Here is a 72,089-nt window from a genome sequence, read left to right as displayed (position 1 = left end):
GTGGGGGAACTGGCCAGGAGGGGAGCGGGGCTGGCCAGGAGGAAGGGGGAGCCGGGAAGCAGGGCTGGCCAGGGGAGATCGGGGGAGGGGCGGCCAGTGGGAAGCAGAGCTGGTTGGTGGCAGCGGGGCTGACTGGGGGAATATTGGGGAGGAAGGGGGGCTGCCGGTGGGAGCGGGGCTGTCCAGGGGAAATCGAGAGGAGAAGAACTGGCCGTCAGGAAGCAGGGCTGGTGGGCAGGCAGGGGGAGAGGAAGCGAATCAGCTGACAGGGAGCTGGACCAAGCAACGCTGGGTAACTCCAGCTAGTCATCAAATACAAGATTTGTAATCTCACTTATGTTTGCCTACAAACTAGGTTGAGTTGTCCAGGTTGCCAGAAAGTGTGCAAGGAGTCGGACCTGGATCCTACATTGAACAATATTAAGGTGAATTTTTTACTGACACATGCTGCGTGTTTCTTTTCATCTTCATTCAAGTCTCCAAATATTTTGAGTGTTATTAGTATGGATTGTTTGTACATGTTATCAATACTGATTCTATTGTTGTACACAGTGTTAAGAAATATTAGAAATGGAGCGAAAGACAATTCCTTATGTCCTTTTGTGTCCAACACAATGAGTAATTTAGTTACCAATTACTGTAATGCATGTGTATGTCAGATTTGAGTGAAATAATAAGATCTAATGATTTGTGCACAGCAAAATTGAATCAGAATTATTATCCCTCTGGAATTCAGAAAGAACACTGAAGTGTAAACATAGCATCAGTGTGAAGTATGCTTTCTATCTAGGGGTTTACTTAGACTATTAAATAAAGGTAATCAGCAGTATGACTCCCACCGCTTCGGTTGTAGGTCTACCAGCCTTTTGATAGGATTTGATAGGGCCATTACCAGAAACTAAGGAAGGCTACAAGTACATCCTGACAACCACGGACTATGTAACACAATGGGTGTAAGCAGTCCCAGTTCATGATAAGTCGGCATATACGATGGCTTAAGCAATATACCTATATGCAGGGCTCGACAAATTAGTCAATCTACCTGCCTGGGGCAAGTAGATTTTAAGCTGGCACGGTGCCACAGCGTGCCAAACCGCACGGATGGCGAGCAGGGCTTGCCGCCGCTTGTCAAGCCCTATCAATATGTACTGCTTTTTGGAAATCCAGACTGCATACTGACCAGAATTGAATAATGAGGTAAATATTTGTTGTATGTTAATGCTTAGTTGGTCATCAATCCCACAGTCAAATCACTGGTAGTCCACTTCAAATTCGTTCTAATTCTGAGTTTTTATTCACAGTCATTGTGGATGAAAAGTCACTGATCTTAAACGGACCCTTACAGGGGAAGTAGGTCAGGGTCGGCCTGTTGGAGGCAAGGCGCTACCCCGAGCCCTATCACAGCCTCTTATGCCTTGTTTCTGCCCCACTCAGGAGAAAGATGCACATACAGCACCTCATGGAGGGCATACACTTATTTGCCAGTCATACTGTAGCCACAGTATGACTCTACCAGAATTTCCGGAAGCAGTTGTCAGGTCCATGGGGGCAGTTTTCAAAGGCAGTGCCCTCCCCTGCTCAGATACACCCTGTCCATAGATATTTGACAAGGAAAAATATCATCTGGGTTGCTAAAATATTAGATTCCTTGGTTTATTTTTCTCAACCAAACCTGTGCAAAGGAAAGGGTGTGGTATATCTTTTTGTTCTTTCAGCTGAATCTGGAAATTTGCAAATTAATGAAAGTAGAATGTAGTTTCACCAGCCCATACCACCCGCAAACCAATGGACTTGCCGAAAACACAAACAAATCCCTGAAAAGGTAATTTCTCAAGTTGATAATTCATAACATTGCTAACAAATAAAAGACATCTTGAATTAATCTACAAGAAGTGGTCTATGCCCCTCACTAACTCATGGTAACATCAAAGTTTTTTCTTACTTTTTATGGTGCTGCTGTAATAAAACTTGTTTTTTAATTTTTTAGATGTTAGTTCATTGAAAATCCACTTCTGTTATTTCTAGAGCAAGTAACTGTACCAATGTACTTGGATTTCCTCTTTACGCCTTTCAGATTGCATAATATGGTTTTCAGTGAACACACTTTAGCACTCCCCAAACCAACTCTAATTAATTTTTACAGAGCATTATGGAAGTTGGTAAATGATACTCAGAATAACTGGAATGAGTTTCTTCCTGAAATTACATATTCAATGAGAGCCAAACCAAATATGGCAACCAAGATGTTTTCTCTGTTCATATTTTGAGATTGTACATACTCAATATGTCATGACACAAGATTGCAATATAGCTGAGTACCACTGAGCTGTTGGTGGGTGTACGGGATCTTTAATAACAGGACTGTATTAAAATTAAAATGAAACTAAGATCTCATTTTTCAAAATGGGAGCAGAGCAGCAGGGAATCTAAAATTACACAGTGAAGACTAATTCTATCATCAATCAACTTGCAGTCAGCACTGGGATATTAAGAGAAATGACACTATGATTTGGTCATTGGTGTTCGTGACAAATGAGAATTGAAAAAATCTGAGTGATATGTTTACCAAAATAATTATAAGGTTGTTTAAATTTTCAAATTGAAAATAACATCTGGATGGATGCATGTTCACTTACCGATAGCACTAATGGAAACCCGTGAGTTGGTAATAATCAACCCAATTGGTAATGAAATCCGTTATGAGACACACCTCCTGAGGAACTGGAGGTGATTTTTTTTTTTTTTAAACACTAACTTTGATTGTTGACATCTATAGTGTTACTGTGCAGGTATTTTTAGTAACAAGTCCGAATGAGGAATAGTATGCTATAAAATGGAGAATGAGGGTATGTGTACACTGCTATTGTGGGGCACCAGAAAATCCAGGAATAGCTATCTTGCATCTTCCAGAAATCCCGTTATTTTGGGGTCGCTATTATGACCTTTATGTAATCCTAACGCTACGAGGACTAATAGACATTTCTGATTATTGATTTATCTAGCAACTTGTAGTTGTGTAGACAATGCAAAATGATGAGAGAAGCTATTTCAGAATAGAATTTTAAATAAGACACACAATTTTCATTGCTCAAATTGAATATCTAATTGCAAGTTAAGGTGCAGTGTAGACATAACCCAAGAGTTGGTTTTGACTACTTTCCTGTTTCTGGATCCCAGAAAGATCAGAAATAGCAACACTGTGCTGTAAAGGATAACGCTATTTCCTGAATTAGCAAGTGCACTCTTCAGGCTACCCTTAAGCAAGGGTTAAGGGATGTGCTGGAATATTGCCTTATTTTGAAATGTAACCTGTATATAGAGCAACACATTTAAAAATAAGCTCTTTCAAATTAGACTCTGACTAAGGTACTGCACATCCCTCAAATTGCAGATCTTTCCTCTTCCAACAAAGTGAAAAGACAACAACAATGGGAAATTGGCAAATCAAAATATTAGAACACAACAGACAAACAGATGTGTTCAATTATGGGCCACTAATCCTGAAGGTATTAAGTGTAAAATTTCAACTTTCTTTATGAAGTTCGTAATAATCCTAAGTTACTTTTTTAGAATTGGAAGTATAATTAGTTCTAATTGGAAGTATAATTAGTTTGCAGAAACATATTTGTAGTGGGAAGACATCAGCAGTGTGCAGACAACACAAAAAGTGTTATTTGCAATAAGAAGAAAAATTGCAATTTTGTTAATGAAAGAGTCAGGTAAGAGTAACTTTCTCTCACTCTTTGTGGTCCTTGAGAATATTGTAGTTGCATTGGTTCACAGAAAATAATTCTGCATTAATTATGTCTGGAAGTACTGTTAAAAAGGTTGGATTGAATGGTTGCCATAGACACGGTAGTGAAATGTCTTTGGATAACATTACAGACAACATCATTAAATCAAACGGGCAGAAACGTAGTCTGGGGATGAGAAATGAAATGCGAGCCATAAGCCACACATGCCCAAAATTAAAGTTTAAAAAAAAAAAGTTAAATTTTTAAAAAGAATTGAAGCTACATAATCAAGCATGATTTCTATTTACAGTTTACAAAGTAATCATAGTTTGTACACCCTTTGTTTTCATCACAGAAAGTGTATTGCTTGTATTGCAATTCTGGGATTGTAAAGGAAAAAAAGTTCAGATGGAAGAATGGTAAGAAACAGAGAATGGGATGTGTAATTAAGCCATGCAAATCCACGGATATCAATTTGAATCTGTGGGTAATCACATCTGCGGATGTTAAGATATGTGGTTCATTCTTGTATTAAAATTACTAGACTGATAGAGCAGTAGAACAGGAAGGGAGCTCAAAAGGTCATGAAGTCCAGTCCCCTGACCTCACAGAATGACCAGGCACCATTTAGATTAGAGGGAAACTTCAGAACTTCCTTTCATGCTTAAATTTGACACTTTACCAATGTGCCTTAACAAAGATGCTAATTACCTTAACCATTACAAAGATAGCTTCCCACTTATCACCCCATATTAGCCATTCATTGACTCAAATAGCTATTCCCCTCCCCTTCACCCCACCTTCTGTACTAAATCTGATTTGTCAGTTTAATAATGTGTTCACTTTTTTCATTGTATTCCTTTGGTATATATGGTCATGTCAATTCTCTTCCAGAAGATGATCTGAAGAAATGGGTCTGGCCCATGAAAGCTCATCACCTATTAAACCATCTTGTTAGTCTTTAAAATGCTACATAGTCTGATCTTGCTAAAATAAAAGGAAAAACTAACACGGCTACCTCTATTACTAGTGTACATAACCTGTTGTTAAACATCTGCAGTCATGGTGTGGATAAATCTCTAAAATTTCCATATAACCATGTATTATTCTCATATAACTTTGTATTAAGGGAAACTTTGTAAATCCTTATAGATTATCTATCTATCTATCTAGATAGATAGATAGATACACAGGGCTTGACAAACAGCGGTGAAAGCAGCTTGCCAGCCCCACACTGCGCATGTGTAAGAGCCACATTGCGCATGCACGTGCCGCCGGTAAATGGAGCGCGCGGCTGAAATCTACTCGCCTATGGCGAGTAGATTCTATAGTTTGTCAAGCCCTCTGTGTGTGTGTGTGTGTGTGTGTGTGTGTGTGTGTGTATATATATAAATAAAATAGATCTTGTCCTTTTAGATATAGCTTTGTTAAGCCTTCTTATAGAATCCCTTGTATTAAGAGAAACCTTGTATCCTGTCTTTTCCATAGAAACTTTGTATCAAGCGCTTTATGTTATAGATCTTAGGAATAGTTCCGGTAAAGAAAAATGTCTTTTGCTAGTAGAATAGATCTCTCCCCTTTCATTGATTGTCCCATTGAAATGAATGAGGTGTGAATGGAGAATGAAAGGTGAGCACCTCCAGCAGCAGTTGCAAGGGTAGAGAGGTGCTGGGAGCCAGATCCAAGATAATACCTGTAAAGTGAGCTCATTGAAAAGAAGATTGAACATACAGATGGCCTTGGGAGTCAAAGCAGCAAGTGCCTGCCCTTGAAAGAACTCTCTTTGAAGCAGTGCTAAAAAAGGCGAGGTGTTGACTTACTGGCTGAATGAGACGCATAAATATGAGGCATCTTGCAGAGGGACCCCGGGGTTTTCATCTTGTCAGCATTGGAGCATTGATCCGGATTGGCAGAAGCACGGCTCCACCCTTTCCCCCCATCTAACTCACCTGGCCAGTGTAATTAATTGGGAGCAATTATTGGTGACAAGACGGAGTGTGCTTGTGTGTGAGTATAATGTATCATATGCATATGATAAAGTATTGATTGATCTATGTATGTTCAATAAATGTGGTGTGTTGCCTTATCCCCCTGAAAAAGATCCTGGATGCTTCTTTTAAGCATAACAATGGTGATGACACAATCTCTAAGGAATGTATTTCAATGCTAAAGTACTATGATGATTGTAAAATTCCCAGTAGCAAGTATTTCCAATAATGGTCATAATCATCTTCTGCGGGAATTATCTGCTGAAGGAATATTACTTCAAAATGTTTATCTGTGAAAATTATCTGTGTAAATGTGACTTTCTGATTTAATTTTCTCAAATATTCTCCATGGTGCAGTGTGATGCCTGTGACAGATGGGCACATGTGCCATGCACTCCAGAGGGAATGACAGAAGAACTGAGGGATGACAAACAGTACATATGCAACAAGTGTGCTTAGTGATGCTTTTTAACTGAAATCTAACATTTTACACTGTGTGTGTGAAAAGATTTCTGCTAGGAAGCCTTCAGATGATAGACATGACAGCTGTAGAAGTGTAATCTTGCTAGATAATTCTATACAGGAAAAATAGGGGTAAACTGAGGCAGTCCATGGTATCCTGCTAAGAACCCCTATTAAAATCCTAACTTTGAGGCCTGGGAACACACAGAGCAAGCAGCTAACATGACTCTGGTCACCCTGGCAAGCACATTCCAAGAGGGCCTCACTCCAGTAAGACCCTAGTTGGTACTAAAACAAACTTCACAGAAGTAGATCTCACTGTCTCCTTTAATCCTAGATAATAAACCTGAGCCCCAAGAACTACACCAATGCAAGGCGGCATCATCATCATAATTTCAACAAAGTTGCCATTCAAATGCTTGTTTTGTTTGTTGTCTTATTTAGCTTGTTAGGAATAACTACCTGTATTATTGATGTTTAATTGGCAATGGGTGGAGATTCTGTGTAATCTTAGTTTATTGGCTTATGTGCTCATTATATCTTGCCGCTAAACCCTATCAAGTTGCTTCTACTCCGCCCATCTGTTGCCTATATAATCTATGGTAATGTTTTGATTAACTAGTGTTCACCAGGTTAACCACTGAGGGACACTCCACCAGCTGTGGAGACGGTCCCCAGCAGACCAGAGGCACTGGGAGCAAAGCGACTTTTGCCCGAACGGGAGCAGAATAGTATTTCTGCAAGAAGCACTGATTTCTCACAGTAGGAAGTCAGTGCTTTTGCGGAAATTCAAGCAGCCAGTGTAGACAGCTGGCAAGTTTTTCCAGAAAAGCAGCTGATTTTCTGGAAAAACTGGCCAGTCTAGACACAGCCTAAGACTGCACCAGGTCTAGCAAATTCTTGTAGTTCAGCTCAACAATGACATTTGCTTTTTTGCAGGACTCCTACATTGTTTTTAGATCAGTATTTCCTAAATCGTGTTCCATGGAACCCTGGGGTTCTGCAAAGTGAAAATAAGGGTTCCTTGAGAAATTTACATTTCAGTAAACTTTTATAATTAAATTATGTGGTTTTTGTTTGACTGTGCAATTAAACTAAATGTTGATCTCATGACGTTTAGCATTTGTGTATTATCCTTACTTATTTGTGTTCTACTTTTTCAGCTCCATATTAGCCTTATTAAGGCTTCCACAAAACCAAAATTTTTTTTTGAGTTTAAAAGGGTTTTGTTGTCAAATAAAATGGGGAAATATTGTTTTTTAGATCACTGAGGACAGCCAGAGTTGTCTCTTGACCTACCTCCAGTATTAAAAACTGCCCCTGGCCTTACCTACTGTCCACATGAGTCACACTATGTAACTGTTGCCTTTAAGAAAGTGATCCTTCCCGTAGGAGTTGTAAGTCTGGGAATCAGAAACTGCCTGGAGTAGCACAATGCTACAGGGCGCTGTTCTCAACATAAATGTATAGAACTGCAACATGTAAGATTGTGCTGCTGCTGGCAGTAGTTTCTACAGGAGCACTCCCTTACAATGCTGTAGCACATTCCTATAAGGTAGGAGGCTTCCACATTACACTGGCCATGCACCTTTAATTACTAAGCACCTGGCCAAAGCCAGCAGCAGCCCTTGGACAATGGGGCGGTTCCCGTTCCGCACGCGCCAACCTCTGCTGTGGACGCGGCAGGACCAGGCTTCGCTGTAGCTACCGCGCCTGGAGCACTCAACTTCAGCCACGCGCCGGCTGCTACTCACGTGACGCTCCGCCCGGCCCCCGCCCTTTCGTTTCGCTCTTGCGCTTGACCCTACGAGGCTGCCGTCGGCGCGACCCCACCCGCCTACTCCCCCGCGTGACCGGAAGACCGAACGCACGGTGGGGGGCGCGCGCGCGCGGCGGGATGGAGGAGGAGGAGGTGGCGGAGCCGCCGGGCGCGTGGCTGAGTGGGGACAGCGGCAACGTGTCGCAGAGCCCCAGCAGCGCCTCGGGCATCGGCGAGGAGGGCGAACCCCCGGAGCTGCTGCTCAGCCGCGCGGCCGCCACCTACGCTGCCTACGTGCTCCCGGCCGGGCTGGACTTGTGCGCGCAGGTGAGGGCGGGGCGGGCGCGGTTTGTCCCCTGCGCAGCCCCGTAGCGGCCCGCTCGCGCTGGGCGGGCGGCGGTTGGGCCGGCTCCCAGACAGGGCGCTGGGCCGCGTGTCCAGCCGCGCGCCGGTGCAGACATGGTGGCTCCGTGTCCGCCAGGCTCGGCTCCGGCACCCGGTTTTTACTTCCAGCCGCACAGGAAGCCGTGGGGAGGGGAGCGCAGGTGAGCGAGGGGGCGGGGCAGGCACTGCGGGAAAGGGCAGCTGGGGCCGGGGGGGTCGCTTTATTTCTCGGGGGTGGGGGACACGTGGATTTCGGGCCCTGGGGATGTTAAATTGCGTTTAAGTAAACGGGTAACGGTTGGATATTTTTAGCAGCGGTTAAATGTTGGGGGGGGCTAGTTCCCCCCGCGCACCGGGCGCGTTACCTGGTGGGCCCAGGCTCTGTGCTTAGCCGTGTGCGCAGTTACGCTTTCACATCCCCTGTGGATGTAGACGATTAGCAGGTTACCTGGTAACCCTTACCAGCCTGCTTGCCAGTTAATCTGAGAGCCTGCAGGAACAGGCCACCCCACTCTTACCCCACCCCCTCCCCCAGCCTGTGGTGGGCCTGACTGGCAGGACCCCAGCCACAGCGAGCCTGGCGGAAGCAGCTCCCTGCAGCAGAGCAGGATGCTAACACTGGTTACATGTTGACACATGGGGGAGGGAGGTGGCTCTGTGAGAGCCAGCTCCCTGCATCTACCAAGTCTCCTCCCCCCCCTCCACTCATGCTGCTCCCTCTGATACTAGGGATGTTAAGAAGCATGTAATTTGTTAAGCATGTAGTCAACAAAAATTTGCTGACTACAAATTAATCAGTAAGGGTTAGCATTGCAAGCACTCAGTCCCAGCTCATGCCAGGTCACAGGGGCTGCTCCTCCACTGCATTAAAACTATTTTAGGAGCCGGGCAGAGAGGTACCCACTGTTGTTTGTTGCTCTTGGGACCCATTGCAACCTAGGACTGAGCTGAGGGCTCCTAAAATACTTTGAATGCAGTGCTGCAGCAGGTAGCTCCTGGGACGCAGTCTGGATTGAGCCAGGTATGGGGGGATGCATATAGTTGATAGCATTAACCAATAAACTTTTGCTTATCATTTAACTACACTATTACATCCCTATCTGATAGAGGCAGCAGTGGGGGATGCATGTAACTGCTTTACCCTGTACGCTATCCCGTCCCTAATACTAACATATACTATGTTGACATACTTTACGCATGCATAGATTTAACATACAAGAACTTGTGACTAGTCATTTGTGGTAGATCTTGTTGATTTGAAATGGTAAAATAGTGGCAGTTTCACTAAGGTGTATTTTTAGTTGTGATCTATGTTTTCTTGTCATCATAAAATATAACATATTTTACAGATTGAAAGTTTAGACAAGAGTCTAGATGATTTGCTGACCAGGGTTGATGAATTTGTGGGGATGTTAGACATGGTACGTATTGATCTCTCTAACTTTTGTATGGGTACTGCCTATTTTGGGGGAAGGAGGGAGAAGGGAGTTAGTTCTCAAAAAATTGGGTGGATGATTTTTTTTCCTTCAGGGAAATAACCAGAATATGACTAGTGTAAAGGTCTAGGTGTGCAAACAGTTACCGTAGAATTATCCAGTTTGCATGCAGTGATGAGACGTGTGCATAAATACAGGTGTGTAACTGCTCATGTATATTTGAGCATGTAGTTCAAGTCTCCTTTATGAAAATAGTAGCCAGTACAGTGACAGCAATTCAGAGACATATTTGTTGGTCATATTTGGCCCATAATTTTAATAAAAATATTTTTTCCCATCTTAAAACTAATACAAGTTAGACCTCCCTGGTCTGACACTTTGGGGACATGAGTGGTCCCGAACCAGGGAATTTGCCACACCAGGGAAGGTCAAGGATCCTGCCCCCAGCCACTGGGAGCTGTACTCCTGGCTGCAGGGCCATCCTGCTGCAGCCTGCTCAGCTGGGGCTACACTCTTGACCCTGGCCAGCCAGGGCTCTCTGGTCCAGCAATATCCATGGTCCTACCAGACTACAGAAGTTGCTGGACTAGAGTGTCCCAGATTTTAGAAGTTAAACCTGTAGAAGTATTTCTTTTAAGTTTAGTATATGGACCTTAATAAAAACCTATCTGTGCCATGCAGTGTTTGCAACCTAAATGTTACAGTATTAGGCTAGTACATGAGAACCAAAACATGAATTTCAGTGCTATTTGACCATTGGCAAAAGTGAGTTTTAAAAGCTTGGTTTAATTGAGAGAGAAGCAAATAGGAAATAGCATAAATAAAATACTGAAAAGTACATTCAATTTTATTAATTCTTCCTCTGTTCTAATAAGGTAAGTTTGCCTTGAAAAATGTGAATGAAAATTAACGTGCTGAGGCACAAAAAAGTTAGTAATTCACCTTTAATATAAGGAAAGTATTTTATATGCCTGCCCAGGAAAGAAAAATATTTTGAGGCAAGTGGATTTTGACAGGCTAATGATCTAACATTTGTTTTGGTAATAAATAAAAGGAAAGCTAGTTTATCACTTATTAACCTGATGTGCTTTTAATGATCAGTATTACATTGTTTTGTATTCCTGTTTGACTTCAGTCACTCTTGTTCAATGAGCATAATAAATTATTTAAGAACATAAGGGAGCTGCCCTGTGGGGTCTGACCATTGTCCACCTTGCCCAGTATCCTGTCACTAATAGTGTCCAATCCCAGAACTTTAGGGGGAGAGTACAGAACAGGACAGTTATGGAGCAATTTCTTCCTCTCCTCATAGTTTCTGGCAGTCAGAAATTGAGTGGCACCCTAACCATCTTCACTAATAGCCATTATTGAATTTTTAGGGGTCTCTAACAGATGCAGAATTCAGACCATAAGATTGCATTGCATGTTTACAATACTGAAACAGACTCTCGTAGTTTTTTTGCAACTTGATTGTATGTATGTATGTATTTCAGATTTTTCATGATATTATTTTACTATGTTTAACAATAAAAAGATCACAGAATTGCTAACTGGATATTATCCGGTATCCCAATATAAATAATGAGGATTAGTGATCATGTATAACAAAAACATTTAAGACCTCGTTTTTCAAATTCTGGGACATGCCACTCATCCTTTACCTGCTCCCCTCCGTCCCACATTAGCAGGGGGCACAAGGCCCTGACTGGTTTAGAACTTTTTTTCTTGTTTAAGTTAGCCCATGTATGCTATTATGATTCTTCGGGTACCCAATTCCACCGTGTGTGTTCTGGGGTAATGTGGGTATGAGGATGCTGATCCCAGAGTCTTCTAGTACCCCCGTTACTATTACTCAGCACACCCAGCACTGTGCCACCATCCTGCTGCCAGCCGATTCCCACAGAAACTGCCCAGCCTTGTAAGGAAGTGGGTCTGGCCCACGAAAGCTCATCATCTAATAAACCATCTTGTTAGTCTTTAAAGTGCTACATAGTCCTGTATTTTGTTTCCGCTACACCAGACTAACACGGCTACATTTCTGTCACTGAGCATGTGGACACACATGTTCGTGCAGCATCCTCTCTTACAAGTTGTCACTCCAGGCATCTGGAATTCACACACACAGTATGTGACACACAATCTCAGCCACGCTGAACAACATGCCGTCCAGAGTCTCAAAAACAACCTGGACATTATAATCAAACCAGCTGACAAAGGTGGTGCTGTGGTCATAATGAATAAGGCCGACTATAACCAAGAGGCAACCAGACAACTCTCCAACACCACATTTTACGAACCTCTCTCCTCTGATCCTGCCTCGGAATACCAAAAGAAATTACTCTTTCTCCTTAAAAGCCTCCCTACAGCTACTCGGGAACAAATCCACACAGAAACACCTTCTGACCCCCGACCAGGATTTTTCTATCTGCTTCCCAAGATCCATAAACCTGGACACCCCAGACGCCCCATTATCTCTGGTATTGGCACACTCACTACTGGTCTATCCAGCTATGTAGACTCTCTCCTCAAACCCTACGCAACCAACACCCCCAGCTATCTCCGAGACACTACTGACTTCCCAAGGAAACTACAAAACATCGATAACCTCCCCAATAACACCATCCTTGCCACCATGGATGTAGAAGCACTATACACCAACATCCCACATGAAGACGGATTACAAGCTATTAGAAGCACTATCCCAGAGGACACCACTTCCAATCTGATAGCAGACCTATGTAACTTTGTTCTCACCCACAATTATTTCCAGTTTGAGAACAACTTATACCTCCAGATCAGTGGCACAGCCATGGGTACATGCATGGCCCCACAATATGCTAATATCTTTATGGCTGACCTAGAACGACGTTTCCTCAACTCCCGTCCCCTTTTACCCCTTCTCTACTTATGCTACATCGATGACATCTTTATGATCTGGACGCATGGCCAAGAAACACTGGAGACATTCCACAGAGATTTCAACAACCTACACCCCACCATTAACCTCAGCCTGGACCGTTCCACACGAGAGATCCATTTCCTGGACACCACAGTACAAATCAACAATGGAAAATTAGACACCACCCTCTACAGAAAACCCACTGACTCATACAGTTACCTACATGCTTCCAGCTCCCATCCAGCACACACCATACGATCCATCGTTTATAGCCAAGCCCTTCGATACAACTGCATCTGCTCTAATCCCACTGACAGAGACCAGAAACTTCAGGATCTCTACCAAGAATTTATAAACCTCAACTATCCACCCGGAGAAATAAAAAAGCAAATTGAAAGAGCCAAACAAATACCTAGAAACCATCTACTAGAAGACAGACCCAAGAAAACCAACAATAGAACACCACTTGTCATCACCTACAGCTCCCAAGTTAAACCTGTCCAACACATTATCAATAAATTACAGCCTATACTGGAACAGGACACTAAACTCCAAGAAGCTCTGGGAAACAGACCCATAGTCTCCTATAGACAACCACCTAACCTCAAGATGATTCTTACCAACAACCACAGGACATACCACACTAATACCAACCCTGGTACTTTCCCTTGCAACAAACCCCGCTGCCAGCTTTGTCCACATATTCACTCTGCTAACACCATTATTAGGCCTAACCAAGTGAGTTATAAGATCAAGAATATGTATTCCTGCGCCTCCAGAAATATAATCTATGCTATCATGTGCCGAAAGTGTCCGTCTGCTATGTACATTGGACAAATGTCTCAGACACTTCGCCAAAGAATCGATGCCCACAAAACAGACATTAGACAGGACATTAGACAGGATCACAAAGAAAAAACAGTTGCTTGCCATTTCAACCAGAAAGGACGCTGTCTCAATGACCTACTCACCTGCATCCTACTTCAGAAGACATTCAAATCTGCACTTGAAAGGGAATCCTCTGAACTGGCATTCATGCTAAAATTCGACACTCTCCGCAGGGGGCTGAACAAAGACCCCAGCTATCTTACCCATTACAAAGATAGCTTCCCCAATTATCACCTCTAATACTATTAACTCACAGACATCTAATCTTCCCCACCTCTGATATCATTAACTCACAGGCATTCACCTTCCTTCCCCCTCCCCCCCGCACCCCTCTTCTGTTCTGAAATGTGATTTGTCCTTTTCATATGTGTTCATTTTTTTAATTGTATCCTTTGGTATATAGCTGTGACTATTTTCTTCCACTATTTGATCTGAGGAAGTGGGTCTGGCCCACGAAAGCTCATCATCTGATAAACCATCTTGTTAATCTTTAAAGTGCTGCATAGTCCTGTATTTTGTTTCTCTCACACAGTATGTGAGCCTCCTCCCTGGATATGGGGATTCCAGCTGCAAACTCAACACACGCTTTCCCTGTGTTGAAGGAGGTTCACATGGGACATGAATCTCTCAAGGTGTAAACCTCTGGTATAAGACAACTTCAGAATTACATCCTTTACTTGGAACCAAATGCCTAAAAAAGAGAGCCAGAGACAGTGAGTAAAAGCAGCTTGCTTGTCTTGGACAGAAATAATATTTAAAGATGTCCCCTAACTACCCTTGGTATTGCACCACAGAAGAGACCCATCAGATCCTATAGCACCTTCTTCTGATTAAAAAGTACCTTACAAGTGATGTAGCTTCATATGCCCACTGTGAGGAAGGTGTTTTCTACATTTTGGTATTGTTCTTGTAATATCATTGACAGAGCAAAACTGCACACCTCACATATTTTTTGTGTCTCTATACTTCTCCAAGAAAAGCTAACTTCAATAAGATGTTGCTGCAGGTTGGCATATTCAGTTGTTTGAGAAAACTGTTTGGTTGTTGAGCTTAAGGGAAAGAAAAAGGAGCAAGTCAGAGGAGAGACCGAAAAGATAAAAAGCTTCCTAACAGAAATAGCACCTCATATTAATAAAATAGGTTGTCCTCTATCTGAATGGCAGGAATCATATTACAGTCATGGATACCTTAGGAAAAGCTTGAAATGTGTTCAGTGTAACTACGATAAAAATTGCACTTGAATCTCATGCTCTTGAGATTCAAAATCACAGAGACACTATGGTGGTGTGTGAACTTTTCAGCATCCCCATTTTTTGATCTATCAAATAGATTTAATGTTAACACTTTAAACACTTTCTAAAGTGTTTTGTCATTTTTGAATGAAAAGTGTTGAAAGTGCACAACTTTATTGCACTTTGGCTTCTATTTTTCATCATTGGCAGAGACCTGTGCTATTTGGAAATACTTATGAGACCAACAAATGCTTGCATGTGTTAACACAGACAATACCTGTATTGATTTGTTTACAACCGTCAAGATTCAGTGGCTTTAACTAGATGTCACTAACTTCAGTATTAGAATATATCAAAGTTATTGTGCAGACATAGTCATTATAGTATACACTTAATTTTATGTAATTTGTTTGGATTGTTTTTAGATTCGAAGTGAGACTTCTCAAGTAGTCAATGAAAGTGTACCTCAAGTTCATACAAAAGCTACAGAAATGAGACAGATATATAGAAAGATTGACAAATTAGAGGTATGTATGTTGATGTCATTTATTTATATTCCTTTTCTCAAGGGGATGTTGCAAACTGCATATTTTAAGTCAGAGTTGCAGACTTTTTATATGCTTCAAAAAGTTTCTCATGCTGAATTTAGCAAGCCTGTTATTTTTTTGCCTTTTTGTTTACACCTGTAAACCAGTGTTTTCCACACAAGGTATCAACTAGTAATGTGGGAGCTGAGCATTACATTATTAATTGGCTGAATGTGCCAGTCACTAATGCTTAACTGTTCCTGTTGATTAGATGCTGGAATTCTATAGGAAGCACATACTTAAATTCAAAATTTGTTTGAATTTAAGTGTGTGTGTGTGTGTCAACACGTTCAATAAGCCAGCGTTGATATAAACCGAACAAAAAAAATTCATTTCTTTAAATCAGTGCACTAGTCATCTGTATGTTTTATCACAGTAGTGTTCCAATATGGTACATGTGAGAATTGTACATGCATTTTGTACAGTATTATAACTTACTTAGTTTTTATCTGAGAGAATGAGAAATGTTGTTGACTAACTATTAAAGGTAATTAACATCCACATCTTAATACAGGTTTAATGTGGGGAATTAATAGATTTTTTGGTGTGTGTGATTTCCTGAAACTGCCAGGTTTCTTGAACTGAGTATCTTCATTTATGTTCATGCTCACTATTTGGAGCAAGGCAGATTTTTCAACTCAATAATACCACTTATAATTTTTGATAGTATCTTTCATACTGAGTTTCTCATGGAACAATTCAGAGTTAAACAGTGGAATACAATGAAAATTGAGTTCCAGGCTAACATTTGCAAAAGCACCTACATAACCTAGGTTAAAATCCTATTTTCTAAAGTGATTTATGCACTTAGGTGCCTAAAATTCAGTGACAATCAACGGTATGGAATCACTTAAGGTGCTTTTGAAAATGTTACCCCACTTAGGCGATGAAGAATATTAACTATTAAGATTTGAAATAGAGTGATACAGGAACAGTTTCAGCTACTGGGAGCTGTGGATTAGAAAACTCTTATGCCATCATTGTGGAAGGACAGGAGTTCATTGAGTGATCAGTGCAGAGGAAGAGAGGCTAGGATTGTGAAGACAGCAGAAAGAAGTCATTGGATTTGTGTTAAAACCTGGAAAGACAATTCTAAAATGAATGGGGAGTTAGTGGGTTATATATGCGTTTGTTTCAGAATGTCTTTGACTTGATTCACTTTTAGCATATTGATCTAAAATCCAACATGGGAATAACATGAGGAAACAGAATGCTACAGCCACAGTTTGGTGCACTTGTTGCCCTGAAACCATACACAATTACTAATTTCCTAGTGGGTGTTCAGCAGTGGGACAACAATGAATCTCTCAATCTGTTTGTCCATATGTGTCAAATTGACAGCAAAGATTTTTGCCCTCTCTTCTGCTTTTAAACCTGCAAACTTTGCTTTGTAAAACAAGCCCATGCCCCGTACAAATGAAGAGGGATGTAAAATTCCTTTAAAAAAAAGTTAACCATTTAAATATTACGGTTAACCATGATTCCACAGGTGACTGTTCCAGCCTGGCCCGGCTGTCAGTTAACTGGTTACCTGGTAAGAATCACCTTTAGGAAGTGGTTAACTGGTTAATTAGTTAATTCTTTACATCCTTACAAGTGAATGCCACAGCATGGTGATTGAGAGGCAAAATGGACCAGACTAGTGTTAGCAGAATTAAACTGATAGGATGTGTATGGGAAGTTAACCAGACATGCACTTTTTACAAGGATGGCTAATAATCACTTATTTTTAAAAATTGAATTTTATTTTAATATAATTTTTGTTTGTTAAATTATAATGAGCATAGCTCTTTAAAAATAGACGTGTTTAAAATCTGTCACTAAATATGTGAAAGCCTAAACTTTCTTGTCCACATCTGAGCGCCACAGAAACTTGTTGGCATAGAAGCAATTTCAGAGCAAGTGCTATGCAAAACAATTAAAGTATGATAACAGTTTGTGTATTGCTACTTCCCAAGAGAAAGTTTTGTTTTACGTAAACAAGCGTTTTACCACTTTCAGTTAAATAAAGCTGTACACTTGTCTCACTGCATTAAATCAGCCTGCTGAATGCAAGTACTTTTATAGTCTCTTTTAAAAAAAACTGGTCCGTCTTATTCTACCCAACTTCCAAATTATCAGGTTCCACATGTAGAAGGTTGCACAAGTGGGTCATTTGTGGCACAAATTTAACAATGGAGATGACACAAAAATACTATTTTATGCTCTTTTGGGGTTGTTACCTGCAATTATATTTTAGTTTCCACCTAATCTGAACCTCTTCAGACATCTTGTTGGGAAATGCTCTTACAAAATGATGAATAAAGGTTTGGTTTTGTTTCCAACTAGGCCTTTGTAAAAATGGTTGGAAATAATGTGGCTGTACTGGAGGAGCAGGTCACAAAAGCAGAAACAGACCTTGGAACTTTTCCAAACACCTTTAAAAAATTTTTACATACTATCAGTGTACCACCTTTTCTTAACGTAAGTATGTGTCTGTCAAGGTTTGAATGAGGTTTTGAATGAAGTATGTGTCTGGTAACTTTGAATGAGGCTACAGTGAAGTTCTGGAATGGTCTTCCAAAGAGAATAATGGGAGCAAAAACACCAATTAGTTTCAAGACTGAGCTTGATGAGTTTATGGAGAGTGTGGCATGAGAAGAGTGCCTACAGTGTTACATGGCCCATTCTTGATTGCTATTGATAGAACAGAAAGCAATGGTCTCAGGTTTCAGTGGGGGACGTCTAAGTTGCATATTAGAAAAACTACTTCACTGGGAGGGAGGTGAAGGACTATGCATGGCTAGAAAGCTACACAATAGAAAACTATTGTGTCTCACACATGGCTGAGGGTTGAGGTCAGAAAACCTGTTCCCTTCTATGACACTAACTGTGCAGCCTTGGGCAAGTTATGTATTTAACCTCCCAGTGCCTCATTTGCGTTGTTTATAAAATGGAAGTGATAATGTATTTTGCAGTTTTGAAAAGAAAAAATATTTCAGGACAGGGCTTATTTTTCTAAGCCATTTAGCAATTTTTCTTTTTGTATTGTAGTAGCACCTAGAACCGCCAGGTATGGACAAGGATCCCATTGTTTGCTTGTTACAATAAAAATAGCTTTTATATAATATTACGGTTACAATTTTTTATTCATAGCTATGACAAGGCTGCTCTACTGTGTAAAAAAGGCACTGGAGTGCTAGACTATCTGTGGCTATCAATTTTTCACAGTTTATTGGTTAAAGAGATTATTATATAATTTTATTCGAACAGTAGGATCTGAAAGTCAGGTTGTGTTCTAGATTGAACTTTATGCATTAGCTGAACATTTATTACTCTAGTAATAAACTCTGTAGTTGAAAATTAATTAATTTTTGTTGATGTACAAACTGAACTAGAATCCAAATCTCTCCACTGTAGAAGTGCAGTCCAAATATAGAGATGCGTTTAGACCAAATCTTTTAAGAACGAAGATGCCATTTTTACCAAGCCCTTTTCTGAACATAGTTTCTTTCATGCATGGGTTCTTCAACAGACTATTCACGTGCATAAATTTAAGCAACTACTTACATGTTTGCAGGATTGCAGCAATAAACAATAATTCATAGGCTATAGCAAACATTAATTATCCTAAGACTTGCATCATAGCTTTTTTTCACCTGCTGTCAACTTTCTGAAAATCTTTCATTTTTGACTGAACTTCTTTGGCTGCAATTATTTTCATTTTCCAGGCTTTATTTATTTGTTTGTTTTTTTACCAAATCCCTCATATGAAGGAAGTTTTGGTTGTTAAATGATGTATTCAGTGGCAATATTAGATGTTGTGTAACTGGATGAAATCTTAGAAGTTACATGACTATTCGATAGACCCTGGGGGCAGTTCTGGCAACCAATGTGCTCCCAGACCCCCTCCCCCCCTCAAAGACAGGGGCTGCTGCCAACCCACACTACTGCCTCTGTATACAATTATTGGTTAATTGTGTGTTCATCGACAGGCTGACATCCCTAGTATTCAATCTCGTTTTAAGACTCTCAGAACTTCTGCTCCTGTTGGGACACTGGTCATACCCAGGTTGTGAGAATGTAAGTTTCCCTCACCTCCAAATGTTACTGAGGGGGCAGGCTTTTTTATACTGCTAAAATTTGAATTGCGCACTGAGCAGACTTAAGTGACTATACTTATTCACTTATCAGGACACTCAGTGTAAAAAGCAGTTTGATACTTTGCCTGCTCGTGTGTTCTTTGGACAACTTTTGTCGCCTTAATTGTGTTTTAAAAATATTTTCTCTTCCACTTTGCAGTATGGAAAAACTGATGCAACATAGTAGAAACTGCACACAGTAGAAAAAGACTCCTAGAATTTTTCAGTTATCTTACATGTTTTTACAATGCTAGATAAAAATTTTCAGACAGAAGTGATTTTTTTAAATTGATGGTATCCGTTTGTTTTTTCTAAATTTAGCAAAGACTTTCTTTTAGGGATGCAAGCCATATAGCAAATTGCCATTTGTCACATTTATGTTGTGAATTGCTGATAAGCAAGTTTGTTTACAGTTTTATTAAATTTTCCTATAACCGAAGTGTCAAAGGATTGTCCTCATACTTCCCAAATGAAGTTCACTTTCTTCCTTGCTGCGGTCAGTTTCATTACTACAAAAGTGAGGAGCCTATGAAAGCAAAGGGTAAACTAATTTAAATTTTAGACCCTAATGATTACAAAGGGTATACTAAAGTAAATTATTAAATGGCACTTTGTCAATATTCTTGTCAGATGTTTGCATTGCGATATCAATAGTTTGGATAAGTTTAAGGAAATACTGAGTTGATGGATTTATTTCAGTTACTTAAGACGAAATTATTTAGGTTGCCCAGCCCAGCTTTTTAAAAAGACAAAACAGACTTTTACAAGTTACCAAAACATGCAGAAATAAAATATTTTTCTATATTTTAGGAAAGTTTGAGTATACAGAGAGCATCATCAGTTTTGCCTTTTGACTTTCTTTAGCAAAAACAATTTCCTATGATTCATTTAAAAATGTTTTTTAAAAAGTTAGTATTTAAAAATTCGTATTTATGTACATTACTGGCTTTTTTTATTTTTAACAGTGTCATTATTTAACAGATCCATATCTGTGCATGAGTGTGCAAACTGAAAAGTCATTAGATTTTTTTTTTATATATATTGTATGTTCTTTTAAAAAAAAATCAGCAATTTAATCTAACCTTTGGGAGTTATAAATCATGAAGCCACATGAGTAGGCTTGGAAGGCTTTGATTTATATCAGTAAATGTCAGTAAACATTGGTTTCAGTGTATACACACACTGAAAAAAGATTTAAATCTACGGCCATTAGGGATGTAATAGAATAACTGATAAGCTTGGGTTTATTGGTTATTGTTAACAGTTATACGCAGGCTCTCGCCCCCACTCCTAAGGAGCCATCTGCCACCCTGCACTGTGGCTGCCTCTGCAGTATAAAGTTTATACTGCAGAGCCTGCAGCTAGCTCCTTGGGAATGGGGCCAGCTGGCTCTGGTTCTGGTTCTGGGGAGCCAGATGCACTATGGGCTCTGCAGTATAAGCTTTCTATTGCAGAGCCTGCAGCATAGCATGTAAATTCTGAGATTTTCAGTGATTACACAGTTACCTAAATAACCACTTCTTGACATCCCTAATGACCATCTAAATTTAGGCAAAGTATGAAAAATATTGCATGAGAACTTAGTTTGAATTAAGAATACTTACTTTGTATATTTTGATATGTGGTGTTGACAACTTGAGTTTTAATGGTTAAAAGCTTTAACTCTTTGAATCTCAGTGTTTCCTGTCATTACATCTGTTATCCCCTTTTGCAACTGAAAATTTGTAAAAATGAAAATAAATTCTTAAACTCCATAATTTCACACAAGTGTGAATATAAATAGATATTTTTAACATTCTTCAAAGTAAACATTGGCATTTTCATCATAATTATATACAAAAATAAAAATCATATTCTGTACCTATGTATGAATTAGCTTGATTCTGAGGTGGGTCTCCATCTGTCATATGATTTCTGCCCTAAAGGAAGTAAAAAATGTCAGTTAACAGTAATGTCTCCTCACCATCCTACATACATATAACATTTGTTACATCATTTCATTACAGTTCATATTTTTAAAAAATATTTAATAGACTACTTTTAAGTTGCAGTGTTGCTCTAGTCCAGTGTTTCTGAAAGCATTCAGCGAAATCATTTTCAAACACATTAACTGGCCGCCCCAGTTTGTTTATTTACTCGCGGCTCCCATTGGCTCGGTTTCATCCTTTGTAGCCAAGGTGAGCCAGGCCACCGCTTCTCATGACTCCCTCTGGCTGCAAAGGACAAAATGGAGCTGTGAGGCTCCATGGCTGCGGCACCAGTAAATAAATGAACTGGGGCTGCCAGCTAATGTGTTTCTGAAAGTGATTTTGCTGAACGCTTTCAGAAACACTGTTCTAGTCTATTAATGTCAGGTTATTTCTTCTTTTCTTTAATTATGTACTTTGTCATCTGAAGAAGTGGGTTGTACTCACGAAAGCTCATGATACCAGCTACATGTTTTGTTAGTCTTTAAGGTGCTGCTAGGCTATTTGTTGTTCTTTAAATTTTTCTACTTACAGACTAACTTGGTTATCCCTCTGAAGCTTTTGATAATAAAGTTTCACATAGTTGATCAAGAAGTTAGAGAGAGGCAATATTTTTGGGATATAAAATAACCAAATATCTCATTTCATTTTATTATAGTAACTTCATTAACAACAAACAATCTGTGTGTGTCTGTCTCTCCTCGTCCAGACACAGACTATAGAAACAATGTAAAGAAAAGGCAATTTTTGTAAGAACTGTGCAGCTTGTACAAAGAAATTCTTGTCAGTTACGAAGAGACAAAAGGCTTGAGGTTAATGTTTTGTGCAAATATAGCTCATTACATAACTGAACTAAAAAAGTGGTAAAGCAAAGGCAAAAATCAAATAAAATGTTTCTTAATCACAGAAATCATCTTCCTCAAGGCAACACCAGACCCTGTATGAGCCTCCACCCCTTTTCAAGACTGAAGACTACTTTCCCTGTCTCAGTGAGCCATCTTATTCATGATTTTGCTTTTGGTTGACATGTATCATCCAGAAGAAAGAATGGCAAATGAATGAAAGTAATGCTAGCATCCAAGTTGCTGCCTTTCTATGCATATCAGTGGCAGATTGCCATCCTGACTGTGTGCCACCATTGTCTATAAGCTGTTTCAGTTATTTTTTATGTATTATATATGATTACAAAAGTCTTTCTAAAACAAGGCTTATAAACTCCTTAAACACACTCTAGTAGGAAAATAGATAAATAGGAGAAATGTCTTTTTTTGTACTTTAATTTCTGTGCTGCTGCCAGTGTTAACATACCACAAGTAGCACCTGTGGTGACTGATATGAAAGAAGGACAAAGTTCTATACATTGTCTCCTAGGAATGGCTCAGGTCCTGTTCTTCAACATCTGGGAGAGAAATGTACTAGACTGAAAATATGTTGGAATACTCTGAACTGCTATCTCCACCAGACTCTGAGAACAGCAGTGTGATGACTTCTATAATGTCAAGGATAAAAATATAAACTTGGAAGTTCTATTTGATACATGTATACAACCTTGACTTTTGTAAATAATGCCAAAATTATATATGTACGATTACCAAAGCTCTTGTAATTAAAAGGATGTAATTAAAGTTGAAGTAGTTTATTTGTATGGATGTTTCTAAGTGGTTATGGTTTGTGATCATATGAGCTTAAAATTGCCTATGGGGTGCATGTTTCTATGAATTTTCCAGTATTAAGGCATTGAGCAAAGATCACATTGAATCTCAAAAGTTAAGCTCCAGCGAGGAGAAATCCAAGACCCACATAAGTGGTATGTATGATAGATGCGGTGCCTGTCTTTGAGCTGATAATGCCCCAGTCTCATTGGGGGGCCTCTTTCAGAGATAGTAGAACCACATGGCTGGGGAAAAGGGCGGTTCTGGTGTGGAAGGTGGATTGTATACATTGGATTTGTATTCCATATTCATACTTAATTGCCTTTCAGATCAAATTTTCAAATAGGATTTTTTTTCTAGCTGTTATCCTTGAAACTCTCCCCAACAACTGAAGAGTCAAGCCGTGTTCCTTCTTCCTTGTGCATAATCTCCAGAAAGAATATTTAGATCAAAAGTCACATATAGATGCATTTCTGCAACTCCAGTGAAGCTAATGGAGCCTTTCCATGTAGTCTGCTGTGAAGGGAAAGTGTTAGCTGTACATCTACAGAAGGAAAGGGATAACTGTGCCTAATTCTTTTTGCTAGTCTTACCAAGTCTTTGTGCTTTAGGGAATGCCAGAATCATAGATGCACCACCTGGGTTCTCTATCACCTACTTCACGTGGCAAGAACACAACCTACATATAGGAAGACATAGCTTTGTTTGCTGTGTTGGTGGTTTACATAAATTATATAGTTTAGCATCAATCCTTCAATCTGGTCATGCTGTTGTTCCAACTACCCACTTACAGGTATATTCACTCCCAGAATAACTAATAGATCTGTTGTTAGGGCATTCAGCTAGGAAGTGGACCCAGATATAGATCCCTGCTCTACCTAGTTTGGAGTGAGGACTCAAAACACAGATCTCCCAAGTCCCAGGAGCGTGCCCGAACCATCAGGTTACGGGGTATTCCAGGGTTGGTCTCAAGATCTCCTGTTGAAACTTCCACTTTATATAAACAGTAAACTAATTGCACAAGGGTGCTTGAGCCAGTGGTTAGGACCCTCATGTGGACAACCCAAGTTTGACTTCCTGCACCAGTGCATATTTAATGTTTTTGAGTGACCGCATATGCCCATTACTCTTAAGCATGTGTATGCCTAGTGCAACAGTGCTGGAGAGTTTTCCCTGGCAGTACCTGTAGAGGTGACCATGCCTGCACCCTTTCTGCTCTTGTGCCTCAAATTAAGGAAAGGGCAGAGCCAACCTACACACCTTTCAATTCTTCTTACCATCAGTGGTCAGAGCATACTGTGCTTCATCTTATTGCTCCTATGTGTCTTTATAGCAAGTTATTAGCCTAGTTTGTAATTAGTGGTACTGGTTTTGGTCCCATGGGAGTCCTTTCTTTTAACATTGTCAATAATAGGCTTGGGACTCTGCCCACTACCAGGGGAGCTTTTGCCAAAGTCCACTGGCTTCAAGCCCATTGGATGTTATTGGCCTATATCCATGACTGAGCCTCCCTCTCGTATTGATCAACATACAGGGACAGGCAGTTGGTGCATGGATAGTTTTTAATAGGGGGGAGCTGCTGAAAGCCACTGAACAAACCTACACTGCATGTGATGAAACTTCAAGCCAGGGAGTGCTGTCATGCCCCCAGCATTCCTAATTCCAGCACCTATTGGAGCAGCTGTCTGATTTGTTGGGACTTACACAAAGAGAATAGCATTAGCTACATCCGCATACTTGGCTGCTCTCTGCCCACCGGAGACACTGGTTCAGGTGGCTTGAGGTTGTTTATCTGCTGCTCTTTCCAGGAGATTGCACAGGCTTTACTGGCAGGCACAGGCTGGAGGTGATTCCCCTCAGTCGCAAAGAAGTATAAGCGCTCGGAACATGTTTAGACTCCAAACCCTAAGAAAGGTTTCAGCTTCCTCAAGTCAACAGCATATGAGGGAAGTGTTGCTATGGTGGCCAACTGCAGACCAGCAAGGTGGCCTTCATTTATCACATTTGCTAACCTTTACCCTCTTGTTACCACATGACAATAAGATATTAATGTGAGCAAGCAGTCCTGCATGCCTAGTTTAAATGCAACTCCTAATCCCACATCCATAAAAAATAGCTTGGGCATCACCTAAGGTTAACAGACACATGCAAGCAGGCAAAAACATGACTGTTTAAGGAGGAGTACTGCAGAAAGGAATCTGGGGGAGTCATAGTGGACCACAAACTAAATATGAGTCCACAATGTGACACTTGCAAAAGAAAAAAATTGTAGCAAGGGAGGTTTCGGTTGGACAGCATGAAAAACTTTGTCAGGGTGGTTGAGCATGGAAATAAATTGCCTACGGAGGTTGTGGAATCTCCATCATTGGAGATTTTTAAGAGCTGGTTAGATGAACACCTACCTGGTGCTTGATCCTTCCATGAGTGCAGGGGATGGCCTTAATGACCTCTTGAGGTTCCTTCCAGTTCTATGCTTTTCATAACTGTTTTTCAAGATGTATTGCATATATCCATTACACACCCCACAGACCTGTCCTTACACACCCCAGTCCCAACACAGTGGAATGGGTCAGCTAAGATTCCAGTAGAAAGGAACTAGAGAGAGAGAGTGAGTGTGTGTACTGCTCTTTATACACTGTTTGGTATTCAAGGGTCATAAGGCACTGGTGTTACCCCCTATGGGTGTTAAGGCAAACATTTGGAATTGGGGTATCTAGTAGCATGGACCTACACATTTCAAAGACCAATTACAGAAAGTAATAGTTTATTTATGCAATGTGGACAAGGTCCCACAGGAGTGATTGTAGCAGTTTGGTGGACAGGGTCAAGGAACCATGAAGAAAGGTGACAACCTGGGAACCAGTTCCTACTCCAGAGCTGCAATTTGAAAACGGATCTCCCTCATCCTTGGTGAGTGTTCTTCCCACTAGGCCCTTGGCAGTAATGAGATTGGGTTTTAAAGGGGGGGGGTGATTTTTCTCAGTAGGTGGTCTGTCTTACGCACCTAGAGGGTTCACAGCTGAGAATCCTGAGCCACGATGAATGCTTCCCTCCATACCATCCATGACAATTCCTGGTCACATGGCACCTGATTTGGGGATCTTGGCCTAACACCAGTCCTTTTCACTACTAGCTAGCTTAGACAGCTTACTGAGGGCATGCTGGATTCCGTGGATCCCTGTTAAGCAGCCAGTTTGCCCCTTGCATTGTTGGTGGTGCATAGGCCCCTAGTTCAGGTGTCGACTACTTACCAAGTCACGTAGGGAGCCTGTGTGAAGCTAGTTTCCAGCATCACCAATCTACATGGCTGTGTCTAGACTGGCCAGTTTTTCCAGCAAATCAGCCGCTTTTCCGGAAAAACTTGCCAGCTGTCTACACTGGCCGCTTGAATTTCCACAAAAAGCACTGACTTCCTACTGTAAGAAATCAGTGCTTCTTGCAGAAATAGTATTCTGCTCCCGTTCAGGCAAAAGTCCCTTTTGTGCAAAAGGGCCAGTGTAGACAGCTCAGCTCTGATTTGTTTTCCGCAAAAAAGCCACGATCGCGAAAATGGCAATCGGGGCTTTTTTGCACAAAAGCGCATCTAGATTGGCACAGACGCTTTTCCGCAAAAAGTGCTTTTGCGGAAAAACGTCCGTGCCAATCTAGACGCTCTGTTCCGAAAATGCTTTCAACGGAAAACTTCTCCATTAAAAATATTTCCGGAAAATCATGCCAATCTAGATGCAGCCCATGTCTATATGAGAGAGTACACAGTTCCCATTTACCTACTAGAAATCAGAAGGCAATGGTAAGCTGCACTGATGATGCCTCATAGACCAAACGCTTCTGTGACAACTAGTGCCCCAAATACCTTAAGCAGAGAATGAGACACGGAGGAGGGTCAAGCTTCAAAGAATAAGTAGTTGAAGCAACTGATTACATACCATGCTATTGTACTAAAATAGTATACCAAGTAGGGCTTTATATGCAAGCACAACATGTTCTGAACTGTAGCATCGTGTGCTATCTATACAAACCATGGTTATGCATTTGCAGGTCTATAAAACTGTTCATAACGTGTGCCCTCCCCCCCTCCTCCCTCCGGCCCAGACTGGGGTACTGGGTAAATCATGCAAGCAGGGGCTGCTTCGCCACCCACTTGAGACTGACTATAAGTTCTTACTATTGTACAACAAAACTGTTACAATGAATGGGAAGACATTGAGCCACCCCTGCTAGAATTTTCTTATGCTGCAGAACCATGAGTCACCATAGCTTGAGAGGAGAGAAGTGGGATGGGAGTGGTATGACCTGATGAACAGTCAAAAGCCTGGGTCTTTTCTGGGGCAGGTGGTATGCTTGAAAAATGTTTAGAGGCAATAGTTAACTTGTATTAAGGGTGTATTAATTTGCTAATGTAAACTGTAACGTTGCCTCTGTTTAGTTTCTGTGTAACCTCTTGTTTCCCTGGCTATTTCAGCTTTGAAGTTGATTTTTCTGTCAAGTAATTTTTATTTTTTACACCAAAGTCTGTGCTGCAAACTGTGTGGAGCATGATTGTGTTGACAACTGGGAAGAATAGGTGGGTTCATATCTTTGGAGGTGACAAACCAGAGGACAAAAGTCAGAGTGGAGGGTAGTTAAAAACTCAAGGAGCACATACTTGGAGACACTCAGGAATGGAAGAGTTGCTGCAAGTAACTAGTGTGAAGGGTATGATCCACAGCTGAACAGCATAAAGGCCCCTCAGTTTAGAGGGCTGGTTGTGACAGAACCCATTACAGGTGTGGGGACCATCCAGACCAAACTTTGCAAAGTGTTGATCAGAAGTCATGAAGTTACAAATGTTTGAAAATTGTATGGTCACATAAAAATATTTTACTGGGTGGTTGGGTGTTTTAACTTCCATACCCTGCAGAAGCATTTGTTCAGCATGCACATTTTTAATCCTAATTAAAGGTTGCTGGCTGGTGCTACTTAAATTGGTTCATAAAAACTTTGCTAAGAAAGGAAGCAGGTTTTGCAGTGAACATTTGTCTTTCATTACCACTACTTACCTCCCTTGGAGGGGATTAACACTCTAGAAAATAAACTGTCAACTACATTATGAAAACTTGGCACAGGTTTTTAAAAAGGACAGGAGATACAAAAGTTAAAGTTCCCAGTGCTGCATCATTAACACTAATTTCACACACATACATTTTTATCCTTCATAATAATGTATATATAAATCAAGACATACCATATGACCAAGTTACACTACATGGATAATCTTTCATCTTGCACTTCCTAATTACCAGCTGTATTATGCTTAGTGATTTCATAACACATCTTTTCACTTTAAAAATAGATACCACCAGTGCTTTTTTTATGATAGTACTTCCTGGTACGCAATACCGACACCTTCAGTCAGAGTTTACCTGGAAAGAACGAAGTGTACCGGCACCTCTGTACGCAAATGTCCCACCCGAGGTGTTTTTTTTTTTTTTTGGCTCAACAACTTTTCCCCTGGAGTATCAGCACCGTTTTTTTTTTTAAAACCACTGGATACCACACCAAAATATTAATCAAAGCATACTGTAAAAAATCATTATACCTCTTCAAAGTAAATAAAGTACCTTCACGCTTTGAGCAGGTCACTATTTTGTTATCCCTGAGCCTTATGATCATAAAAATTGCTTCCCTGAGCTGATAGGTAGGAGATGGCAATTTAGCTCACAGTGACTCAAAGATTTGACAGCCACGTTCTTTTCCTAAAAGGAGATGCTAAAGGTGTTAACTTGCTTAATGGTAAAACAAAAAAGCACTTTAAAGACTAACAAGATGGTTTATTAGGTGATGAGCTTCCGTGGGGCAGATCCACTTCTTCAGATCGTAAGTGGATCTGCCCCACAAAAGCTCATCACCTAATAAACCATCTTTTGTTAGTCTTTAAAGTGCTACATGACTGCTTTTTTTGTTTTACCAAGATCAGACTAACACGGCTACCTCTCTGTTACTTATTTAATGGAGAGTCTGCAGAAGCCAGCTAAAATCACTACATTTGGCAGTTAACTTCAAATATAGACTAGCACTTTCCTAAGCAGCTGGTCTCCCACTGTTGAGACAACAACAGCAAAAAATTAAACTGAAATTGGCATTTTACTCATTTGCATTGCTGTTTTAATATACCCTCATTTGGCTTTTCTGAACCAAGCTCCCCCCAACTACCCCAAAAGCCTGACCCTATTATACTGTTACTCACTTCCTTTTAAAAAAATGTTGGTTAGTTGTCACAGCAGTCATTTTAAAGTATCTTAGGCTGCTTAGTAGTTTAATAACAGTAGGAGCAGGATCTAAACACTCAGGATTAACACTTTGAATCCACATCCTTTATTTTAAATATGCTTCAAATAAAATTTCCTATATGAGGTAGAACTTACTTTTGACAAACTGTCTTGCAGTGGTGTCACTCTCTTCTTCCCCTTTGAAGATCTAGATCAGGCACCTAAAACTCACAGCTCACGGGCCACCTATGGGCTGGAGCATATTCACAATCCAGCCCTGCAGACCTAGTGGTCCATCCCTGTCCCCCAAGCTGCATCCCTTTTTACCACCACTCCATCCTCTCCCCTCATTTCACCTCCAAGGAATGCATGGGAGGAGAAGGGGCTTGGTGTAGGGTAGCATCAGCGGTCTCCCTCCTCCCCCAGACTCCTCATAGTAGTGGGAGCCCCAGGGAAACCAGGCCCCTCCAAGAATCCCTGAGCCGCATCCCTCAGAGGATGGGGTGAAATAAGGGAAGAGGGTGGGTGGAGTCAGGCAGAGGTATGGCCCCCCTCTGCGTTACATTGAGAATATGCGCTGGCCTGTAGCTAGCGCGCAGGCCATGGGTTTGAACACACTGGATTAAGTCTATTTCTGCTTTGCTTAGACATAACTCTTTTGAATCCAAATTATTTTTTCATGTCACGCTCTCATGCTACATGTTAAATGAAACATTACAAACTTTAGTTTTTAAAATAACCATCCATATGCACACACCTTAAAAAAAAAAAAGTTAAAAAGTTGATTTATTTGAAACTGTGAAATTAAAGGCCAAATAAAGAAAAATGTTTAACATTGTCACTGGCCAGCGTACAATAACTCTAGTAAAGCTAGATTGTGTCCTCCATCACCATGACAAGAATCAATGCTAATATCACTACTTAGAAACATTAGAAACATATAAACAGGAACGTAAACCACTCAGCTTAAAATGTCGCGTAGATCTATAGTGCCAAATTCCTAGTGTAACTCCCTTGACACAGTTTTGCACTGGGGATAAATCTTGCCTATAGAACTTATTGATGTTTTTTTCCCCTCAAGAACAATTAACTATTTTTAAAGTCCTCCTGTGCTATCCAGACTAGTTCACAAACTAAACTCGGACAAATCTCATGTCAGGCTAGCTATTATAGCAGGGTGGGCAATAAAATGGCAATACTTCGCTAGGGTTAGTGCCTGGCAGGCTGCTGCCAGTATATTTACCTGCAGCTTTGCAGGTACAGGTGATTTCAACTCTTGTTGGCTGGCTGGGAATGGAAATCCATAATGGGAGCTGCAGGAAGCAGTATCAACCAGGATACGCTTCCTGCGACTCCATTGGCCAGCAGTGACGATCCACGGAGAATGGGAGCTGCAACGGCCCATACCTGTGGATGTGAGGGTACATATGGGGGGGGGGAGCCCACCTAAGGCTAACCCTGACTAACCGGATCTGGCCCATAGGCTGGTATTATTTGCCCACCCCTGTATTACAGGCTTGTTTTAGGACACAGTGTCACAATAAGAAAAATGTAGGCCCTGCTGATTTATCCTGCATAGCCACCATCCTCAAAAGTAGAACACTTACTTTTTTTGTTCAGTGTTTTCATTATGCGACTAGGTTCAATCTTATTGTAAATTTTCTTTTGGTGTTTCACAATTTAAAAAAAAATCCACTGAAATGATAAGTATGAGAGAACACTTTTCACAAATAGCAAAAAATACCGTGTTTTTAATCTAAAGTACAGATGTTTTAAAATTTGTAGGAACTCAAATGGGAAATCAGCTTTTTTTTTTAATAGATATTGAAGTCAGTCATGCCGCTGCTTGAAATGTTCAGTGTAAAGTTACATTTACATGCACATTTTAAAAACATCCCATGGGATGAAAATGCGTTGACTAGGAAAAGACTGACTTTTTTATTACTTAAATTAATCGCATTAGTCTTCTTTCCTTTGTTTAAACTCATCAGCACAAAATTCAGTGGTAGGACAGACCACATGTAATATTTGTTCTGGAAGGCCTCTGACTAGTTTTGTTTAGTATGAAGCACTTTTGGGGAGTTTTGGAAGGTACCAAACTGACAATCTGATTGAAACCAAAATCCTCCATTTACCCAGATAGTAGGAATAGCAGCAAACTGGTAATGCAAATGACCATAAATCATATCCTTAATTTACTTTAATGGTAGTTTAATCACCAAGCCCACTTACACATTTTGACTCTCACTTACCACAGGTGATAGTCCTGGAGGTACTTTTGTGATGTAGTCTCTTCTTCATTAGAAACTAGTTCAAGATCAATATTTATTCATATAAACCATCAACCAGCTAGCAACACTGTGTACACATTATGTATGGAATTCCCTTTTGATGCAACAGCATATATATGAAAAATTCCATCCAGTCCTAGGTTTAGCTGCTTTCTGATTGTTATAAAAGTGGTTTAAGCTAAATTTCTCATTCATTATTAATAGGGGCATGGGTTCATTCAATACCCTAACCAACAGTCAAAGTCCGCAGCAATAGATTCCCATGGACTGCAGTGATGCTTGGACTCCAATATGTCAAGATGCATCCAAGTAATGTAATAATTCTTTAAAACTACTTCACCTTTTGCAGTAAGCTGTCAACAAGCTTTGCAACTGTACAAATTTAGCAACTAGAAAGTGTCCCATATTTACAAAGTGATAGTAAACAATCACCCTTTAAATTAAGAGTTAATTTTTAAAGGAATAAAGTCATAGTCAGTGTTAAGTCACTTACTTTCAGTAGTTTTAGAAGACCTTCCTCCCAAAAAGATACAGATGTTTATCTACTGTGCATCACAAGCACCTGTACTTTTTATTTTTGAATTGCTGCATACATTTTATTATTGCTACTAGAAATCTAGCTTTTTTTGGGTGGAAGAAGAAGTTAAATACCACAATCTTTTTTTAGTGGATAAAAGAACAAAATAAAATTGGTTTAAATTTCTTTAAACTCCTAATACTTTTAGTTAGTTCTGTTTTCTCATTTAGTTTGTTTTCATATTTTAACAAACATTATGCACTTTTTCTTTTGAGGAAAAGATTGACATTGCTGAGAAAAAATAAATTTTAATCAGGAAAAACAATACATCATGGTAGAAAAGTCTAATGGAGGGGAGGGGGAAACCTACTCCACAAATGGGGGAAGAAAGGCAGGGAATAAAAAAAGCTTAAACAGAGCTGAAAATGTGAAAGATCTACCTTCCTCAGATCTACGATCACTGCTGCTTTTTTCAACAACACAGTCAATTCTGAATGAGACTTTGTACTACCATAACTCTGCAAAGGTCAGTTTGTAAGTTAAAAGAAATTAACCAATGTAATAAACTGCTAAACTGAGAAGTATGCAAATATGATTGCTTTTAAAACAAAGTATTTTTACACATCCTGCGATTTATATTTTAAATTCACACTGTGCTTTACATTTTTAAGTTCTGACATACTGAAACCCAGAAGCACAGATGGCTGGCGATTTTTTATCGCCTTTAGGCACACATGTCGCTTTTTCCCAAAAAATGATGCAACATCCAATTTCCACATACATAGCACTGATGATAGTAATTCCATCTCCTTTTTTGTAGGATACGGCCTCTTGTGAAAGTAATCTGCCAGAAACTGCTTTCGAGTTTCATATGAACTGTGTTCATACTGTTTAGGATCTAATGCTAGTATACGGAGGTCCTCAGCTGAAGGAGGTCCTTTCATCTCAGTCCTGCTTTCAACCTTTTGTCTCTTAACAGGCACTACCCCTAAATTCACATCTTTATTTGGAGCTAGAGCTGTGCCTGTACCCAAGGACTGAAGCTGCTGTTCTTTATTCCTTTGGTCCTCTACAATGGAACATATATCAGATTGTTTTCTTTTAGCAGACTGACACACAGAATCATGCTTTTCACCATTAACAAGTGATAGCTCTTTCTTCTCATTGCGCTCAAGTGGTATTTTTATACTTGAATTGCTGTCTTTGGGAGCACTTCTGCAGCGGAGTAAATGCACAGCAATAGCTGTCAGAGTCATATTTCCAGTGTACACCCCACAGCAGTGGATGCACTTGAAAGCAGGGGATTTTAAAATTGTGTGTACAGTTGGCATGATATGGTGTCTCTCTTTCAAATGCACTTCATAGGTTTCTTTATTAATGAAAGTACCAAAACAAAAGGGGCATGTAAATACTTTTTTGTTGTTGCAAATACTGTTCACTTCAGCTGTTTGAGGCTTCACTTTGATGTAGACAGGTACCAGGGTCCTTGAGTTTACCCCTGCAAGTACTGCCAAGTGTACTTCCTTTTCACTAAGTTCTTCTTTTGGTAACATTGTACTGAACTCAAAATGTGGAAATGTAAGGTCACCATCAGCATCATTATCTAGCTGAAATCCTCTGTTGCTGTAGTCTTCATGTAACTTCTTCTTTCCATTATGAACAGTCTTATTGTGTTCCACAAGGCTTTTCAGATCATGGAAAATATATGTACAGAACAAACAAGCTAACCCATGCATCAACAGGTGTTTTATAAGTTCTTCCTCAGATAGGAAACATTTACAAGAGAGACACCGGACAGTCTTCTCTCTCATCCACCTCAAAAAGGGTGCACATACTGCAAGCTTGTCAGGTTCAAGGGTTTCCTCTGTTTTTACTGCATTGTGCTTATGGGCCACTTCCATATGGACCTGATAGACATTTGATGGGAAGAGCTCATTGCAAACAGGGCATGTCTTCCATTGCTTAGCCTGTTTGAGGGCTTGGCTTGTTTCAGGAGCAGGCGGAGAAGCCTGTGCAGACATACTGTGAGAAGAAGTCACAACTATAGGAGGAGACGGTGCACTAGCTGGAGAGTGAGATACCTGAGTTACTGAGCCAGATGGCATTAGCTGAATGGGCATTTGCGGTGGTGTAACAGTTGCTACTCCACCACCAGGTGATACGGGCAACGTTACTGAAACTGGTGCAAGGGTATATGTAGGTATTCCATTAACCTGCTTACCAGTTGGAATTAATTGTCTAAGTATAGGTCCGGTAGTCAGGAAAGCGGTATTTTGAGAAACTCCAGGTCTGACTGGCTGATTTACAGGGAGAACCCCAGAAGTAACAGGCTGATTAAACTGTAGAACCCCTGAGGTAACAGCCTGAGGCACAGGAAGAACCCCAGGACCAATGGATTGATTTATATTCCCCATAGGATGATTTAGAGGGACGACACCAGGTGCAAGAGGTCTAGTTGCTGGATGAACACCAGGTCCAACATGTCTATTTACAGAACCAACAGGCTGAGCTACTGGGAGAGCTCCTGGGGCAACCAGACTATTTATGGTCCCAATAGGCTGATTAACAGGAAGAAGACCAGGCCTGACAGGTTGATTAAGTGGAAGAACTCCAGGAGCAACAGGTCTACTTATGGTCCCAACAGGCTGAGCAAGGGGGAGAACCCCAGGCCTGACTGGCTGATTAAGAGGGACCCTATGAGAAACAAAGACAGGTTGTGGAACTGGTGGCTGAAGACTGACATTCTGAGCTACTGGAAGTGGACTGGATACAAGAGTAACATGTGGTGGAGTAACAACCGGAGCAGCAGATGTATGTGTAAGGCTACTAGAGGCATTTGAAACAGCCAGTGGTCTTACTGTGTTTTGAACTGCTTTTCCCTGTACCATGGTTTGGTTTTGATTATTCTGAGGAAATGCAAGTTGAATGCAAGTTGGAGTAGTAACTGTGCTTGATGGAGCAGTGGTGGGAATTAACGATGGAGCAGCTGTACTTGTGGGAGGCTTGGGAGCAATATGCATTTGCTTCACAAGTCCTGGTTTCTTAAGATGTTCTGAAATCAAAGATCTAAGTTTATTCTCCAGATCTCTGTGTGCATCAGATGTTAGGACATGATACATTAAAGTGTCTTGGCTGTTCGCTATAGCATTGCATTTTTTACAGTAGTGCTCAATAAAATGCTCTTCAATGTCATCTGGTCTCTGGCCAAAATACATACTTATTAAATTCTGAAAATGGTTCATCAGCACATGTTTCTTCATATTGTAGTACAGTGTGTCTGTAAAGTGGCATTTTAGACATGTGAAGTTTATAATGTCACTCCTGAATTGTTTCATGCCACCTAAAATGCTCACTGTGCAGTTCTGTAGTTTCCTATTGGAGTGAAACATTCGGATATGTTTTCCCACTACTTTTGAATCAGAAGCAAATACACATTTTGGGCAAGGAACCACCATCTCTTGGTCCATTTCATCTTCATGGTAACGATGCAAGTGATTCTTGAATGAAGTAAGAAATTTTGAGGAAAACTTGCATAGGCTACAGCAGTATGGCTTTGTTCTGTATCTCTGAAAATAAAACAAAAGAAGTTAATAGAGCAGCTTGTCAAAAAACTCATCAGACTCTATACACTGCTCATCTCTATCATGTGCCAAAGAAAATGCCTCCAACAGATGTGAATCTCCAAGAAATGGGTTCAACCATCTTTACAAAGACATACAGGCAGTCCCCGGGTTACATGGGTCCGACTTACATCGGATCCCTACTTACAAACGGGGTGAGGCAACCCCGCACTAGCTGCTTCCCCCCAGCAGACTAAGGAGACGCGAAGCTAGCGCCCCACCCGAGCAGACCAGGGAGACGCACAGCGGCTTTTCTCAGCAGACACCTCAGCTTGAGAATAAAGAACTGAGGGAAGTGAGGTGTGGGAGAATAAAACTGAGCTCTGAAGAAATGTTTGGCTAGAGTTTCCCCTACAATATGTACCAGTTCCGACTTACATACAAATTCAACTTAAGAACAAACCTACAGTCCCTATCTTGTACGTAACCCGGGGACTGCCTGTATATAAAGACGACACGTATAGGAAAACAAAGTCTTTGGATTTGTACCACATTTTGCATCTTTATAATACATAAAGAAGGCTTCAATGGATCTTCTTCCTCACTTTGGTTTAAAAAGAAAACTTCAGTTCTTTAAGGACTCAGAGCACCAAAAAACTGGAAAAATTAAGACAACATGCTTCACAGATAATGTAATCTGGGAAATCAAGAGGGAAGTGATTCATACAAGTAACTCTTTAAACAAAGTCAACTAATGCACTGTACGCACTGTAGGGGAAAAAAACAGTTGAAGATTCCAACAGCTTTCCTTCAACAAATGGCTAGAATAGCCCTCAAATCACTGTCAGAACCCCATATCCTACCCAGGTGTTTCCTAGATTTACTGAACCCACATACTTTAATATCTCTAAAGATAAAAAGCCAAAAAAAAGTTAAAAGGTTTTGCTATATTTATTTTTTCTCCTCAAGACTTTCTCTAAATACATAAAGAAGAATAAAAATACACAAACCCATTTGTTTTCCTTTGCAGTTGAGTTTTAGAATACCACTCATATTACAATCTATAGCCTGAAGCCAACATTTTATTTACATAAAGCACATTAACTTTAAATATTTTAAAATACTTTTTATGCTCATTTAAACTGACTAAATTATTCTTCTCAAATGTAACAACTAAAATAAAATTCAAAATGTATTCCATCTAAGAATCACTGCATTTGTTTTTTCCATAAATGGAAGAAGTGTTCAACTGAAAAGTGTTCACTCTAAATTCTTACTGTTAGCTAAGTTACTCTTTAATTATCATATGGAGTAAATCCTGTTAAGCGTCTCTAGAAGATTCCAAGAGCCACTTCAGTCACATATTTTCATTTTTTCTAGGTTTTCATACTGGGTCTCATGTGAATGATCCTGTATTTCCTTAACAAAAACAAAAACAAAAAAAGCACAGAGCTTCCAGGCAGAGTGAATGTCAAAATTATGCATTCATACAGCATGAAAGGGTTACTCGCCCTCTGCAATAATTGAGGTTCTTAGAGATGTGTCCCTGTGGGTGCTCCACCTTAGGTGTTTGGGTATCACAGCAAGCCCGGCTGGAAGATTTTAATAGCAGTGCTAGTGACAGGTAGTTGGCGCACGCACAACACACTCCATGCGCTGGGCAGCTAATGCGCATGCCCGGACTATGATCCCTTCAGTTCCTTCTCTGCCCCGGTACGGATGCATGATGATGCACAGAAGCAAAGGGGGAAGAAGGCTGGATGGAGAGCACCCACAGGTTACCTCAGTTACTTCAGAGAGCGAGTAACCCTCTCTTCTTCTACGAGGAGTGTCCCTGTAAGTGCTCCACCTTAGGTGATTATGAAGCAGTGTGTCCGCTGGAGGTGGGAGCTTTGGTCAGCGTAGTGTCCTTATGGACACCCGTGAGGATGAAGTGACTGAACACGGTTCCCCTAGAGGGGTATGTGTCAGGGGTGTAATGGGTTGCGAAAGTATGGGCGGACAACCAGGGAGCTGATTTACAGATATCTGATAGGGGAATGCCCTGGATATATGCAGTTGATGCAGCCATGTTTCTGGTTGAGTGTGCAAAAAGTTGTGCAGGCAGTTTTTTGCCGAAGGCTGCGTATGCCACTCTTATGCATTCCACTATCCATTTGGAGAGTGTCTGAGAGGAAATGGGGAGTCCCAGAGATGGTTCAGCAGTTGAAATGAATAATCTGTTGGTTCTGAGGATGTGTGGTTCTATCTATGCAGAACGCAATGCCCTGCAGAGGTTGAGGGTATGGAGTCTTGCTTGCGCCTCATTGTCGTGAGGTTTAGGAAAGATGACAGGTAAGTTGATGGGCTCATTGCAATGGAATGAGATGGGGACCTTCAGCATTAACTTGGGGTGAGGCCAAAGTACCACCTTGTCTTTATGGAAGACAGTAAATGGGGTGGGGGGGATGTTAGAGCCACAAGGAAGGCCACCTTCACGGAGAGGTGGAGCAATGAGCAGGTTGCCATCGGCTCAAAGGGTTTTCTCATTAGGGTCCTCAGAACGAGATTAAGGTCCCAAGTGGGGACTGGTAGTTTGATGGGCGGCGAGGTGTTTTGCAGGCCTTTGAGAAACCTTTTACTTTTCGGGTGTGTGAACACCGATGTATCATCTATTGGTTAGCATAGAGCTGTGATTGCAGGGAGATGGACTTTAAGGGAGCTCAAGGAAAGACCTGAGTTCTTAAGCTCCACGGTGTATCGCAGGACAGCAGATTAGTGGAACTGAGGCCGCATGGAGGTTGTTTCTTTGGGACCAAGCAGAGAAACATCGCCATTTGTACAGGTAAGATTTCCGAGTGGCTGTTCTGCAGCTCTTGGGAGAATTTCTTGGGCTTGATTTGTGCTTTGTGATTCTAGTGGAGTGACACACTGAGAAACCATGCCTGGAGCTGGAGAGTGCGTAGGCGTGGGGTGATGGAGGTGACTGCAGTGCTGGGTGAGGAGATGCGGGAGCCGAGGGAGACGCCATGGCCGCTTGGATGACATTTGGAGTGGGTAAGTGTACCATGTTTGTCTCGGCCAGTCCAGGGCTTGTGGGACCTGACCATTCAGATTTTGTTGACCACTCAATGGAGAAGTAGTATCAGCGGAAAAGCATAGAGGAGTGCTATGCCCCAGTGGATCGTGAATGCATCTCCTAGGGAGTGTGAGCCTATTCCTGCCCGTGAGATGTACTGTGGGCACTTTTTGTTGGTATAGGTCGCAAATAGGTCTATCTGGGGAAAACTCCAGCATTGGAAGATTTGGTGTAAGATGGTTGGATCTATTTCCCACTCGCTTTGTGTGCTTCGGATGTCAGGTCTCTATAATATACACACTGAATCATGTAGTGGTGCTTCCCCAGGCAGCAGAGATAAATGAACGCCCCTCTGGGTGCGAAATATACAAGCAGCAAATAGATGGCACTTGAACCTAGGTGGCTTTTGGGGGAGGGAAGGAGTTCTGAGAAGGTTTCTGAGGAAAAATTTCTCAGACTGAGTAAATCAAATAAAAATCAATAAATGCAGAGGGGAGAGCCCCCATGGAGCGAGCCCCACAAGGGGAAAGCAGGTGGGAGGGAGCCTCCACTTATCAGCTCCACAGCTGATTGCAGAAAGGGGAAAAAAAAAAACCCACACATTTTCTTCTTAGCGTGAAAGGAAGGCAATTTTAAGGCAAAAGCTGACTAAAAACTGTGGGAAAAAGGCTAGCTATCTGTCCAAGGAGCTCAATGCAGAGTGCACTGAGGGTTCCAACTGACCCTGCCAGCAGCAGAGAAGGAACTGAAGGGAGCGTAGCCTGCGCATGCGCATTAGTTGCCCGGCGCATGGAGAGTGTTGTGCACACGCCCACTACCTGTCACTAGCACTGCTTTGAAATCTTCCAGCTGGGCGTGCTACGACACCCAAACACCTAAGATCTGGCTTTTGGAGAAACACAGCAGCTCTGATCTGGGATTGACGAAGGAAAACAAAATACTTCCTGCTGCAGCATGGCTCAAGGTAGTATAGATTGCTTTTCCCCCCCTCCATGCTTACCTGAAGAATTTTAGATACTTTATGCTACGTGACTAATTGTTTCCTTGTTTTTGAAAAGACTTACTAGTGTGATTACAAATACTTACTTGAAGTGCACTGATCCCTGAAAAGGATAAAATAACCTGTTCAGGAGTGTATCACAGCCCAACTTGTTTGACAAAGCTCTCAATGAGAAGCAGTGCTGGAGCTGAGACAGACTGGGAGACACTAAGGGTGTGTCTAGACTACAGAGTTTTGTCGACAAAAGTGGACTTTTGTCGACAAAACTATACCTGCGTCTACACTACCACTGAGTTCTGTCAACATAATGTTGACAGAACTCAGCAGTTTTGTCGACGCTGGTAAACCTCATTTTACGAGGCATAACACCTTCTGTCGACAGAGTTCTGTCGACAGAAGGTGTTATTGCATGTAGGGTTGTGTCTAGACTACAGGGTTTTGTCGACAAAGCAGCTTGCTGTGTCGACAGAACTGAATGTAGTCTAGACGCTCTTTGTCGACAGAAGCTTTGTCGACAGTATCTGTCGACAAAACTTCTGTCGACAAAACCCTGTAGTCTAGACGTACCCTAAGGCTGCATTACAGGTTGTACCTCCCTTAACCAGGACTCTATGGTTTGGCAATATCCATGATTCAGCACTAGGGATGTAAGCGACAAGTTGAGTACCCAATAAACCTAGGCAGAGGCAGCAACGGTAGAGGTAGGAGAGCAGGAGCCGGTGCTGGGGGGAGCCAGCTTAAAAGCCGGTTCCCCCTAGCACCAGCTCCACAGTGTGCAGAGGAGAGGGGGAGACAGGTGGTCAGGGGAGTCAGACGCACAGTGGTCCAGGACCTGAGTCCCGGCTAGCACTGGGTCCTGGACCTACCCCCCCTGCAGCTCTGAATTAGGGAGAAGGAAGCATGGTGGCCAGGGAGCAGCTGCAGAGCTCCAGCCCCAGCTGTGGAGCCAAGAGGCTGCAAAGTTACAGCCCAGCTGTGGAGCTCCAGTTGTGCCACTCCAGCCCTGGCAGCAGCAGGCTGGCAGCAGCTAGAAAGCTCCAGGAGGAGCTGGAGCCCTAGTCTGGTGGCAGCAGGTTAGCATGGGCCATGAGGAGAGGCATTTCCCCTGGTCCAGCAAATCCCCTTGTTTGGAGCTGGTCAGGGAGATTCAACTTGTACTTACTTTTCCTTAAAAGTAACCCTCTGAGAATTTGGCAGGCCTACCAATGGGAGGAAAGGGGAGCAAAGGATCAATTGCCCCAGGGCCCAGCGATTCAAAAAGGACCCTGGCTTCCAGGCCTTTAAATAGCTGCTGGAGCACCTCTAAAGTGCACTCCAGCCAGCTGTGAGGACTAACAGGAGCCGGTGGGGGCACTCCCCCCTTTCCCCTTCAGGGAGTGCAGAGCTGCCGCCTCCCCAGTCTTGCCCAGGGGCCTGGCTATTCTTCATAAACTGGGGGGAGGGGGGGAGCAAATTGATTTTTCAGTGGTGGGCCCTACCACTCCTTAGAAATTCTTCCAAATTCTCTGATGGAGCTGAACCCAGAAGTGATTTCTGTTCTACATCACGGTACTCACCTGAAGCTTTTAGTTTAATCTTGTGAAATATCTCCACAGCAGTCAATGCTAATTAACTGTATCGTTATTCTCAATAGTTCCCTTGTCATGTTTTTAAAGCTGTGATAATGAAGGTTCTTTTTTGCTTCCTTTATAGCAATGGTAAATTCCTGAAAGATATTCCCAACTGCGAACGTAAGATGGTAAGACTTGGCAGAAATATTCTTTATGCTACCTTTAAGCATTTGTTTGTTTTGGAGACTTATGGTAAAGTTCTCAAAAGCGAATAACAATGATTCAGAAGTCTAATTCTCAGTACAGTAAACTTCTGATAATCCAGCACCTTTAGGACCCAGGGGGTGCCGGATTATCAAATATGCCGGACTATCAGAAGGGGGGGCTATGAGGGGTCTGGGGTGGAGTAGGGGGGCTGCACCTCTCAGCACTACGGGAGCAACCCAACAGCACCCCAGCTGCTCTGCCCCAGGCGTCCCCAAATCAGACGCTGCTGAAACTGACCAACTTGCAGCCTCCCAGGAGTAGCCTCCCAGGAGTAGCACTGGGGCAAGAGTGGTGGGGCAGAGTTTCTTCCCTGCTCAGCCCTTTGCCTGCAGACAGCAGCTCTGGGGCTGCTCAGGACTGGCTCCAGCCCACCCAGGCACAGCAGGGGTGCTGGGGAAGGGGCTCCACCCATAGGGAACAGCACGGCGTAGCTCGGTCCCTGGCACGCCATATATGCCAGCTGCCCAGCCCTGGCTTTGCAGAGCAATCCAGCCCTGCCCCCTCCCAGAGCAGGAGACAAGAACTGGGGATGCATGTGTGTGCACCTCTTCCCTCCCCTCCCGCCAGTGAGTTATCAGAGGGGCAGCCGCCCAGTGCAGTACAGCCTCAGTGCGTTGAACCCACAGCCAGCTAGCCAAGCGGCTACTCTCTTTGCCCCAGCCCACAGAGGTTGCACCATGCTCCAGCTGGGCTGGATCAAAGAGAGGCAGCCGCCCGGCCAGCTGTCTGGCAATCAACTCCTAGGGCCACCGTGATTGACCAGTTGGTGACCACTGGAGTAGAATATTTCTGATAATTATGTACAGGGTACATGAGATGCCACAACAGAGATATTTGGAGAATGCCAATCTGACAAGAATAGGTCCTAGGGAAAAAAAATAACTTTTTAAACTTTGTACTTTAACCTTTCCCCTAATCGGAGACATATGGGAAATATAAGTCCACAGGAAAAAGTTAGTAACGAGGGCAAGTAGAACAAAAAGACAGTTTCGCCTTCCCTACAATTAACAATAATCATCCTCGCTTGTTAAAAACATTGCTTTTCCATCTATAATTTGAATTTGTCTTGCTCAGATTAATCACAGGAAAAAGATCTCTTGCAGTCTTCAAATCAAGATTAGATGCCTTTTTACAAGATTTATTTTAGTCAAACCAGTTATTCATTTCAATACAGGAGTGAAATTCTATGGCCTATGTTACACAGAAGTTCAGAATATTCTAATAGTCCCTTGCAGCCTTTAACAAAAATAAATCTATGAATCTGCTTTGGGACTAGTGCTTGAATCAATTATCTACCAACCACCGTTCTGGAAAGGAATGAAGATCCAACCTATTGTGCTTTAAAAAACTTTTACCACGGGACAGCTTTGCAAATATATTCTGTATCAGCAACATTCTTTTTCCCAAAGTAGGCTGGGGATATGGCAAGTGAGTCCGGTATAAAACAAGATTTGCACATCTGTGAGCCACTGTATCTGCTTCAAATGATCTTGGATGAGGAAGGGACTTGTTTTTGCAATTTGTCTGTATGTGAACAAATCCCTCTGGGATAGCCTCTTGATCAGGCCAGGGCAAAATACAGCCCGTGGCCACTGGATCTGGACTGTGGATGCTGCAGGGAGTCCCAGGCAGGCTTCCTACTTGCCTCATCCCACCCACATGCCACTCAGAAACACAGCTGCAGGTTAGTTTCACTTAAGAACTGAGCTGGGGGGGGAGAGAAGGGAGAAGCTTTAGAAGTTGCTCCCACCCCCAGAACAATCCCATTGGCCAGCTTCTGGCCAATGGGAGCTGCCTGTTTCAGTAACAGGCTGCCATGAAGCACAGGAGGCTGGAAGTTATTTACAGAGCACATGGCTGCAGCCAGGGATGAGGCAGAGAGGCTGATTTAAGAATAGGCTGCTGGCTGGTAAGTCTCCTAGCCAGACCCTGCCTCTGGCACCCTAGCCCCTCCATTTCCCAATCCTCTACCACCAATTCCTGCCTCTCTACTCCACATACCCAAATCCTCTGCCCTCTCCTGCACCCATACCCCCTCCCAGATCCAGCACCCCAATCCCCTGCCCCAGATCACAGTCCCCTCCTACCCTAGCTCACAACTCAAACCCTGCACTCCCTCCTGTAATCCAATTTCCTGCCCTAGGTCACAATTCAACCCCCTGTACCTCAATCCAGTGCCCCAAGTTAAAACTGCCTCCACCCAAACGCCCTCCCTTACTCCAAGCTCCCTTCTTCACCTAAAACTCCATCCCAGACCCCACACCTTCTCCATTAATATAACTGACTCAGAGTCCACTCAGACTTTTCTATCCACAAAGGAGTTAGCCAATCTGCTTTTTTATTCCAGGAGTCTTTTACAAGAATACATTACATTTACAAACACCAGAATTATGAACTGACAGGTCAACTACATACCTCATTTGGAACTGAAGTATACAATCAAGAAACAGAAGAGAAAAGAAATTCAGTACAATACTACTAGTAGTGTGTTAAACTACTAAAAATAAGAGAATGCAAGCTGATGCACTTATTTGTAAAAGAGTGATGCTTTGAAGCCAACCTCAATCACATAATCCAAATGGGCTACTAAACCTGACAGGCTAATGTTTTCAATCAGGCCTTAAAGTAGAGACTGAGCGGGAAAACGTATTGTATGGGATTCTTACTTCCAGAGAAAGAATAAGTTAAGTTGGGAGAGATTTTCCTGAAGGAAAAATTTCATCTGCATATTCATCCAAGAGATGATCTCTATCCTGGTAACTAGAAACATTAGACTCAGCAATTGTCAGGAAAGATTAATGGAATATATATGGTAATACAAGGAGAGTGGAGATTAATTGCTGCAGGTCATAAGGACGATCACTCTCCTTGTGCTCCAATTTCTCAGACCAGTGGTTTTCAGCCTTTTTTTCATTTGCAGACCCCTAAAAAACTTAAAATGGAGGTGCAGACCCCTTTGTATATCTCAGACAGTCTGCTGACCCTCAGCGTCCACAGATCATAGGCTGAAAAATCATTGTCCTGGTAGATTCATCAAATTATAGATGGGAAAAAAAAATTAACAAGCAAGTGTTACCGAGAAAAAGAGTTTCTAGATTCCCTTAGACTATCTATTATCACTAACAATTCCTTCACTGACCACCTCAAGCAGAGGAGAGACCAAATATTAAATGGTTTGTATTAACAGTAATGTATTTATATGTATAGCTCGAGAATGCCGGGGGGTTATCAGGAAGGCGAAAGCGCAAATGGAATTGCGACTGGCTAAGGATGTGACGGATAACAAGAAAGGTTTCTACAGGCATGTTAACAAGAAGAAGGTGATCAGAGAGGGTGTGCAGCCCCTACTGGATGAAGGAGATAACCTAGTGACAGATGATGTGGCAAAAGCTGATGTACTCAATGCTTTCTTTGCGTCTGTATTCAAATGACAAGGTGGGCTCCCGGACTAATGCGCTAAGTGACGCAAGATGGGATGAAGATGGACAGCCCTTGGTGGGTAAAGAACAGGTTAGGAACTATTTAGAAAAGCTAAACGTACACAAATCCATGGGTCCGGACTTAATGCATCCGAGGATACTGAGGGAGTTGGCAAATATCATTGAGGAGCCTTTGGCCATTATCTTTGAAAAGTCGTGGAGATCTGAAGAAATCCTGGATGATTGGAAAAAGGCAAATGTAGTGCCCATCTTCAAAAAAGGGAAGAAGGACGACAATCTAGGGAACTATAGGCCAGTCAGTCTTACCTCGGTTCCTGGAAAAATCATGGAAGGAATCCTTAAGGGATCCATTTTGAAGCACTTGGAAGAGAGGAAAGTGATTAGGAATAGTCAGCATGGATTCACAAAGGGAAAGTCGTGCCTGACCAATCTGATTAGCTTCTATGATGAGGTAACTGGCTCTGTGGACGTGGGAAAGTCAGTGGATGTGATATACCTTGACTTTAGCAAGGCATTTGATACTGTCTCCCACAATATTCTTGCCTGCAAGTTAAGGGAATGTGGATTGGATAAATGGACAGTAAGATGGATAGAAAGACAGCTAGAAGGCCGGGCCCAGCGGGTAGCGATCTACGACTCGATGTCAGGATGGCGGTCAGTTTCTAGCGGAGTGCCCCAAAGTTTGGTTCTAGGACCCGTTTTGTTCAATATCTTTATTAATGACCTGGATGAGGGGGATAGATTGCACCCTCAGCAAGTTTGCGGATGACACTAAGCTAGAAGGAGAGGTAGATACGCTTGAGGGGAGAGATAGGGTCCAGAATGACTTAGACAAATTGGAGGATTGGGCCACAAGAAATCTGATGAGGTTCAACAGGGACAAGTGCGGAGTCCTGCACTTGGGACGGAAGAATCCCAAGCACTGTTACAGGCTGGGGACCAACCAGCTAAGTAGTAGTTCTGCAGAAAAGGACCTGGGGGTTACAGCGGATAAGAAGCTGGATATGAGTCAACAGTGTGCCCTTGTAGCCAAGAAAGCGAATAGCATATTAGGTTGCATTAAGAGGAGCATTGCCAGCAGATCCAGAGATGTCATTATTCCCCTTTATTCAGCTCTGGTGAGGCCATATCTGGAGTATTGTGTCCAGTTCTGGCCCACCCACTACAAAAAGGATGTGGACATGGAGAGGGTCCAGAAGAGGGCAACCAAAATGATTAGGGGGCTGGAGCATATGACTTATGAGGAAAGGGTGAGGGAGTTGGGTCTGTTTAGTCTGCAGAAGCGAAGAGTGAGGGGGGATTTGACAGCAGCCTTCAACTTCCTGAAGGGAAGTTCCAAAGAGGATGGAGGGAGGCTGTTCTCAGTACTGACAGATGGCAGAACAAGGAGCAATGGTCTCAAGTTGTGGTGGGAGAGGTCCAGGTTGGATATTAGGAAAAACTATTTCACTAGGAGGGTAGTGAAGCAGTGGAATGGGTTACCTAGGGAAGTAGTGGAGTCTCCATCCCTAGAGGTGTTTAAGTCTCGGCTTGACAAAGCCCTGTCTGGCTTGATTTAGCTGGGATTGGTCTCTTCCAGCTCTATGATTCTATTAATTCCATAGGCAAATTTGAGAATTATCAAGGACAAGGCCTTATGGAAATAAGTTCCTGGCTCCACCAATGTCAGTAGGTCTCCTAATGGGACTGAAGTGATGGTAGAAGCTGAAGTCTCCATTCTTGATATAATTTTTTTTAATCAAAGTGTTCAGCTTCTTGCAGTCTGTGATGGCCTAAACTTAAACACCTATGATAATTAGCAGTGCTCGACAAACCGCTGTTTCTACTTGTCCGTGTCGAGTAGATTTCAGCCGGTCACTCCGTTCACCAGCACTACGCGCAGATTACTGCTTTTAACTGGGAGAGGTGTGAGATATAAGGATAACTGAATGCTTCTCGATGTCTCTCATGGTTTAAGAGAGTTTAATAGAAGGGATGTGGAAGAACTTGGTGTCGATGGAGCACTCCATAGAACTCCACTGCCAGTCTGAAGAATGGAAATCTACCCAGCTGAAGCTGATTGGCTCTAGTCACGTAAGTAGAATATCCTCATCAGCCATATTTCTGGAAAGATGTAGGTACAAATGCAGATGTGCTGTTTATTTCGTCAAAGGACATTTCCACACTTTTCCTTCCTTGACACCTTCATTGAGGGTAAAAATTGAAGAAACTCTTCCCATTGCAGTAGGTTTCTAGTTTTTGGATTTCATTTGAATGGGCAACTGTATTTCCCCTAATGTCTCAGGAGGATGCAGAGGAGTGGTTATACTCACCTTAGCTATGGATAGGAGATCGCTCCCTTAGATTTTGTTTGTTCATCCTTTCCCCTAATTGGATCTTGTTGATGGTCATCACTTCTTCCCTGTTATTTCAACACATATCAGATGAGGAAGAACTTTTTCTATTTTTCTGGCTCAGGGTCATGCTCCAACATAGTTATTCATCTTCGAAGAGAAATGAAACATGCTGAGTACAAAGACCAGGTAATATACATTGGCTTCTTACCCTGCGTCTTTACATTTTCTGGCCAATTAAAATGGCTTTTTTTTTGGTCCTTTTACAGTTGATATTCTCAATCTCCATTAGGAGACCTATTTCTTTTCCTAGTTCAGAAAAATTACCTGTAGTTGGATCCTTGGTCTCTCCTCATCCGCAGAAATACAAATGAGAGTGTAATGCATGGAGATAATTTTCAAAGTATCCACATCCCGAGAAGACGGGAAGTCAAGTAGCAAGCCAGATTCTGTACCATGTGACTCACTCACCCATATCTGCACCTGGAACACCACCCTTGAGTTTATTTCTTCTTTTTAAAGAGTGAATTGATCTAAAATAGATTTGGGAAAAAAACCAGGTGCAGTAGTAATGATTTTTTAATTAGCCCTTGAAAATACCTGTTCAACAAGAAATGTCCCATTTGCCAACTTACCACTACTGAAGAGGACTACCTCACTTTTGAGATGGTGTCGCCAGAAGTTCTGGCTGATGAGCAAGATATAGGAAGATACAGAGAGACTATCAAAAGATGTGGCAGTGCTTCTTTTTTACAGCCCTGAAGGTGGTCTCCTTATAGATTCACAGCACTGTTTAGACTTTGGCTTTGTTCACTGTCATGAAATTGTGAGGGAGAAGATCCCACTCAAGGAACAAAACCCAGAAAATATGGTTCACTGAGGAAGATTTTGCTTGCTGCTGATGCACAAAGCAAAAACGTTAAAAGTGAGAATGGTAATAAGGTAAGAGCACTGAACTTCAGTTGTTTGCATTGCAGGATGCAAAGAATCTATCATATAGGCAGAAATACTGGAATCAAGCCTTAGAGGTCTCAGACAAATCTGAACTATCTCTGGTATTTACACAAAAAGAAGCACAACCTATCTCCAACAGTGGGATGAAGGAAGGAAGGAAGGAAGGAAGGAAGGAAGGAAGGAAGGAAGGAAGGGAGGGAAAAAGTTCAGGAACCAAAAAGGAGGAAATAAAAAGGACATGGTCCTATAATATCTCTCTTGTTGACTTAAGGAACGGTCAGACAACTAGGAGCCTGATTCTAGCCAAGATTCCTTAAAAATTCTAGCTCTGTCAGATGCAGACAAGAACCTGCTGCCATATTAATAATTTCTAAGCAATTCTATTTCTCTGCATCATCCAAGTTTTGTGTAGGAGTTTTTGAAAGTCAGCTCTCTGTTCCTCCATCACATACTGAACAGATTTTAAAATAAAAAAGTTTGGAATATATGGACTAATAGTGCAATTTAAAACAAAAAAGTTTTAATAAGTTAATACATTTTTGTTCATTCAACTGGTAATCTGCAGAAGTTATTAGGCCATTATAGTTATTTAATATACATTTACTTTTAAAAAAAATGTTGCTTAGTCTATGTTGCTTTAAAAGTAGTATTTATTTAGTGGTCTACAGACAGACTTGGAAATTCACAAGAACTGTAAGACAATATAATTTTATCTTCTATTAAATCATAAAGCAGTACAGATAATCAGCAATATAGCCATACACTCCCATATGTTGAGCATTCCAAAGAGAGGTGGCTAGTGTTCTCCCACACATGCAATTACTACAATACCTTTTAAGCATGATTAAAGCATGCCACAAAACAATTACTATAGGAACACATGAAGCTTTCTTAAGAGTCTGTTTTGGGGTAAATGATTGGGGGGGGGGAGAAGAGACGCAAATTTTGCCTTTGCCCCGGGCACATAACACCCTCGCTTTGCCACTGCTCTGCGGGAGGGAGAGCACATTGGGTTAGAGCAGGGAGGCTGGGGGTGCCTGGCTTTGGGGGAGGGGTGCATGGTTCTTTGCACTACTATCCACAGCTATTTTGGCTCTTAAGTGTCTAACTGGTTGGCCACCCCTGGTGTAGAGAAACATGGAAATGGATCCTTACAAGATTAAGGCTCCCTTTAAAGAGGCTTTTCTGCAAAAATTTTGTAGGTGTTCATTATTATGGAAAAAAGTAATCCTTGAAGCCAGGATGACACCTCCTTTCATCTTATGTAGAAGTATTACATTCTCATTAGGAATTTATCTGATTCCCTTCTCATTCTATTCTCACATGATCCTTCCCCTGTTACACACCTCCAGAGAAACAAAGGCTAGGGACACCATTCCTACCCATCCTGGCTAACAGCCACTGATGGGCCTAACCTCCGTGAATCTAATTCTTTTTTGAACCCTGTTAAAGTCCTAGCCTTCACCACATCCTCTGGCAAGGAGTTCCACAGATTGACTGTGGGCTGAGTGAAGAAAAACTTCCTTTTATTTGTTTTAAACTGGCTATAAATTTCATTTGGTGACCCCTAGCTCTTATATTGTGGGAATAAATAAATAACTTCTCCTTATTCACTTTTCCCACACCAGTCATGATTTTATAGACCTCTATCATATTCCCCCTTTAGTCACATCTTTTTTAGCTGAAAAGTCCAAGTATTTTAATCTCTTCATATGGGACCTGTTCCAAACCCCTAATCATTTCTGTTGCCCTTTTCTGAACCTTTTCAAATATCAATATATCTTTTTTGAGATGAGGCAACCACATCTGTACGCAGTATTCAAGATGTGGGTGTGGCATGGTTTTATAGAGGCAATAAGATATTCTCTGTCTTATTCTCTATCCCTTTTTTAATTATTCTATTTGCCTTTTTGACTGTCACTGCACATTGAGTGAATGTTTTCAGAGAATATCCATGACTCCAAGATCTCTCTTGAGTAGTTGTAGCTAAATTAATCCCCATCATATTGTATGTATAGTGGGGATTATTTTTCCAATGTGCATTACTTCACATTTATCAACATGAAATTTAATTTGCCATTTTGTTGCCCAAACTAAATCATTTAGTTTGGTGAGATCTTTTTGAAGCTATTCACAGTTTGCTTTGGTCTTAACTATCTTGAGCAGTTTAATATGATCTGCAAATTTTACAGCTATTCACTGTTTACCCCTTTCTCCAGATCATATTTATAAATAAGTTGAATAGGATGAGTCTCAGACTCTTGGGGGAACCACACTAGTTACCTCTCCCCACTCGGAAAACTTACCATTTATTTCTACCCTTTGTTTCCTGTCTTTTAACCGGTTATCAATCCATGAAAGGACCTTTCCTCTTATTCCATGGCACCTTACTGTACTTGAGTCTTTGGTGACAGATCTTGTCAAAAGCTTTCTGGAAATCTAAGTATACTATATCCACTGCATCCCCCTTGTCCACATTTTTGTTGGCCCACTTAAAGAATTCTAGTAGATTAGTAAGGCATGATTTCCCTTTACAGAAACCATGTTGACTTTTCCCCAACAAATTATGTTCATCCATGTGTCTGACAATTTTATTCTTTACTATAGTTTCAACTAATTTGCCCAATACTGATGTTAGACTTACCAGTCTGTAACTGCCAGGATCACCTTTAGAGCCTTTTTTAAATACTGGTGTCACGTTAGCTATCTTCTAGTCATTAGGTACAGAAGCGGATTTAAAGAATAGGTTACAAACCACGGTTAATAGTTCTGCAATTTCCCATTTGAGTTCAGAATTCTTGGGTGAATGCCATCTGGTCCCATTGACTTGTTACCATTAAGTTTATCAATTTGTTCCAAAACCTCCTCTGACAACACCTCAATCTAGGACAATTTCTCAGATTTGTCACCTAAAAAGAATGGCTCAGATTTGGGAATCTCCCCAATATCCTCAGCCATGAAGACTGAAGCAAAGAATTCATTTAGCTTCTCTGCAATGACTATCATCTTTGAGTGCTCCTTTAGCATCTCGATCATCCAAGGGCCCCACTGGTTGGTTAGCCAGCTTCCTGCATCTGATGTACTTAAACATTTTGCTATTACTTTGCAACAACATTCAATTTGATTGCCCAGAACACCTGATGGAAGCACACATACCTTCCTTTTGCCCACAGACTCCCAAGGAGAGACATCACTCCATGAAGTGTTGCAAAAATATTTTTCTCCTGGATCATAACCTTTAAGACTCTAAAAGAGAAGAAAAAAAATATGTACACACATATATAGACATACACACAAAACAGGTTTTGTATATACAAAATATGTATTTAAAACACGGAAACATTCAAATGATAATCAACTGATTGAAAAAAAAGTCTAGGTTGCCAAAAGTCAATATTGTGAATCAGAAAGAAAGCAACTTCAAATTCAGAAAAATTAGGATCCAATAGTTCAAAATGATCTTACTTGCTCCTTATTAGGCTATTTAATATAAACAAAATATTTAAATAAGAGAATCCTAAGTGTTCAGAATGATTTGGGGCCTATTCTTTACTCCAATTGCTTCTGTGTAACTTCAGAAATCTCATCTCCACTCCTCTCCTTTTCTCTGTGACCTCATTTCCATCTCTTCAGCTCCAGAAGTCTTTTTGCAAAGGGACCTCAGTCTTTACACTCTTCAGTTCAGCATCTTTATCACTTTGTCTGCAAAGACTCTGCAGTCTGGAACTCTCTCCTTCAAGTAGTGAGAATATGTATTACTGTGTCTACAAACAACATAACTCACTAGCAGGATGAAAGAGTATTGTAGCTGAGATGAAGAACAACAACCTACATCATTTAAATGGATGTTTGGCATTGTTTCCCTGGGAATCCTCCACCCCAAAACTAATTCATCCCAGCCTCAAAGTTTACATTTGTCTTTTATTCATTACATCTATAGATGCAACTCTGTTCCTCTCCCCCTGCTACCATCCTCCATCTTATACCCTAACCTCTGCACACCAATCCTTTTACAGCTTCTGCCACATGGCCACTTTACTTTATATACCATAGACTTTGGCAGAGAGGAAGTTATGCACCAATCCTACATGCCAGTTTGACATTCAAAGAGCATAAGAAACTACTATTAGAATAAGTTAATATGGGCTTAAGCCCATGGCACTGTGTTTACCTTATGAAACACATTAAAGATAATTACTATGTCTTTAAAAAAAGGTCACATTCTGTTGTCAGTAAGGATGTTAAATTGCTGTTGATTTACTAATCAAGTAATCAATGGAATTTCCGTCGACTACTTGACTAGTAGGTAGGCACTTCTGCATTTCTCCTTTGAAATGTTCAAGAGCTCCCGCTGGAGCTCTTATGTTTCAAAGAAGGAATGCGGAACACAGCATGCAGCCCGGGGCCAGCGGGAAGTCCTACCGATTACGGGCTGCACACTGGCATGCCAGCTTTGAAATGTACAAGAGTCCCCAGTGGGGGCTCTTGTGCATTTCAAAGCAGAAGCGTACTCATGGAGCTCAGGCGATGGCCTTTGAAGTATCCCTTCTTCCTGCCTCTGTCTGATAGAGGGCAGCAAGGGGGCAGGGAAAATCGACTAGTTGAATGACTATCCGAAAAGCATTTGCTTATTGGATAGTCTACTAGACAACTAGTCTAACATCCTTAGTTGGCAGAGCATCCACTTCAGACTAGTGTTATTTTCTGCTTTGACATGGATGGCCACAGACATTTTTTTTTACATACTTCTCCCCTTCTGTGATAAAGAAGGGCCCATCTCCAAGTTTTTCATCTGCCTTTGTTTCAAGCAGTTGCTACTGAACTGGTTCTTCTAGGGCAGGGAATAGCAACCTATGGCACGCGTGCCACTTATGAGGCTGAGGGCTCCTCATCGGTGCCTTGGCTGGGACTGGAGGCGCTTCTGCCACGGCCACGCAATCCAGGGATGGCCCAGAATCACATGGCAGTGGCAGTGAGGTCCCAGGGGCTGGCCCCAGGCCATGTGGCAGCGGTGCCCATGGGGCCAGCCCCAAACCACCTGACCACAGCAGTGGGGCCTCCAGATCTGGCCCTGGACCACGTGGGCCCTGGCAGCAGCAGCAGCAGCAGGGACTCCCTTAGGGGTGGCCTGGGACAGCGGGGCCAGAGCTGTTGCTACAAGGGGGCACAAAGCTAGGTACGGTCTCCCCTCATGCCCAGACTCCCCCACACTCCAATCTCCTCACTTCCCTCAAGACTCTACACCCCCAGCTTGCTCTGACAACCTCCCTTGTTCCTGCATCCTCCCTCCTGGTCAGACACTCCACCCTACTCCTTCACCTTCCCCACTGGCCTGGCTAGGCACCCCCCCAACCCTGCTCCCTTTCCTAGCCACACACTGCACCCACCCTTGCTCCTGCTCCCTCCACCTGGCCAGACACCCTACTCCCAGCATGCTTCTACACCCTCCCTCTCTCCCAGATCCTGCACCCCATCCCTATCCTACTTGCTGGCAGGCCTGTCTCACACACTGACACATTTTATCCCTGCCTCACAGTCTCAGAGGGTCCATAAAATCCACTAGCTCCAGAACCCCAGAAAAATAAGTCTGGTCTATGGGAAGCCCTGAACCTCAGTCCCTGCCCTTCCCTTCCCCCTCACCCGATGAAGCTGGGGCACCAGAGGAGTGAGGTGTCTCAGTTGGGGGGTGGGGGGCCCACATCAGTGAGGGCTGGGAGGGTTTGGAGGAGTATTTTTGCTTCTCTCCTGTGGTCCCCAACTGATTTTTTTGTGGATCAGTGACTTTCCCCCGACCCAAAAATGGTTCCCCACCCCTGCCATAAAGAAAACATGAAAAACCTTTTATGTTGGACATAGTATTTTACTTTATTTAAAATGAAGTTTAATAAACTCACATGAGAAAGTTAAAACGTTTAAACTTTTTCATAATTTAAACTAAACCGTTCTCCTTAATTGCAATTGGTTCAGAAAATAGGGTGACCATACCCAGCCTGCCCTTGCCTCCCCTCCCCGCCCACTCACACACAGATCTGTGAATAAATTACATCTTGGTATGCCATTTCTGAAACGTTGCCAACCCTGTAATAAAAGGTAAGATCTGCATCTTTCTTTATTAATGAAGATGCTGTAAGTAGGACTATCATTGACTTTAAAGAGTATCACTGGCACCCGGGCCCGTACACAGAGGTGAATAAGTCAAATCTCAGCACTCCACCTCTGAAAAGTTGCTGACCCCTGTTCTAGAGTGAAGATTTTTTAACTGAAGATTTCAACATTGTCAGACACACAGAAAGCTAACGGTGTGTGTGTGGGGGGGAGGGGAGGGCAGTGGTCTGTTTTGCAGGCCGCAAGCCACTCCAATTGCCCTATAATTTAAAAGGAAAGGCAAAAGTCAGCTTTAGAATAATATCCTCAAACTTGCCACAGTAGAAGTTGCTTTTGCAAAGGACTGTCTTGTTAGCCAGGTCTCAGAAAGGGAAAACTGCAACAGATCATAAACATAAGAAATCCATATAGTGGAGATAATTCACAAGAACTGAAAAAAAAGCAATTCAGACTCAAACTCAGAGATGTCTCCTACAATCTAGATGAGAAAGCTAAGATTTTCCCCCCTCATGTGAGCGGAGCTGCAAAATTTCTCAGGGAAATAATAGATAAAGATTCTAAACCAGCTCTTGCCCCTCCCTGTAGAAATGCTAAAGCTGATACTCAAACTAGGGATGTAAGCAACTAGTTGACTCTAATAAGCAAAAGCTTAAGAGTCAGTTCCCCCCAGCACAGTCTCCACAGGAGTCAGGGGAGTAGCAGGGACCAGGCGCAAGCCAGGAATCAGTTGATTCCCAACTCACGCCCAGTCCCAGACACTGACTCCTCTTTTTTAATTTGTTAAGAGCCTGTCAGCTCTTAATACATTTAAAAAAAAAAAAAATCAGAAGCTCAGCAGGGGGGACCCAGCACAAGCCAGCAGTCAGCTGTCCCGGCTCCCTACCAGCTTTTAATACATTTAAAAGGCAGAGCCGCAGCAGGGTTAGCTGCCGGACCGGGAGCTAACTCCGCTGCGGCACTCCTGCTGAATCGACTAGTCAATGAATTAATTAAACTATACTTAACATCCCTAATTCAAACGTCAACTGTTTCACATCAGAACCCAAAATCCCTGCAAACAGTATCTTAACATAAGACTTAGTAGTGAAGAGCATGAGAAATCCAATAGTCCCCCAGTTCTTTTCCTCCCAAAACTAAAATGGGTAAGAAAGTGGAAAAGCTTGTCAGACATTTATTGACCTAACATTTTGCCAGTTCAGTACATGTATTTGTGGAGTCTACAGTTATAAAAAGGGTCCAAGGAATGTCAGGTTGTCCTTGAATTTGTGCAACACTTTATGGTATTTACTTTCTACACTGATGCACCTCGTGCAAAAGCTCCCTTACTTACAAAAAGCAATTACCAAAAGGGCCTTAGACTCAAAAATCTTGAATGCTGACTTCTGCTTTAAGTTTTAGCATTTGTTGCAGATTCTAACATGTTGGAGAAGAGTTATAATAAGTTGCCAATACATCTAGGATGTCAAATTCTAGGAGCACTTAGAATACTATTGTTCAGAGTAGAATGATTTAAATTCAAGTGATCACATCATTAAAATAGATGATTTAAAAAATCAGAAAGCAGGAAATTTAAATGGTGAATTTTAATCTTGTTCTGCATTGGTACTTAAGATATTTTCCTAAAGCCAATCTGATTCTCACTGATTGATAACCATTATAACAGTAAATTGAAAATAAATATAGCCTTGACACCAAATTTGGCACTACTTCTTACTAGCCAGGAAGACAGAGTATCTTTAAATGCATTTATTTAAACAATTATGTACCTTAATTTTTCTCCTGTATCTTTACTAAGGTAGTTTTAATTGGAAATATTTTTTAAATGAATTCCAGTGTTCACCCAAACAGAATCTGTGGCAAGTTAAGGGTTTTTTTTTAATCTAGGTGTATGAAAAATGCATCATTCAAAATGTATTGAACATAATAAATGAATGTGCAAAAATTTATCAAAATAGGTTTTGATCCTAGAACTAACAAATGTATTAATCAAAGAAAGTATTATCTGTAGTTAGTGAACTGCATGGATTATTTCTGGTCACCATGTCCCTCAAGATTTTAGAACTAGTAGATCTCATCCTCACACACTTTAATTTTTTCATAGATTTGAAGAGGCAAGCTTTCCTGCTTTTTCTATTCTCCATTGGTCCCTTAACTTTAGATGAATTAGCCATTGAAGTGAACAGTTGAATAAAGTGAAAGGAAGAAAATATTCTCTCTGTATCCTATAGAAGAGGCTACTATTCTCAAAAACCTCTAGTTCCATGTGTTCAGCCAGTGACTTCACTTTGCTCAGCAGTTTCATTTTCTTTAAAACTTTGGTATAAATATTGTTTACTCTAATAAAAATCGTTAAATTAAAAACATACATATTAAGATTAGTCCTTAGCAAATGTTGTAAATTTCAAATTGGATTTTAAATAGATACAGAAAAATATTCAATTTACATTTAAAAAGGATTTTTTAAAATCATCCTTTTTAACCCACTCTGATACAGTTGCCCAGCAGATCCAACCATAAATCTGGAACAAAAGGCCTATATCTTTTTCCCAAAGGAGGGAGAGATAAACTAGTCCTTTTGGTCCTTTGATTGCAAAGGGAGGCTATCTTTCAGAAGTTCTCTGCCTTCAGAGAAAAATGCCAATTATTAACCATGTTAGAAATAGTTTAGGCAGCAATGATCACTTCCTTTTTAAGAGGCCTGTTTCAGTTACCTCAGCATGGCAGGTTAGTTCTATAACATCATCACTGTAAGGATTATGGTTACTGGAATTTCCTCCTTCCCCAAAAGGAGAGGTGTACAAAAATTCACCTAGATATGGAGAAACTAAGCTGACTTCTCATCTATCAAATATCAACATTGGTTAGCAATTGCTAAAAAGTCTGTGCTACAATTGAAGAATACTGAACCCAAGTCTAAAAATCATCATCCCAGTTGATAAAGTTATTCCATAATCAACAAACAGCAGTACAGGTTGAACCTGTGTTAACTGGGATTCCAGTAGGACCACGGATGTTACAGGACCAGAGAGTCCAGTAGAGAGCAGGCGGCTGGACACCCTGCAGCTGGGCTGCCCAGCAAGCTTCAGCTGGACTGCGAGGTACAACCCATTGGGGCTGCTCAGTGTGGCCACAAGCCCAGAGAGTAGAGAGCTGGGCTGCCTGGAAGAGCAGGGAAGGGGGTGGAAGGACCAGCAGGGCAGAAAGGCCAGGAGGCTGGCGGCTGGTCCAGCGTTTGGGGGGAGAGGCAGTAACAGGGGCCCAAATATGACCTCCCCTAGTCTCGCAAAATCCCTCATCTGGAACCGGTCAGGTCCTGAGTGTGCCAGACCAACTTCTAGTATATCTAGAAAGCCAAACTTCAGTAACTGAACTTGACAAGGGACTTTCAACTCCAGAAAAACACTGTGTCTGATAACTACATTTGCTGTCCCCTTTTTCTACCTCAACTCACTATCTTCCCCCATGATTACCATCCTTGCCAAAAGTGTAATTTATGCTTTAAAGAGGGTCTTAGTGCAATCAAAAGTTTACCTTGCAATACTGCAATAAATTTCCATATAAAGAAATTTATAATCAAACTAAGATTTGTACTTAAGGATCAAGACGTAAGCATTTAGAAATGAGAAAAGTTCTGGAAAATACATTATAAGCAATCAGAAGAGTGGGAATATGCAAAGTACTGGACAAATTCATAAGTGTTCTCTTTTGTCAAGTTTATTCAAATGCTGAAGCCCACAGACAAGAGTTAACTAGTATAATCACATCAAAACTTATGCACAATGATCCACGGCACATTTATTTTGGACATTAAAAACTTGCACACAAATTCAAGTAGCAGTCACTGTAAAAACACAAGATTCCCCAGAAAATGATGTAAGTTCTTTCTTCTATGAATCTCACATCTATAGATATAATGCAAGTCCTCAGCTGGTGACAAAGTCATATAGATATACTGAATAAGCAATGAAGATCATATTTAGCAACTGGTCAAGTCAAGGCTACTACTTGGTAGTTTATTTAATTCTTGAAAAATAATAACATTTGCAGCTTTTTCATATTAAATTCTCTAATCTCTTGGTGCAGATTCTCCTTTCTTGTTGTACTCAAGTGTTTTCTACAGAAAATGACAGTCTCTGCTCAACATAATGACGTCACATTCATCTTCATAGCCTCAGTGCATTTGATGGACTATTTGAATTTGTGGAAATATAATACTGAATTGCCACAGAACAGTTTGATTTTTTTTCTCCCAAAGCCATCTTGAGTTAGGTTTCTAAATCCCTAGAAAGATTACTGTCTCTTTGCTTGGTTTATAAATGTTGACAGTTTGTACATCCTTTAAAGATTTCTTCTTGATATGTCAAAGCAGAGCAGTTAGTCCCTTTACATTTGCTCACATCTTCGTTTGTTCACGGTTTGTGGTTTGATTTGGAGGAGAGGGGTGGCTAGGGTTTGTTTGTTTGTTTTAAAGAATCCTATCCAGGAAAGTACTTATGTAATAAACATGCAACATTTCCTTAAGCAACAGTGCTTTCCTTTGATGCAACACTACCAACACAGAGTACACAGCACACTCCATTTCATGCTTTTCTAAAAATCAAAATGTTTTAGTAACTTATGTTGCAGGAAACTCCCAAATGCAGGCCTGTAACAGACTGACTATCTGAGTTTTGGCAAACATCCAAGTAAGAATATACTTCTTTCTTGGCCTCCCCCATTATAAATTTTAATACAGATGAGTAGTATATATACACTAAACTGTGAAAGACTTCAAAAGTTTAAAATTCAAGTTTCAGCAGTTTGTGTTACATCAATTCTTTACCTGCAATAACTCCCTGCAGCTGTCAAGCCCAATATCCACAAGAATGCCCTTCACCTTTTTTCGAGCCTTCCTGATATTATCAAGATTTTGAACAGGAATTTGAAACATTTTGCACTTTTCCTGAAAGAGAAAGACAAAAATAATGTGATGGAACATTTGTACATGCACACTTACGCTTTGTAGTGTTGTAACAATAATTTATATCATGGGAATGCTTCCCTCAAAAATGTACTTTCCAGCATGAAAAGCAAAAGACTGAACAAGGAACTGTTCTCCATTAGTGTATGATCTTTTGAGATCACTTCCTTATTCTAAAACAACCATGCCTGTTATTATGTTAACCCAAGATTTAAACAAAAAATTGAAATTCCTCCCACTCTGCCTGAAAAGTAGCCAAATTCTTTTCATTCCTGTTTGGTATTGTATTGTGTGCTTCAGCACAGGAACCTGAATACTTAAGCTGTGCTAACTTCTGACTAGATTTAAAAAATAGCCACCCCTTCACCTAGTGGAGATATACATGAAAGTGAAAATGTGATGCTACTTCTGCTTCCTTTTGGGAAATGAAGGGGGTATTTTGAGGGATACTTTTTTCCAGTGTATTTGCTCAGATATATTTTAAGTACAGCTACTGATAAAATTGGGCTTTCCTGCAACTGCTGCTGCCAACCAACACCTTTAAGGGGCATGGAACCAGACAATCTTTGCAGAGAATGCAATACAAGACTAATGCAGTTTTCTAACCTGCAAGACTCTACCACTTCAAAACCATGGTGGACAGCTGAAGCCACAAATGTAAGATGAATTTTTAAAATATCTTTGTAAATAATGGCATGGCTATGGTAGTGCTTCTCAGCAGATGTACGTTCACATTTCTTGCTCAGTAATATCTATGTAACTTTCTAACATTGTTTAGACTGCTGGGATGACTCTCTCTCTCACACAATCACCCAGTTACCCAAGCCAAGCAAAGGTAAGTCTATGGTTGAGGAAAAGCTGGCTGAAGTTAAACCTCAGCAAGATAGATTGTGGGCAGAGGGAATTACTTCTTGGAGAACAACATCACCATTTCAAGCCCCTCTTTTTGAGGACACGTGCCCAATGATCATCAAGACAAGTTCGCACTTCAGGATTTCTTCTCTGCTTTCTATGAACGCTGGCCTCTTGAATAGTTGCATCCAGGAGAAACGCTTTTTACCACCTCCAGCTTGCCAGAATATTGCGTCCCAACTCTGATGACCTAGCCTTGATAATACACACCTTCATCAACTACTATTTGAATTATAACAATTCAATTTATCTGGGCTTCAAAGCATCAGCCCTATGAAACTGGTGTAGAATACAGCAGCATACCTACTCAGCAACATATTAATGACTGCATATCACACCGTTTTCTGTTCTTACACACACAGTTCTGTGATGATCCAGTGAAGCTTAAAGATCTCAGTCCTCATTTCCAAAACCTAAGTAGTCTGGGAGCAATTCATCCAAAAAACCCTGCTTCACCTTTCAGGATTTCAGGTGCCCTCAACAGTTTCATTTCTCAAAACAAGAAAGCTGTCCCTTACCAGAATAAAGCTTGCCGATGCAGAAGACATGATTTTTCTTGGGGGCTGCTCCTCTGAATGTGGAATTCTTTCCCACAGAAACTATGAGCTTCCACAAACCCTATCCACTTCCTAGTCCATAGGGAATGCACACTATTTTTTTAAAAAACAATGTTTAATTATTTCCAGACAAATAAGCCTCTTAACTTACGTATACAAACCCACCTGCTATTTTCCTTTCCTCATGCCCATAGGAATATGATGGATGCTGGTCTCCTTGTCTACTCTAGAAGGCATTCTGCTACCATGAACATAAATAAAGCTTTATTCCAAATTATGTTCAAATTTCCTCTTGAGCTTTTTCAAGTTCTAGTTTATAACTAGTGTTGCAGCACGACACCCTATGGTCAACTATATAAGAACACAGTTGAAAAGATGCCATGCCACCAAGGAGGTATGGGTTCCATATAGAATAATCCACTGGAATTATTTCTTCCACTATTTAGATGATCTTCTTTCTCATTTAGAAGCATCAATGTATCATTTAGATGAAGAGAGAAGTCCTTCTTCTACTAAAACAGAACCATCAGTTTACTGAGAAAGCTCTAATAATCCATGTCCACACTTTTCAGTTCTCTTAAATCAAATGCCTTCTAAAACTCAAGGCCAGGATTATTAATCCAGATAAAACAATATTCTTGAACACAGCTGGATTTATATATTCCAGTTTTCAATATGCAGTTATTTAATCCAAGAGATGCACATTCCACAAGTACTAAATATGCCACTGGGCTAAACACAATGCTTGGAAGCCAGATTTCAAATTATCAATCTACTACACTTCAATAATCCATTTAATATATACAACTCATTTTCATCTATAAAATCAGGAATTCCAACTTTCTGAGCTTATTTTTCCAAGGACTCCATTTCATGTTCTCATTTAACAATATTCAGTATATCACAGCTAGAATAGAGCTAGAATAGTGTATTATCCATACATTTTTATTTCTACATCATTAGTTGTTTTGGTTTTTTGCCTTCAATCTTTAACCAAAACTTGACCTTTATTGCATATTAAACTACTACTTATCTTTTGCTAGTGCCACCCATTTCTTACCAAGCAAAGCCAACACTGGGTCAACACAGCAAATTCAGTAAGACATGCAACATGAAAACGACAGATCGTCTTACCATCTTGACTACCGGATTTTGAGAGCAGTGTGACACAAAATGTCACCCAGCAAAGTTTATTTTAATTATTCCTGGATATAATGAGCTCTCAAACATTCATGATTCACATAAACTTCCAAAAAAATTCATTAAGTGGAAAATCCAAACACCTCAAACATCCTTGGATCATTCACCTAGCTCTTAGTGATATTTTGTCCATTAACTTTTTTCTTTAAATATGTGTCTGACTAGGTAATACTCCCGTAACATTACTGTATTGGACCTGGGTACATCATGACGTTTCCTCCACTACTTTACAGCACATGAATCATGCAAACATGATCTGCTCTTCAACCAAAACTGCAGACTCTTCCTTCCAGTCAGTATAATGGTTACTATTGAAACACCGTTCAATTCAAATATCACATTATGAATCAAAGGAACACAATCAAAATTAGCATATTTGAAGTGTGTATCCAAAAATTATATAAAAATTAACAATTTCACTCCCTGAAAGAGAAAGGTGACCTAAGAATGAAAAACAAATTTCACTTTTTATCTGTCATATACAGAGAAAGGCTGAAAGGATTAAGAATTCCAAACGCACAACCTCCCCTTCCCCTGCTTAATATTTACACTAGAAAATCAGGTTGACTAGCCCAGAAAATATACAGGGAAGGCTGAAGAACTGAGGAAGGAATTTTCAAGTCAGACAGTTAAAGAAGGTATGGAAGCTTTAAGAAAAAAGTCTCTTCACCCATTTAAAATTTTCAGCATCTGATACATGGAGAGGAAATGAAATTAAAAATTTCCTGAGGAACTGCTATTTAAAGTTATAGATTTTTTATTATGGAGTGCATATTCCCTTAAGGTTACTCTCTGTATGATAACCTAAAAAGAACACCACCAGTTTCACTACATTAACTTTGGTTTCCTGCTATACACTAAACACGGAAGTCTCTCCCCAACTCAAAATGCAGCAATCCAGATAAGAGAGGAGGATGAGATTGTTTTAAAAACAAACTTCTAGGGCTCTCTACACAGGGAAATTGACAAGCTTTGCTATAATTTTAATGGATAAGTTATTCAATTATGCCAGAATAAGCTTGCTATATCGACACTCCATTCCATAATAAGAATCTCTCTTATTGCAGAATAGTATAGTGGAAGTTATTTTAGTATAGATATGCCTATCAGTTTCCCATATGCAGAGAAGACCTAAAGCAATTCTTACCTTACACATTAGCTAACGCTCATTTTCACATTACAAGACTGTATCACTAGAAGGTATCTGAAATCATCAAGAAGGGCTCTGCCTATTAATCCCTTCCACCATTCTAGAAATGTCATAAACAGAAGTACAGGTTAGGGAAGTACATCAACTTAGCCCAGACTCCATCAGTATACTGGTTACAAAGGAGATTTGGGTTTGGAATGAGCATGGTATCCCTCCCATCCGTGTTACCTGAAGTCTGACGGCCAGAGGACTTCACAGTCATTATGGAGTGCGCACAAGAGGCGGTACACTCTGAACAAGGCAGCCAACTAACTCAATCCTTTCAGCTTCCCTTTAACCTCTCTTCCTTCTCTGGATGATGGGGGTTTTAACTACTGTGAGTTTAAAAGAAAAACAAAAACAGATCAGGCAACAAGCATATGTTTGATGCTCAATCTTGCCACAGACCACAAGAGTGTTTTCCTGTAGCGCACACTCCACAGATGTAGAGGTACTGTGTATCCCTTTTATTATCTTGTTAGTTGCACACCCCATGCACTCTTCTATATTATTTCATGGCAGGAAAAGAGAGGGCAAGGGAAACAGGCAGGACAGAAGCAACAAGGAAGAAGAGAGCTTTGCCACTGCTATCGCCCCCACTTCAGGCAGGGTACCTAGGAAGCACCCTCGGCCTTACTTTCCAGCATTTTCTAGACTAACAGACCTACTGCACATGCTCACAACGTGCTCAGGACCAACATTCCAAACATTCTAAAACACAAGTCAACATTCCAGGCGTGGTCACTGCCCTGACTTACCTCAGAGGTAAATTTACCTACTGACCTTTCCCCTACTTTAGCTAGTTGCCTCAGCTGACCTTTTCCCTCCTTTTTCACTGCCCTGCCTCAGAAATAGCCTGTGACCTGCCTCTTCCAACCACGAGGTGACTCTTGCTTATTCAAAACAGAAGGCAAGAACTCATAAAAGAATCTAGGGAATTTCTCTAGAACCAGCCCCATTCTGGTACCCAGTGGGTGCCAGATACTCTTCAAGTCCCGAGGCTAATCCTATCCTATCCTATCCCCACGTGCACTCGGGCCATTGCACAGAACCCCCACAAACACACACTATCCCACCTCTAGAGCGAAGAGGGGTGGGCTCGTGCAGGACGGGGGCGCCTCACTAGACTACGTATGGGGGAGGAATACATGGAGCAGATACAACATGCGCTGGGGCAGGATGCTCTGGGCTAGGCGGGGTGCGTGTATCTACATGGCGAGCCACAGGGCTGCCTGGGCTGAGCCGCCTCCTGGGCACGCGCCGCTCCTAGCAGGGAGCGCATGGCCAGCCCGTGCCGCAGCGCCCCGAGCACAGCACACCCAGGCTGCCCGGGGATGCTGTCGCGGTGGCGCGCGGTCCGTCACGGGCTCTGGAGACAGCCCTGCCGCTCTGGGGGCGGGCGCTCCCTGTACCTACCCGGCCGGGCTGTAGGGGGAGCTCGCTCGCTCCTCGCCTCCTCCCCTGTGCGTGGGTCCGCGCGGCAGCCTCCGCCTCCCGCTCCTCACAAAGCCAGCCCCGCAGCCGCGCTGCGCCTCCCGCCCCGCCGGCTCCTCCTCCCGGCCGCGCGGCCGCCCGCTGCGCGCCGCTCTCAGTCACGGGGCGGCCGCAGCAGCAGCTGCATCGCCGGCGTCCTGGCCTGGCTCAGCCCCTGCGCGGAGCCCCCCGGGCCCTGCTCCCATCAATCCGCCTCCGCTGGCTCCTCATCCAGCCCAGACCCAGACAGAGAAAATGGCGCTCGATTTATCCCAGGAAGTGACGATTCTGCTAATTTGCATACCAGGCAACAGACCAATAGGGAGTGGGTTAGTCCAAGGCTCCTATTGGCTCCCTCCATCAGATCCCTAGGGAGAGCCTGGGTTCTAAAGATGTAAGATGTTGGAGGTTGAACCCCCCAGGTGTCCCCTGACTCACCTGTTACCCCCCTTTACCTGCCCCTCCTGTTCTGGTCCTTCTGAGTGGGCACAAGGGGTGCCTAGAACCAGTTTTTGAGCTGATCATGTGACGTCATCCTGAAGAGGGCGGGGTCTGATTTCACTCCCATCAATAACACTACGTGGTCACTGAGCAGCCTGACTTCATTTGCATGGGATGTTGGGTGAAGCCTTATTTGCATCTGCAGGATTCTGAAGTGCCCACCCACATCCAGCAGCCAATAGGATTATGCCATGTCAAGTGACAGTGTTTCCCATTGGAGGAGAAAACTAGTGGTCCAAGCTCTTGAAGCAGCAAGTGTGTTGCCATACATGGCTTACATTCTGCCTGTACTTGTAATCAGGAACCCAAATATATGGTTCCTTAGGACAAGTCATTGGGCAAGTAATTCATAGTATGAAATCTTCTCCCCACACCTCCAAAAAACCCCCCACATGGATAAAATTGATTGGCTGAGCCCACTTCAATATAAAAAATCTGCAGCAAATTAAAGATTATTCTAAACTAATGGAAGACATTAAGAAATATGAGTAGAATTCAATGTAATGGAGATATCAAACTATGTAGTAATATAGTGATTAGAGGTCTATGACAACACAGACAGTGGATCTCTTATTGAGTAGTTCAACAGGACAGCAATCTGATTTTCAGCATCCTTACTTTTTGATAGTTGTATACTTAATCTTACCCATATAGGTGATTTATCCTGCTTATATCCATGTATGCTCTTGAATCAGCTGTGATCTTCCCACAAGTCTAAGATCAAGCTTGCTGGATTTTTTAAAGAATATGTGACCTATAAGAAAAACATACCTTCTTCATAGATACTCAATATCTACCCTCCTCCCCCCACAAGAGCTATCCATTTATAAGATATAGACATAAATCTTATATAAGAATGGTCGTACTGGGTCAGACCAAAGGTCCACCTAGCCCAGCAGCCTGTCTACCGACAGAGGCCAGCACCAGGTGCCCCAGAGGGGGTGGACCGAAGACAATGATCAAGCGATTTGTCTTCTGCCATCCATCTCTAGCCTCTGGGACACCAAACAGAGGCCAGGGACACCATTTCTATCCCCTGGCTAATAGCCTTTTATGGACCTAACCTCCATGAAATTATCTAGCTTCTCTTAAAACTCTGTTATAGTCTTAGCCTTCACAGCCTCCTCTGGCAAGGAGTTCCACAGATTGACTATGCGCTGTGTAAAGAAGAACTTTCTTTTATTAGTTTTAAACCTGCTACCCATTAATTTCATTTGGTGTCCTCTAGTTCTTCTATTATGGGAACTAATAATATAACTTTTGTTTATTCACCCTCTCCACACCATTCATGATTTTATATACCTTTATCATATCCCCCCCTCAGTCTCCTCTTTTCTAAACTGAAAAGTTCCAGTCACTTTAGCCTCTCTTCATATGGGACCCGTTCCAAACCCTTAATCATTTTAGTTGCCCTTTTCTGAACCCTTTCCAAGGCCAAAATATCTTTTTTGAGGTGAGGCGACCACATCTGTACACAGTATTCAAGATGTGGGCATACCATAGTTTTATGAGCAGTAAGATATTCTGTGTCTTACTTTCTATCCCTTTCTTAATAATTCCTAACATCCTATTTGCCTTTTTGACCACCGCTGCACACTGTGTGGAAGTTTTCAGAGAACTATCCACAATAACTCCAAGATCTCTTTCCTAATTTGTTGTAGCCAAATTAGCCCCCATCATATTGTATGTATAGTTGGGGTTATTTTTTCCAATGTGCATTACTTTACACATATCCACATTAAATTTCATTTGCCGTTTTGTTGACCAATCACTCAGTTTGGTGAGATCTTTTTGAAGTTCTTCACAGTCTGCTTCTGTCTTGACTATCTTAAACAGTTTAGTATCATCCGTAAACTTTACCACCTCACTGCTTACCCCTTTCTCCAGATCATTTATGAATAAGTTGAACAGAATTGGTCCCAGGACTGACCCTTGGGGGACACCACTAGTTACCCCTCTCCATTCTGAAAATTTATCATTTATCGCTTCCCTTTGTTTCTTGTCTTTTAACCAGTTCTCAATCCATGAAATGACCTTCCCACTTATCCCATGAAGACAATTATCTTTGAAGACAATATTATAATTTCCTGCTGTCACAAGAGATTTTTTTAAATACAGTTGAAACATAGAATTTAAACTGTCATCACCTATATTGCTAACATTGGAAATGACTTCCAGAGGTTTGAAAGGAATCTTACCACATACTTGGATACTCTGACTACTGATTTCTAGCAATGAAGACTAAAGTCTTGTCTACAATACCTCTTAAGTCAATGTAAATTACATCATGAAAAACCCACACCTTCAGCAACCTAATTTACATTGACTTACAGTGGTTATCTACACCACACTACGTTGGTGGGACATGCTCTCCTGCTAACATAGTTCAACCTCTCCTTGAGGTGCATTAATTACATCAACAGGGAAAGCATGCCTCTGTCGATGTAATGCATCTTCATCACATGAGCTAAATGGATGCCACTACATTTATTTCTATATCACTGATATAGCACAGTAGTGAAGATGAGCCCTAAATCTCAGTGAAACCAAGAGAATGCCAACTACTTTCCACCAAAACAATTATTTTGCCAATCAACCTATTTTGCTATTTTATCCAGTTATCACATATTTGGGAGTAAAACTCAACCTAGCCTGATATACCAGCTCCATCTGTAACATCCAACCTGTACTGCCTTGATATGAAAACATCAGGAACCTCCAGGGGAAGAGACTCTTCATTCATACATCTATCTTGGCCCTCATATTTGCTCCAGATGAATACTGCTCAGAGGCTAGAGGTGCAGCCATCACACTCAGCTTGTCCATAGCTAAACTCAGCCATTTTTATTATTAGGGGCTAACTGAAGTATACACTAACCTCCAGTCTGGATGTGCTAGCACACACAGCTCTGCCAGACCTTCAATGAGATGTTTTTACTGTTAAAGTTGCTTGGAGGGCTGAGACAGATGGCACTAGCTGATTACATCTCTGGTTGACATATGCCATATTCTCTGGTAGGAAACAATGCACAGTACCAACACTTTAAGTTCTGCTTATATTTGGGTGAGGAGTTCCACTCTTGTGGACCAGGTGTGACAGCATGGCTGATCTTTTGACACTCCTTTGCCATGGTAGCTCACGTACTTTTGGCCCACTGTTATTGGTGACCAGCTCTCCCAGCAGCTGAAAACCATGTCTTTATAGAGAGGAAGCTTCAGTGGAAAAGACTGTGTAAAACACTAAGTAAACTGAAGAGTCTATCATTGTACTTGTCTTCTTTTTCATTTGATTGTAGATCTTGACAGCTTCATCTAGTCTTTGGCTTGGCTTGGTTTCCTCCTCATGGAACATAGTTGCAAACAATAACTGGTGGAGGAAGAGTACACAACCCACAGTAGTGGGGCAGTATACGATGACTAACATCTCTTGATATAGAGGACATCCTCTGTTTATGGAACCTGGACATTGAGCTCTGATACATGAGGAGACAACAGATAATGGCAAACAAAGGCAAGAAATATACAAACAAGAAGTTATAATTATGATATTCTATTAGAAATAAAAAACTTTCTGAACTGTATCACTTTCATCTTCAACCGGTTTACCAATGAATTAAAATGATAAGGGTTTTTCTTAACTATACCTAAATGGGAGAAATTATGGCCCCATTTAAGTCAATTGGAGTTCTACCATTGACTTCAGTGGGGCTGGACTTTCATTCAATGCAGCTATAAACAAACCATATACATATTTATCCAGTTGAACAAATCTTTTAAAAGTTGTCAAAATCGAACATAAGTAGACAATATATTCATGTTAAAAAGTAAATACCAATAAAATATTCAGTTATTCATCAAAATTGTTATCAGACACTTTTATAAAAAATATGAAAAGGACATTTATGATTTTCATATTCAATGTTCCAATAAGTACACTATCACTTTATTTTTTGACTAATAATTTCTACCACATAGCAATTTTGGGTGATCATCTATTATGTATGTGTTCCATAATAGTGTTGAAATAAAAAGAGGTTTTATTTCAACATATAAAAGGGTACATATACACTTGAGGTATCGCGGAAAAACTCCGCCACATCCAAGGAACCTTTTTTCTTTCAGAAGAGCAAACTCACTCTTTCAGGGAGCCCTGTTTTCCTCGTTCTACGAGGGATAAGGGCTCCTCTGAAAGAGGAGGCTTTTCCGCCATTTGGTCCCATCTAGACTGGGCCATATGGTGGAAAAGCCTCTTTCAGAAAAACAATTGAAAAAAACTATGCAAATTGCGGAGTGCAATTTGCATAGCTTTTTCCAAAAAAAACCCCTATATTGTAGACCTAGCCAAAGAGACAAGCTAGCAGCAAAAGGAAAATATATTCTAATTGATAAAGTTATACCATATGCCACATAAGAAAGTCTGTTGTTATTGCCAAAACCAGAAAAGATTAAATGTCCTAATTGATTTATATTATATACTTACCATTAAATCACTGACAATAGTCTAATAATTAATAAGAGTAAAGTGTAAAACATAGTAGCTACTTAGAAACACAACATTTTCCAAAAGCACAACAATCAATCAATCCCACAAAACTAATATTCATACCTTTTTGTTGTAACAAAGCATAATAAAACAAACAGCATCTGTTCTTTTTTCAAATAATAGTGTTCTTAAAATGAATTAGAAAAATTACAATTATGACATTATCTTAATGTCTTTTAAATTCACCTTTGAGCACTATAATTGAACTACTGAGTTTGTCTAACCTTCAGACAATATTTTATAATTATTGAATTAAAAATGGAACTATTTACCTAGAATCTAATTTAAATTATCTATAAAATAGGTACATCTTTTATATCATTGTAGTGTGTTTGTCTTTTTGTGAAGAATCATACCGTGTCTAAGCACCTTCAAGTCCCATTTAAGATGGTAGGAGTTAGCACTCATTATCTTTCAGGAAGAGCTTAGCATAGCACCTTGTAGAATCAGCACTAAAACTTGAATTCTATAAAGATGTAAGCATGTCCTTAAATTCATATACTTTGAGTAATCCAATTGATTTTGAGCTCATGCTTAAGACTTTGAAGGATTGTGGCCTAAGTCTTTGTGCCTTTTTCTGTGCCCCTGCTCTAAAATTAATTTGTCCTTGAAATATAGAAGAGCAGTGTGCATAACTAAATAAAAACAATAACAAGGAAGAGTAAAAGCAAATAGAATGTTAGGAGTCATTAAAAAAGGGTTAGAGAATGAGACAGAAAATATCTCATTGCCTCTATATACAACTATGGTACGTCCACATCACATCTTGAATACTGCGTACAGATGTGGTCGCCTCATCTCAAAAAAGATATATTGGCATTGGAAAAAGTTCAGAAAAGGGCAACAGAAATTATTAGTGGTTTGGAATGGGTCCCATATGAAGAGATTAAAAATAATTGGACTTTATAGCTTAGAAAAGGGGAGACTAAGGGGGGATATGATAGAGGTCTATAAAATCCTGACTGATATGGAAAAAGTGAATAAGAAAAAGTTATTTACTTATTCCCACAATATAAGAACTAGGGGTCACCAAATGAAATTAATAGGCAGCAGGTTTAAAACAAATAAAAGGAAATTTTTCTTCACTCAGCGCATAGTCAACCTGTGGAACTCCTTGCCAGAGGATGCGGTGAAGGCAAGAAATTTAACAGGGTTCAAAAAAGAGCTAGATAGATTCATGGAGGTTAGGTCCATCAAATGGCTATTAGCCAGGATGGTTAGGAATGTTGTCCTTAGCCTTTGTTTCTCTGGAGGTGAGTGACAGGGAAGGGATCACATGAGGATTACCTGTTGTGATCCCTCCCTCTGGGGCATCTGGTATTGGTCACTGTCAGCAGATAGGATACTGGGCTAGATGGACCTTTGGTCTAATCCAATATGGCAGTTCTTATGAGCAAAAGCAGAGGATAAGAAGAAGGGAGAAGTGATTTACTTATGAGGTTATTTTCCCACAGATCATCAGTGATGTCACACTTATCCCCTCTCAAAAGTAAATTTTCTTTAGGACAGCAGCATAGGAGGGAGTAAGAGGAGAAGTTGCAGATGAGACATAGAATAGGAAGGTTACAACTTTATCTACTCTGGATTTTTCATAGATGAGAACTATTGTTTTGATCTGAATGAAATGTGAGTAAGAACTATTTTTCTTTACTAATGAAGGACCATCTACTTTTATAATAACTGATGGTAACAACAAAGGTTTATTTTACACCAATTTGCAGGCATCTTTTATTCCTGCTGAATATGGGCCAGATTCTCAGTCCCATTCTGTCCTTTTTGCACTACATGAGCAGTACAAAGGGAACATAATTTGGCCACAAGTTGTCCAGTAAAGAATTATCTTGGTAGAAGGGAAATTGTCAGTTGGCTGTAAAGCTAGCACAACCATCCTTACACATACCTTCCCAGTTGTGGCATAGGGTTTGTTGGAAGGAGGAAGCATGTTGGAGTACAGCGAAGCTCCACTCTTCTATAGGAATTCCCAGGTAGCATGTGCTTCCTTATGGATGATAGCCAGCGGTTGTAACAATACTCAGTTGCTGACATCTGGATTTGTGCTTCTTGTGGATTTAACAAAACAGCACATTGCTGACAATTTTTGAGACTAGCTGGGATGTCAGTTATATTTTCTTCTTCTTTCTGGAAACAGTCCTCTCAGCCAGAAAGTATATTTTGAAAGCCTGATTTACTCCCAAAATGTCAAGTATTCATCATTTCTGTGATCACTCAGATCAGGAGTAAAAGTAACATAAGTCTTTCAGGACTGCAGATTTCTCTTTTCAGTTTCTAACTAAGCTTAGGAAAATCTATTTTTTTTAAAAA

General features: G+C 41.3%; 2 protein-coding genes and 1 long non-coding RNA gene across 10 annotated transcripts; 1 reads left to right on the top strand and 2 right to left on the bottom strand.

Moving 5' to 3' along the window:
- The first annotated feature begins 8,017 nt into the window (after positions 1 to 8,017).
- BLOC1S4 (biogenesis of lysosomal organelles complex 1 subunit 4) lies at positions 8,018 to 23,102 on the top strand. 3 transcript variants are annotated; one of them, XM_075921128.2, is made up of 6 exons: positions 8,018 to 8,270; positions 9,677 to 9,748; positions 15,208 to 15,309; positions 17,698 to 17,832; positions 19,344 to 19,431; positions 22,365 to 23,102. In XM_075921128.2, exons 1-5 carry the CDS (start codon positions 8,082 to 8,084, stop codon positions 19,425 to 19,427), a joined length of 582 nt encoding a protein of 193 aa, XP_075777243.1. In that variant the 5' UTR covers positions 8,018 to 8,081; the 3' UTR covers positions 19,428 to 19,431; positions 22,365 to 23,102. The 3 variants fall into 3 exon arrangements, with proteins under 3 accessions (XP_075777243.1, XP_075777244.1, XP_075777242.1); XM_075921127.2 differs by lacking the exon at positions 19,344 to 19,431 and having other exon boundaries at positions 8,020 to 8,270; XM_075921129.2 differs by lacking the exons at positions 9,677 to 9,748; positions 19,344 to 19,431.
- Positions 18,795 to 21,608, bottom strand: LOC142827149 (uncharacterized). Its single transcript, XR_012901607.2, has 3 exons — positions 21,352 to 21,608; positions 21,095 to 21,204; positions 18,795 to 20,016 (listed from the first exon to the last, which is right to left on the bottom strand). It is a non-coding gene; the product is annotated as an uncharacterized LOC142827149 (long non-coding RNA).
- A 9,345-nt stretch (positions 23,103 to 32,447) lies between the features above and the next one.
- ADNP2 (ADNP homeobox 2) lies at positions 32,448 to 65,003 on the bottom strand. 6 transcript variants are annotated; one of them, XM_075921122.2, is made up of 5 exons: positions 64,667 to 65,003; positions 63,440 to 63,585; positions 59,255 to 59,374; positions 51,484 to 51,573; positions 32,448 to 35,731 (listed from the first exon to the last, which is right to left on the bottom strand). In XM_075921122.2, the coding sequence occupies exons 3-5, from the start codon at positions 59,360 to 59,362 to the stop codon at positions 32,783 to 32,785; spliced, it is 3,147 nt and encodes a 1,048-aa protein (XP_075777237.2). In that variant the 5' UTR covers positions 59,363 to 59,374; positions 63,440 to 63,585; positions 64,667 to 65,003; the 3' UTR covers positions 32,448 to 32,782. The 6 variants fall into 6 exon arrangements, with proteins under 6 accessions (XP_075777237.2, XP_075777239.2, XP_075777241.2 ...); XM_075921124.2 differs by lacking the exon at positions 63,440 to 63,585; XM_075921126.2 differs by lacking the exon at positions 59,255 to 59,374 and having other exon boundaries at positions 64,667 to 65,002.
- Positions 65,004 to 72,089: the final 7,086 nt, after the last annotated feature.

Source organism: Pelodiscus sinensis, chromosome 2 (assembly GCF_052426305.1).
Source record: "Pelodiscus sinensis isolate ZL-2025 chromosome 2, ASM5242630v1, whole genome shotgun sequence".
In the NCBI taxonomy this organism is placed as follows: Eukaryota; Metazoa; Chordata; order Testudines; family Trionychidae; genus Pelodiscus; species Pelodiscus sinensis.
This window is presented reverse-complemented; position numbering and strand designations above follow the sequence as displayed.

Bases quoted from the DNA above. Each gene is read 5' to 3' on its own strand.
- BLOC1S4 (XM_075921127.2), top strand. From the start codon at position 8,082: ATGGAGGAGGAGGAGGTGGCGGAGCCGCCGGGCGCGTGGCTGAGTGGG. The intron at 15,310-17,697 runs GTATGTATGTTG...GTTTCCAACTAG, and splicing joins GAAAGATTGACAAATTAGAG to GCCTTTGTAAAAATGGTTGG. The intron at 17,833-22,364 runs GTAAGTATGTGT...TCTTAATCACAG, and splicing joins GTGTACCACCTTTTCTTAAC to AAATCATCTTCCTCAAGGCA.
- ADNP2 (XM_089776356.1), bottom strand. From the start codon at position 59,410: ATGTTCCATCACATTATTTTTGTCTTTCTCTTTCAGGAAAAGTGCAAA. The intron at 51,574-59,254 runs GTAAAGAATTGA...CTTCTCTTTTAG, and splicing joins GCTGCAGGGAGTTATTGCAG to AGTCTTAAAGGTTATGATCC. The intron at 35,732-51,483 runs GTATGTGTGCTT...TTTTATTTTCAG, and splicing joins AGTCTGTGGGCAAAAGGAAG to AGATACAGAACAAAGCCATA.